Genomic DNA, 60,958 nt, shown 5'->3' with positions numbered 1-60,958 from the left:
GGCGCTGCCGGGTCACGGGTCCCAAAATCGCCTGGTGCGCACCTGGCTCAGGTGCACAGCGCCTGCCGAAACCTTCGGGGCTCCCGCGGCTCTGGCGGCCTCCGTGCGCGGGGCTGCGGCAGGGCAGAGGTCTCGGTGGCCCTGGGGATGCACTTTGCCCCAGGACACCTCTTGTCCCGCCGGGCTGGTCCAGGTGGCCATCGGGGAGCAGTCCAGGTGCTGTGCTGGGGACAGCCCGAGCTAGGCTGTGACAAGGCTCTGGAGAGGAGGGGGGATCTGCGAGAGCTTCTGCTCCTTCCCCTGCAGCTGCTTCTCCCACCCATGGAGCTTCCAACTGACTTTTCTCATCATGTCCAGAAGGTTTGCTAGGCTTCCCACATGTCCGAGCCTCCCCGAGGCCGGAGCAGAGGGCACTGCCCACAGGCACCTCCCGAGGCACCCACCTGGAGCCTGAGGCGGGAGGGTGCGGGAATGCGGCGTCAGTGACACCGGACACCTGTCCGGGGGCGTGGGGCGCAGACCACCCGCTCCGTCCGCAGAGGTCACCCGGCAGATGGGAGCTGTTGGTCGCTGGAGTGGAGCCAACGGGCCGCAGATGAAAGACTCCCCGGCCTCTTAATGAACCGCGCGGAGCCTCAGCCCCCCGCGCCCCCGGCTTGGTTTACATCCATCAAAGCCCCGGGCCAGGCTGGGAGCAGCAGCGCTCGGGCTCCCCCCGCCCGCCACTGTCACTGTCAATATTTGCCTTGGAGGACGGCGTCCGGCAGACGGTCAGGTGGCCGATGGCGCAGGCGTCGTCCCCTCTGGAGCAAAGGCATGGCCCCAGGATTCCCAGCAGTCCCCTGAGGTCACCCTTGTTTCCACACTGGCCCTTGGATGTGGGCTGACCAGGATGAGTCCCCAGAGCCTCAGGACTTCGCATGCACTATGGTGAAAAACTTCCTGGGGGCTTGGAGCGCATCCATGGGCAGACTTGGCTGCCTCTAAGAGGAGTAAACCCGTTGATGATGCTGGACAGGGTGATCTGCTGCTGCTCCTTCTTCTCTGGCTCCTGGGAAATGGGTCATCCTCATCCTCGGCGAAGCACCAGTGCCAAAGCAGCAAAGATCAGGAGCTATGGGTCAGCTCCCGGGTGCTGCGGGCAGGTGGGAGCCCGGGACACCCAGAGCAGCTCGGCCGAGGCGGATCCCACTACAGCCCTTCAAAGTGGAAAGTGTGTTTATTTCTGGGATATCGGCTTTCCGGCAGGAAGGACGGCCACTGCCAAGGTTTTTATTGGATCCCAGTGAAAGGAATTGAGAGAGTCTCGTGCTTGTTGTCTTTCCCTGCGCCTGCAGTAGTTAAGGAGGTTTTTTACCTTTGAGTGGGAGGGAGGGACACAGGGATTTGGCATCCAGCACTGTGGTGATGGAGTTTCAAACGGGTTGCTTTGTCTCCTGGGCCAGAGGCATCAGGAGGGGTCAGGGCTGGAAAAGCATGGAGAGGGGCTTGGAAGCAGTTGAAAGAACCTGAACTCCATCGGGCTCAAAGCTTGTGGAAAGTGTTGCTTGAGCTCCTCTTCTCTGAGCAGGGCTGGGGCAGGGTATTCCACACGTCCTGATTTGGACAAAGTTCTCACTGTTCTTGGAGGGAATTTAGAGACCGAAATTCTGAAGAGCAGGCACAGCAGTTTGATTGCTTCAGCGTGTCATGGATGCAACTCCAGTGCTGGTACTGGAGCTCCTGGAGATGAGGATTTCTTAATTTAGGGTTCAACCAGTGAAAGGAGGTGGCTGAGCCCTGTACCCTGACGCGTTTTGGGGTGTCCCTGTGTGGTGCTGTTGTGAGCGCCTGAGACAAGGAGTCTCTTCTCCCTTGTGGGAATGCCCAGGGAGAGCAGCAGGCTCCAGCTGGAGGCTCAATCCCCTCCAGAAGGAGGGAAGCCACTCTTGCTCTGCAGTGCTGGAAGCGGGAGGCCCCACTCACCACGCGGGGGTTTGGGAGGGTTCCGTGCTGTGCTGATGCTCACAGGATCTCAGAGCGGATACTGGACACAAGCAGTTTCCTGTTGCTCTTCCAGCTTCAGCTGCAGGATCTGGGACCAGCAGAGAATCAGAGAATATTTTGAGTTGGAAGCGACCCACAAGGATCGTTGAGCCCAACTCTCGACCCTGCACAGGACAACCCCAGGACAATCCCACCCTGTCCCTGAGACCCTTCTGCAGAGGCTCCTTGAGCCAGGAGTGTCATGGGCTGGGACTCGCTCCTGGGGCAGCACTGTTCCACAGTGTGGGGGGACGGGGGCGGCCCCACAAACAACGGGACCGGCGGGTACAGATCCGGAAAGGGAAAATTCTGCTCAGTGGAAAAAGGGGAGGGGGGAGGTAAAAAGATGGAAATATGTGGGACACCTCATTGTCTCTTTTACTCGAGGATGATGCCGGTCTCCAGGGCTCTGGGGTCCTGCAGCTGACCCCCGGTGCCAAGGTGGAAGGTCTGTGGGGGTGTGACTGGCCATGGAAGAGCCCTTGGGGACACAGTCCTTGTCCCTGCCTGGGTGGAGGCAGCGGGTGCCCGGGCTCGGGGCTCTGAGGGGCACCAGGTTCTTGTGCTCCCAACCAAGAGCACACGTGGGAGCAGCCTGGAGTGCGAGCTGAGCAGCATCTCTGCTCCCCGGTGCCTACTGCCACGGCGAGTTGCACTTATTTGGAGAGAGGAGTAAATTTCTTTTCCCCTCCAGGAACTATTGGTCCTGGAGAGAAACCGCACTCCCAGCGAGGTCTTGTCGTCCTTCCATGACCCTTTTTGTCCTCTCCCTGGTACGAAGTCCCACAGACTTCATTGCCGGCTTTTGATCCCTTTTGATTTGACGCTGCAGCGAGCCGTGGCCTCGGAGAAGCCGAGCCCCGGGCAGACGAGAGGGAGCGGGGACGTGGGAGGGGGAGAGCGGGAAGAAAAATATTGAACTTAGTGTGAAAAGCAGTGAAGCAAACAGGGAAGCCGAGGGGGACGAGTGCTCACTGCAGAGCAGAGGCTGGGAGTGAACTGTGTGAGTTTCTGCAGGGAGTTCCTCCGCGGCGCGGGGTCCCGGGGAGCAGCGGGAGACCGCAGAACTCCCGTATGCAGAGGATCTGCTGGGCCCGCGTGTGTGCCCCCACTGTGGACACGGCACCCTGTGCTTGTCACGGCCGGGATGTCACAGCGAGGCACCGCAGGCTGTCCGCGTGGACCGCGTGGGCTCGGACCCACGCAGGGCTCCAGCTCGGCCCCGGGGTGGGGAGCAGCCGGAGCCCTCTGGGGGCAGCGCAGATCCCCAGCTCTGGTCCGTGGGGACCCCACGGGGCTCCGGCCCCTGCCCGCGGCAGTCCCGCTCTGCTCCGTGTGGGTCTCCCCCGCTCCTCCACGCCGGTGCCGTCGGGGGGGCCGAGCCGCTGCCCTCGGCGGGGCCGGGGCGGGCCGGGGCGGGCCGGGGGAGGTGCCAGGGCCGGCGGCGGAGCGCGGCGAGCGGGGGAGGCGGCGCCGCCGGAGCCGCCCCGGGGAGCGGGGCGGCGGCGGGCGCGGAGCCGGAGCCCGTAGCCGTGGCCCGGGGCCGGGGCCATGCGGCGGGCGGCGGCGCTGGTGCTGCTGGCGGCGGCACTGAGCGGCCCCGGGGCCGGTGCGCGGAGCTGCCCCGCGCTCAGCCTGGGCTGCAAGTGCGCGGCCGAGCGGGCCAAGGCGGGCGGCGGCCCCGGCGCGCTCCGGCGGAGGGTGGTCTGCAGCGGCGGGGGGCTCCCCGTGCCGCCCGAGCCGCGCCTGCTGCCCGAGGGCACCGTCACGCTGTGAGTACCGCGACCGGCACCGTCAGGGGCATCGCACCCGGCCCCGGGCATCCCCCAGTCCCCGGCGTCTCCCCGGGCATCTCCCTCCGGCCCGGCATTGCCCCGCGCCGCCCCGGCCGGGCGCTGCTGCCCCGGGGCCCCCTGAGCGGGATGAGGACCCACGCGTGGATCGCGCTGAGCCCTTTCCGTGCTGGAGCTGCGCGGCGGGGGATCCCAGGGTCGCCCCGTGGCGGGCAGGTGCTGGCGGGGACACGGGAACCGGGGACACGGAGACCGGGGGTGAAGCCCCGTGGGGTCGGGAGCGCGACGAAGTTACTTTTTTCTCTCAATAAGCTGCTCTGCACCAGCGGAAGCGTCGCTCGGTGCTGCGTAACGTGGCTCAAATCGCGTTATAGGGGTGTTGTGGCGCTGGACTCCGAGGGGACCCCGCTGTCCCTACGGCGCGGCGGCAGCGCGGGGCTGGTGTGGACGTGAGCTGGAAATCCAGGAAACGGGCTCCTTCTCCTGCTTCCCTCCGCAGCGTTTCTGAGTGCTGGGGAGCCTGTTTTTGTTTGAAAGTGACTGTTGTCCCTGGAAATATTTACTGAGCAGCGATCAGGAGCGGTTAATGGGTTCGGGGTTTGTGCAAAGGGTCTAAAGCTGCTGCTTGATCCGTGAAGGCTCCTCTTCCTCGCGGCCCCCGTGCAGGGGGTTGGGGTTCGGCTGGAGCTGGCAGCCGCGCGCTGCTCGCTGCAGGGTTTATTTATAACTCCAGAGGAGATGTTTGAATTAAAATCTGGATTGAAGACTGGGCTGGCAGCGCTGCAGCCGGGGGGAACGTCGCTTTCACCCGCAGTGTTGTCCCGTCGGGGTGGCTGTGCTTCCTGCCCATGCCAGCCTGCCCATGGTCGTGGCTCCCACCTTCCCCTCCTCGGGTGGATTTGGTTGGACGCTGCAGAGGATTGGGGCTGGGGGCTGCCTCATCCTGTCTGCTCTCACATCCTCGAACCCGCTGGGGTGTGTTGCCGCTGCTCTGGTTTGGGGTGATGGTGGCAGCAAAGGTGACACCGCTGGCACCAGCGTCCCCATGAGGAGTGCAGGCATGGAACACGCCGGGGCTACAGGATGGTGCCGTGAGCAGGGTCTGAGTGCAGTGGTCACATTAAAAGCATAAATTGTCCCAGAACAGCAGCACTGAGGGGTGTCCTGGGCTTCCCTCGGTGGGGGACACTGGGGGGCCTCAGGCAGGTGACAGCTGGGCTCTCCATCGCACTCGTGAGCTTTGCTCTTCGTGTTTTTCCTCATATGGCCCTTCCTCGTATGTCAGCCCCGCGCAAACGCTCGCAGGGATGTTTAGTCCTTTGTCAGTTTGCATTTGGGAAAAGCATCCCATCCCATGCCTGCTCCAGTGCCCTCCCCAGCTGTTCCCAGTGGGGGCTGTGCCGAGGGCCCCCTCGGAGGGGCCGGGATGACCGTGCAGAAGCATTAGGGCATTACACGATCCCACTAAAACGTGACATGAAACCTACAGGCGTAGGCAGAAACCTACAAATATGCGGTGACCCTGGCTCTGCTCTCGCGCAGTAAACATGATTTATTCCAAACCCTTTCCAGATGGAACAATCAAAACCAGAGGCTCCGACTTTGGGAGCGTCTCCTGGAGCCACTGGGGTGCGGGCAGGGAGTGGAGGGGCCCGGGAATGTGGCAAGGGCTGCACGTGCCTTGGGGACGTCCTGCTGGGGACAGCCGAATCTTGAATTCTGCGGGTGAGCTGGGTCTGAGCAGGGCTCCTACACGTGCCCCGGGATGCCAGGTCCTGTCTGTGCCCCGGCGTGCTCAGGTCCCCTCTGTCCCCCCGGGTGCTCGGCACTGCTGTTGCCTGTGCTGCAGGAAATGTGTTTGGGGCAGTAACGCTTCAAAGCAGAGCCGTGTTCCAGCGCTCATCCGGTCCAGCCTGGAATCGGGCGTGCCTGAGTGCTGTGCACCGGGGAGGCTCTTCCCAGCAGCCGCCAGCGCGGGAGGGACCCTGGCTCGGCCGCAGGTCCAGCTGTCCAGGCAGTGGCTGGGGACAGGCGGGCGGCCAGAGAAGCTTCAGTGGCTGGAGCTCTGTCACCCTGTGGGTCCCTCATCCCGCCTCTCATTTGGCTTTTTCCCACACTCTCGCTTTATTTATCTTTAATTATTAGGCCTGTGCTGAGGAATCCTGCGCTGCCTCCGCGGCAGCTGCTGCGCATTTACCCCCCACGCCTGAGAAATGCGCGCTGGCACCGCAGCCCACGGACAGGCAGAGCAGGGATGAGGGACAAAGGACAAGGGATGAGGGATGCCTGTGGCCCCAGGACCTGCCCTGCAGCCACTGCTGGGCTCGGCCATGGTCCCAGAGTCCCAGGGACACGTTGGTGTCTGATGGGGAATGTCTGCTGAGCGGAGCTGTGTCTCCTTGCTCTTCCCTCGGGCCCTCGCAGGGATCTCCAGCGATGGCTGTGGGTGTGGGGAGGGGGTGATGCTCACAACCCCCTGCAGCCCCAGCAGACGTTACACAGTGTGTGCCCTCCAACACCCACCCCAGTTCACACCCAGGTTAATTCCTGTGCCCAGCTCCCTGCAGGGAGGAAGGAGGGGTGCCAGCCTTGGTGCACGGGGTTCTCACCCCGCTCTGACTCGTGGCCCTGGAGAGGTGGCCTGGCTGTTTTGGCAGGACTGGCACCAGTGCAGCCTGGGGCACAGTGTGGCCCCCAGCCCTACATCCTGCTCCTGTTAGGACCAGGGGATTTGTCACCTCTCGGGGCTGTCCCTCCAGCGTGGCTGTGAGGTGCCGGGGTGCTGCAGACAGGGATTAACAAGGCTTTAATCCCCCCCAGCTGACCCCTGTGCTAATCATCTGATGGAAAAAGCACCATATCCCTAACGAGAGCTGGAGAGCCTCGGCCAGCCCCGCTGTCACACGGGCGGGAGCCCAAACCTCTTCCAGATGTGGAATCCCAGCACAGGCCTCATTTATGTGCACAGCTTGATTGCACTGAAATTACAGATTGTCTGCAGGGAATAGAGGGCTTTGACTTATGACCAATTTCCAGTTCTACTTGAACTCCCCGCTCCAAGGCCGCTCTATCCCGGGCCCTGCAGATGGTTCCTTTCTCAAGCCTTCTTCAGCTTTTTATTTGTTGTTTATTGGGCTGCAGCTCCATCAGGTTTGGGTTTTCCAGGGGCTGCAGGTCGTGGTGCTGCCTGTTGAGTTGGAGCATCCCGGCCCAGGCCAGCTCTGGAGGCTTTGCCCTCTCTCCGGGGCTTATTTTTCCTGTGCTAACAAAAGCCGAGGCTTGGAACAATAATTTTCACCATCCGAAATAGCCCGGCGTGACGTGAGGCTGGAGGAAACGCCCAGGCATGGCACAGGGAGGGGAAGAGCCCCTGAGCACCCAAGCAAAGCAGGGAGGGGGGATCCCTGCCAGGTCTTTGGTTCTCCAGCCCCATTGGGTTGGAAGATGCGAGGTCCCCTCCGGGATGCTGTGGGGTCCCCTCTGGGACGCTGTAGGGTTCCCCTCGGAACGCAAGGTTCTTTCTGGGAACTGTGGGGTCCTTCCTGGAATGTGGGTTCCCCCCTGGGATGTTGTGGGTCCCTCTGGGACGCTGCATAGTCCCGCTGGGATTCTGTGGGGTCCCTCTGGGTTGCTGCGTGCCCCCCCTGTGATACTGCCACCTCCAGAACCTTTCTCATTGCCAGAACCTTCAGCACCTCTCACCAGCCCCGGGGCCCCTCTTTTCTCTTCCCGAAATCCCTGTGCAGAGCAGCGAGCCATGCTCGGGGCGCAGCCTGTGCCGTATCTGCTCCGGGCATATGCTTTGAATTAATGCACTTGGAGAGCAGAGCCGGGCCGGGCCCCCACCCCCACCGCGGCCCCCCCAGGAACCCCCGCGCCGCTGCCTGCCCTGCCCAGGCTGGGGAGCCACCGTCTCCCCGCGTCCTTTTTTGGTTGGGTCCAGAGGAAGTTTATTGTTTCAGCAGCCCAGTTTCTGGAGCTGTTATTTATCCAAGTGGATTCCAGCATGCTTGAAAAAACAATCTTGTTTTTTTCACTTTTGGCTCCTCTTTTTGAGATGAAAAAAGAGGAGAAGAAGAAGAAGGGAATTGTATCTCCCTGCCGGCAGCCTCGCGGGCTCCAAGTCCCCACAGTCCTGGAGCACGGATGCTGCACCCCTTCCAGGCCTAGATCCCCCGGGGATGGGAGGGTGTTCCTTGGGGCTCCCCCTGCCATCCCCACCACGCATCCCCCATCGTTTCCGTTTGACTTCATGCTCCAGTCCTTAATCCCCGCATTGTCCAGAGGGACTTTTCCAGCCACCGCTCAATTAGCCGATTATTGTCCCCGTGGCGGGGCTGTCCCCGGCAGGAGCCCCCCGCCCGCCCACACTCCGTGCGGCCGGAGGGTCTCAGGGCACCGGGCAGGATGGAGGTGCTGTTCCAGGCGGGAGGATTCTGGAGTGGCATGGAGACAGCTGGGTTGGTGAGAGGGATCCCCAGCCCTCCCTCCAGGCACATTGCTCCAAGCCGGGACTGGGGGTTCTCTTGCTGAGCTGAGGGGTCCCAGCCTGGGGCCGGAGCTGAGTAACAGCTCCAAAGGCCACAGCTCTGTTTCCATGGCCTGCCAAGCCTGCTGATGGGTGGGATGTGAGGGCACTGGGTCCCCTCTGCACCCCCGGGCCTCGGTGAGCATGTGGGAAGCCACTGCAACCCCTACCCGGATCTCCCAGCCCACCGACAGCTGCTTGGCCTCGGTGAGCTGGGGGCAGTGGCTTGGCTTACAGCCCTCCATCCCCTTCCCCTCGGCTGATCCCTCCTCCCAGGGACAGCTCTCGGAGTTTGAAATGCAGTGGGGGGCTCCGGGTCCATCCCCACATGCCGACAGCTGGGCTCCCAGTGTGGCTCAGGGGCTGCTGGCCCATGACCCCCGTGTGCTGGGCTGGGGTGGCCTCGTGGGCACACTGATCCCATTGTATTTTGGGGGTTCTCAGTTAATATCCTGCAAAGGGACAGTGCCAAGGACCCACACACGGCTCTGCTGCCTGTGGACATGTGGGAATGGAAAGTGCCATGGAGCCTGATGAGAACTTCCTGGGGAAAAAAAAGAAAAAAAAAACAAACCAAAAAAAAAAACCCCAAAAACCCAAACAGAAAACAATTTGGAACATAATATCCATGAAACTAGAGAAAACAAAACAAACCCGTGTTGGAGGATGTGGGTTGTAACTGGGGAGTGCGACCCAGATGGCTTCTGTGGGACAGGGAAGAAAAGAGCCAGGATCCCTACCCAGGAAGAATTCTGCAGGAAGAAAAGTTTCGGGCAAACTGTCACTGTCAGCACAGCCTTTTTGTGCCAACCCCTCCTTTTAGTCAAGGATCTCTTCTCCTTGAGAAAGGACAGACCTGGGCAGCACCCACAGCTCAGGGTGCCCTGAACCGTGCGGGGTCCCGGCCTTTTTCTGGAGGGGCTCCAGGGGTGGCTTTGCCCTCGGCCGAGGTACCCCCGGGGAGGGTGTCGCTGGCTGCAGATCACGGGGGCAGCCGCTCCTGCTGGAAGCCAGGAGCGTTGCCTTTTAAGGCTGGAGCTGTGGTGTTAGGGCAGAGGTGCGGATGGTGCCGGGGGTCTGTGAGGAGAGCGACCATCCCCGGGGGTCAGCCGAGGGCCGCGTTCCCAGTGCGGTGCAGGTCTGGTGCTCCGGCCCTGCCGGCTCTGCCACCACGCTGGAGCCACGGCTGCATCCCCCCGCACAGCCCGTGCTGTGGGTTGTGAAATCTCCTGCCGCTGGAATGAAAACTTCCTGGAGCCCTTGGGGCCCGCACGGCCTTGAGCAACAGCCCCCACCGATGGCCGTGACGGGGAATTGGGGCGCGCCATGGGCTGCTGGGGCTGTGCCAGGAGCGATGGAAACATCCCTGGAAGCTGTCCCCTGCTCTGGGAAGGGTCCTGGGTTGAGCCGGCACCAGTGCTCGCTGCTGGGGAGAGCCGAGCCTTGGCAAAGAGTGCTCCCGGCAGGGAGGAGAGGGTCAGACATGGCCCTGGCCGTGGCAGCTCCGGCCGCCGGCGTGTGGAAGCAATTTGCAGCTGTCGGGGCCGCCGGACGTTTCCGCTCCCCGCCGGCCGGGTCGAGGGCCCCGCGGGCGCGCCGGTGCCCGGTGGCGGCTCCTCATTAGCACAGGATGCGGGGGCTGCGCTGCCAGACCCCGGCCCTTCCCTCCCACCCGGCCTGCGGGGGGCTGCACGTCCCGGTCCCGGTCCTGCCCCGAGCCGAGCGCGGCGGCGGCTCCGCGGGCAGCGCGTCCGGAGGGGCCGGGCTGCAGCACACAGCGGCCATTCAGCCCGGCCGCCGAGCCCGCCCGTGTGTAAACAGCCCCGGCCCGGCCCTCAATGAGCCCTTTTTTCCCGCGGCTCCCCCCGGCCAGGGCTCCAGGATGCCCTCCCGGCCCGGCTGCCGCCTGCCCCCGCTCCGTCTCCGGGTCGCTTTGCCGGCGCTGGCGTCGCCGGTGCCCACGGGGCCGCACGCAAGCTCCGGGGAGCCAACGCTGGTCCCCGAGAGCTGGGTCTGGCTCTGCTAATTGCACTGATGAGCTTTAATGAGCTCCTGGCTGAATCGTCGGGTGCTGGCGCCCTCCGTCCTCTCCCATCACGCCACAAGGGGCCCTTTGGTCAGCAAAGCTGTTCATTTTGGGATAAAATGTCCTTGCTGGGATAGCCACAATGCCATGACCATCAGGAGCAGGCGGCCCCCTCCTGGCTGCAGGTGGGGTGTCCTCTTGGTGCTGGGGCGGGGGTCATCTCCTGCACGTGTAATTCCTTGCACCAAGGTGATGCCCCAGGAGCCAGCACGGGGATCCCGTGGCAGTCAGTCCAGGTGGTCCATGGCATGGAGACCACGCAGAGCATCCAGCACAGCTTCTGCGTCCCAACACGGCCATTGCATTCCATGCTCCCACCTGGCCACGCAAGCCTGTCCCTGGAGTTCTCCACAGCCACCACCGCAGTGGCACCGCCGGGGCAGTGGCGTCTTGTGGGGGTCTGCCTGTCCTTACTCCCCTCCTGGGTCACCAGGACACGGCTGGGGGTCTGTGGCAGGTCAGGTAACGAGGCTGCCCCTCTCCCTCTGCTCTTCCCACAGGCTGCTGAGCAACAACAAGATCACGGTGCTGGAGAACGGCTCTTTCTTCGGGCTGCGGGCTCTGGAGAAGCTGTGAGTGAGGGTCGGGCAGGAGGGTAGGGGGCAGTGGGATGCAGACAGGGCTTCCACGGTGGATGGCAGCACCATCACTCGCTTTCGGCTCCTGATGTGCTGCAGGAGGACCAGCACCACAGCGCAGAATTTGCCACTCGCACCCACGGGCATCGCAGGGACCCCGGGAGCTGCCGTGGGGCGGGAGGCACCGGGGGGGGCCGCGCTCCGTGAGGGCCGGTATGAAAAGCGACATTGTCCCCCCGAACAAAGTCAACTTTCTTATCTCTCCATGAAAGGCATCTCTATGGAGGGAGCTGTGAGGAGGGGAGATTTATGGCCCCCATATGGGTTTGATCTGTAGGTATGCAGGCACGGGGACCGGCACTGAGGGTGTTTTGTTCCCTGCCATGGCCCTGCGAGGGTCTCGCGCATTCCTGTGCTGTGTGGGCTCCCGTGGAAATCCCCACGGGACTGTTTTTGGGGTGAGTGAAAAGCAGTCACCTTAGGGACACCATCCCACATAGCTGCGTCCTCCCCAGCACGGGTCGAGGTGTGGGGTCACCTCCTGCTCCTGGCACTGCACCCTCATGAACGGGAGGGATCATGGGACACAGGGGAGGAGTCGTGGCGCAGCCGGGGGGGCCACAGCTGGGGAGGGCCATGGATCTGCAGCCCCCGTGTGCCCCTAAAGGTCGCCATGTCCTGGGAGAGCAACCACCCCAGGTCACCTCCTGCTCACCACGGGGTCAGAGGGGGCCTGGGGGGGGTGGGGGGGTGGGCAGCATTCCCCCACCCCGGCCGGCCACATTGCACCGTGCCGCGCCTGATTGCCCTCGACAGGAGCCATAATTGTTTTCATCGGGTCGGTTTGGGGCCGCAGCACAGACGTGCCCTATGGGGAGCCCGTGCTGGCATGGCGGGGACACCGTGGGGGCTGCGGGGCCCCTCGCTTCTCATCCTGGGGCTGGCAAGGCCCCCACCCACCCTGGCTACCCACCGTGGGTGCTTTGGAGTCCCAGCATAATGGGGAGAACCCATTCCCTGGATGTCAGCGGTGCCCCCAAGGACCACCTCCCCTCGGGCTTGGCATCTCCAGTGATTTGTAGCGGCGTAATGAGATTAATGAGTCTGAGTGGGGACGGTATGCGGCGGCGGCCGCGAGCGCTCATTAGCAGGGCCCCTCTTGGGAACGGCCCCGGGGAGATGCGAGGAGGCTCGGTGGGTGACAGCAGGGACAAGGATGGACTCAGTCCATCTGTCTGTCTGTCTGCTGGGCTGCAGCGGGTGCAGCCCAGCGTGCTCTGGGCGGTGAATCAGGATGGCTCAGGTCCTTGGTTTGCTGTAGTGGGGATCTCAGTGCACTCTTGGTCATTGGGGTCTCCATGCACGTGTGGTGGCGGGGTGTCCCCATGCACCCGTGGCACTGAGCCACTGCTGGCTCTCACGCCTGCAGCTCACCCCGCCGGGGCTGGGGGAGGAGGGGGCTCGGGACGGGAGGAAATGCAAAGGCAAATGCGCAGAGCAGAGAAAGAGAGGAGCCTTATCGGAAATCAGCAGCAGCCCCGGCCGTGGCCCGCGGGAGGAAGTGCCTGAGTGAGGAAGGCTGCCCCTGGCCAAGCGCCGGGCTGGCTGCAAACCCCTGGGCCCCAGCACGGTCCCCGGTGGGTCCCATCCCCGGCTGGTGGTCGCTGCAGCACCCAGACCCCCCCAGACCTGAGCCAGGGGCCGCAAGTTTTGTCAGTGGATGCGTTTTGGCTGGCAGGGTGTGCTGGGGGTGTTCTGGGGCGTGGGAGTCCCTGGGACACGCAGCGGGGCAGGGGGCTGGTGCCGATGGTCTCTCCTGGCGCAAACAGGCGGGGTTTGCGGGACGGGTGTGTGCGGGGTGGATGTCGGCAGCGGGACTGCCGTCGGTGCGGCGGGTGCTGGCGGGGGCGGTGCAGGTGAGCGGAGCTGTTCCTTCAGCACCGGCGCTCACCTGTGCACACCTGCCCGCACGCCTGCCTGCACCGCCGGCCGCGGCGGCTGCCAGGACCTGCGTTTGTCCGTCAGGAACGCTGGGAAAGGCAGGCGTGGGCAGGGCCGTTGCATCAGCCGAGAAGGGCCGGGATGACGCCGGCTGCGTTTCCTCTCCCTGAGGGGCCCCTCTCGCCTCTCCGGCGGGACTCCCCCCCGCACCCCGGGCCTGCTGGAAGGGGCTGCTCCGCTCCCCATCCTGGGCACTGGTTTGTGGCCCTCCAGCGGGGCTGTGGTTCACGGGGTGTCCCGAGGGCCACAGGCAGAGCAGCGGGAGACCCAGCGACGAGCCCGTGGAGACTGCTATAAATAAACACGGATCCATATGGATCCCATTTCCTCTCCCGGACAGCGCCGGTGCTCAGCAGAAGTTGCCTCGGGTCCCAGGGGCTGGACAGAGTGGCCGATGCCACCAGCGCTCCCCGCTCTGTCGGCAGCCACCCCGCGCGGCTGTGCCAGGCGAGCCCCTGATCAGGCTAATTGCTCAAACGAGCTTCCCGAAGGCCGCAGAGCCCTGCTCTTATCCCGCAACAGGAGATAACCCGCCGGGATACCGCTGTTCTGGAAGCAATGCGGGGCCAATGCCAGCAGCCAGTGCCAGCGTGCAGGGACACTCGGTGCTCCGCAGGGCACCCAGGGTGTGCCGAGGGGCTGGCATCCCCCCGGGAGCAGCGGGGAGCCTCGCGCCTTCCCTGCATCCCTCGGAGAGATAACGAGAGAGAAATGGGATGGAAAAGTGTTAATGAGGCCCTCGCAGGGGGTTGGCAGTACCTGGGGGGGGGGGGGGGGGGGGCAAGGAAGGAGATGGGGGCTGGGGGTGGAACGAGTGTGCTCGTGGCCTCGGCCTCCCCGTGCTGCGTCTCCTGGGGACGGGGCTCCCCACAGCGCACCCCAAGATGTGTGTCTGTCTCCCCACAGGGACCTGAAGAACAACCTGATCAGCACAGTTCAGCCCGGTGCCTTCCTCGGCCTCCCCGAGCTGAAGCGGCTGTAAGTGCCGGTGCAGCCCCTCGGACCACACGGGGCTGGCCCTGGGGACGACAACGGGGACAGTGGGGCAGTGCCAGCCCTGATGGCCCCTTCACTCGCCTTGCAGGGACCTCTCCAACAACCGCATCGGCTGCCTGAGTGCCAGCGTCTTCCAGGGGCTCCCCAACCTCCTCCGACTGTAAGTAGCTCCCTGGGGACATCCTGGCCAGCCCTGTCCCTTGTCTCCTGACAGTGAGGGGGTGTGTGGGCACAACAAGGGGCCTGGGAGGTGTCCCGTCTCCCAGCAGCTCCCTGGCCCCCTCCATGCCATCTTTCTCTCTTGTCCCACAGGAACATGTCCGGAAACATCTTCTCCAGCCTCCCGCCCGGTGTTTTTGACGAGCTCCCCTCCCTGAAAGTTGTGTGAGTTGGTGCCCTGGGATTTCAGCGCTCAGGGAGGCCCCTGCCGGGGGTCTCAGGGCTGGTGGGTGCCCCAGCCCTGCAGGTGCCCCGTGACACCATCCCTTGCAGGGACTTTGCCACCGAGTACCTGACGTGCGACTGCAACCTGCGCTGGGTGCTGCCCTGGGCCCGCGAGCGCCTGGCGCAGATCTCGGAGCGGACGGCGTGCGCGTTCCCCCGGCAGCTGCGCGGCATCGCCCTGCGCGGGGCGCGGGACGGGCAGCTCCGCTGCGGTGAGCCGGGGCCGGGGCGGGGGCGGCGGCGGCGGCGGCGGCGCGGGCTCACCTGTGTCCCCTGCAGCGGGAGCCCCGGAGCTGCACACCCACCACCTCATCCCGTCGCTGCGCCAGGTGGTTTTCCAGGGCGACCGGCTGCCCTTCCAGTGCACGGCCACGTACCTGGACAACAGCACCCAGATCCGGTGGTTCCACAACCGCGAGCCCGTGGAGGAGGATGAGCAGACGGGCATCATCGTGGAGGAGAGCCTCATCCATGACTGCACCTTCATCACCAGGTAAAGGATAGGGATGGGAATGGGAATGGGAATGAGATTGGGATGGAGATGGAATTGGGATAGAGATGGGGACAGAGATTGGGATGGGATGGGGATGAGATGGGGACAGGGATGGAAATGAGATGGGGATGGCAATAGAGACCACATGGGGATGGGGACAGGGACGGACACTCGTGGGCACAGGGCTCACAGGTTTGTCGGTACCAAGTGCCGTGGGTGGGCTGCCGAGTGTGGGTACCTGCGGTGCTTCATGGCGTGTGTCCCCACGCCCCCAAGCTTGGGTGATCGCCGTGGGGTAGCCCCGCCGCGCCAGCCCGTCTCCTCTGCCCGCAGCGAGCTCATCCTCTCCAACATCCACGTCTCCGCCAACGGCGAGTGGGAATGCGCCGTCTCCACCTCCCAGGGTAACGTCAGCAAGAAGGTGGAGATCGTGGTGCTGGAGACCTCCGCATCCTACTGCCCTGCCGAGCGGGTCACCAACAACCGCGGGGACTTCAGGTGGGGACCGCGGTGGCGCAAGTGCTGTGGCGGAGGGGACACCCGTGGCCGGTGCCGCATGGACAGCGAGCGGTGCTTGCGGGGGCCTCTCCTCGCCGCAGGTGACCGCGCGTCTGGTAGCGATTATCGGCCGCGGGGAGCGCGGGCGCTTTTGAAGGGCTTCCCGTGCCGGCAGCGCAGCCTGGCTCCAGCAGCAGAGGTGTTGGAATTTCTCTGGCACGAGACGAAAGGCTCCGGGCGCCCGCCGTAACCCCGGCGGGGCCCTTACGGAATAGAAATTACTGGCACAGTCAATGTGGCTTAAATTAGCGGTACCCCCCCCCCCCGCCCGCCGCTTCCCCCTGCGCTGCCGGAGCCGAGTGGGATTCGGGATTGGAGAGGATGGGGGCTTTGGGGGGAGCATCACACGAGCGTCCCCAGAGCCCGGCGGCGGCGGCGGCTTGCGGAGGGGGTGCGGGTGGCGCTGCGCAGGGGCCGCACGGGGGGAGCAGGCTCGGGGCGGGGCTGCTTGTGGCGGGTGCCCCGCGGTCACTGTGCGCTGGTGCCCGCAGGTGGCCCCGCACCCTGGCAGGGATCACGGCCTATCAGCCCTGCCTGCAGCACCCGTTCGCCGCGGGGCCGGCGGGCGCGGGCTCGGCGGGCGAGAAGCAGGCGTGGCGGCGCTGCGACCGTACCGGGCGCTGGGAGGAGGGCGACTACTCCCACTGCCTCTACACCAACGACATCACCCGAGTGCTCTACACCTTCGTGCTGGTGAGTGGGGGGCCCGGGGGCTCGGCTGGGCCGGAGGGGGCACAGCCGGTGACCGTGGCCCCGCCGTGGCCGTGCCGCCCCGCAGATGCCCATCAACGCCTCCAACGCCCTGACCCTGGCCCACCAGCTCCGCGTCTACACGGCCGAGGCAGCCAACTTCTCAGACATGGTTGATGTTCTCTATGTGGCCCAGATGATAGAGAAGTTTATTGGCTACGTGGACCAGATCAAGCAGGTAATGAGCACTGCGGGTGTCCCCTGCTTGCCCCAGTGCAGCCTGGTGCTTTTGGGGTGGAAAAGCATGAATTGGGGGATTTCCACGGGGGACGGTGGTAGCTCTTTGCAGAGCCGCTTGCTGTCCCCAGCTGACAGACGTGATTGTGGAGATGGCCAGCAACATCATGCTGGTGGACGACCACATCCTGTGGATGTCTCAGAAGGAGGAGAAGGCCTGCTCCAGCATCGTGCGCTCCCTGGAGAGGATCGCAGCCCACACACTGGGCAGCAACTCCCAGCACATGGCAGTGGTGAGGGGGAACATGGGGTGGGGCTGGGTACGGGGAGGATGCAGAGGGAGGAGTGGGTGGGATGTTGGTGTGGGGTCTCTGGCAATGCCAGGGGGGTCTCTGCCCGTGCCAGGGCTGATGACCACCCCACGGTGCTGTGCCTGGCAGAACTCTCGCAACATCGCCTTCGAGGCTTACGTGGTAAAGCCCGAGAGCTACGTGGGGCTGAGCTGCGTGGCATTCCAGCGGCGGGAGGGGGTCCCCCCAGGACGTCCCCCCTCGGCCGAGCCGGGGGCCGAGCCCATGCCCGACCAGCAGCTCAGGCTCCGCTGCACCACGGGGCGGCCCAACGTCTCCCTGACCAGCTTCCACATCAAGGTACAGGAATGCCGGGGGTTGGGGGGCTGGGGGTTGGCCCCTGCTCACCAGTGACCGTGCACCCGCAGAACAGCATCGCCCTGGCCTCCATCCAGCTGCCCCCCAGCCTCTTCGCCAGCCCAGTCCCAGCCATGCCGGGGGCCGACTGCAAGCTCCAGCTGCTGGTCTTCCGCAACGGGAAACTCTTCTGCAGCACCGGGAACTCCTCCCGCCTGGCCGACGATGGCAAACGCCGCAGCGTGGCCACCCCCGTCATCTACGCTGGGACCTGTAAGGGCGGCATGGGGGGTGCCCTCTGGGGCTCCCTGGGGCATTGTGCTGGTGCCCCCGCAGTGCAGCGGCATCCCCGGGGTCCTCATAGGGAGATGGCAGTGTGCCTATGGGATGTGGAGGGTCCCCTGTGTCCAGCCCCTCTGGGGGTGTCACTTGTCCTGCTGACCAGGTTTCTCTGTGGCTGCAGATGGCTGTGGAGTGGGGAACCTGTCAGAGCCAGTGGCTGTGTCCCTGCGACACCCCGGGGAGGGCACGGACCCCGTGGCTGCGTACTGGAACTTCGAGGTGCTGGGAGGCATGGGGGGCTGGAGCGCCGAGGGGTGCCAGCTGGCCGCCCGCGAGCCCAATGTCACCTCCCTGCACTGCCGGCACCTCAGCAACGTGGCCGTGCTCATGGTAGGTGCCTGGCGAGCAGCAGGGTGGGAGTGTTGCTGCGGTGGGGAGTGGGGGAGCTGCAGGAGGGTGGTGGGGTGGGTCAGGGGCACAGGAAGGGTGCTGTGGGGTCTGACGGGTTGTGCTGTGCTGTGCAGGAGCTCAGTGGGTTCCCCAGCGAGGCACAAAGTGCTGCCGAGGTGCTGCACCCGGCCATGTACACCTGCACGGCCGTGCTGCTGCTCTGCCTCTTCACCACCATCATCACCTACATCGTCCACCACGGGTGAGGGAGCGTCTCGGTGCCTGTGGTGGGGGTCTGCGGGCTGTGCTGGGGTGGGTATCTCTTTGGGCAGCGGGAGGAGCTCCCCAGGTGCCAACAGCCAGGAGAAGGTGTGCGGGGATGGCCGTCCAGTGACACGGCCCTTTAGGACATGGTTCTCAGGTGATGACCCTCCAGGAATGTGCTGCCCGGCAAGTGGCACTGCCCCAGGTGCCCTGGGTGCTGGTCCTTCACCCATCGCACCTGTACATCTCCTCCTCCAGCCACGCTCCATGGCCAGGGACAGGCTGTTGGTGCATCCCCCCAGATGCAGGATTTGTGCCAAAGGGAGCCGTGGCTCTCCCGGGGTCAGGCTGGAGCTCATAGGTGCCCACTGTGCCTCTTGCTCTTCCAGCACCATCCTCATCCCGCGGAAGGGCTGGCACATGCTGCTTAACCTCTGCTTCCACATCGCCATGACGGCCGCTGTCTTCGCAGGAGGCATCACCCTCACCGGCTACCGGGCCGTGTGCCAGGCCGTGGGTACCGGGCAGAGCCCAGCACCGCGGGGTCCTGCGGGACAGGGACTGGGGGGCACGGCCATGTCTGCAGCATCCCCTCCCCAACCAAGGCCTCCTCCCGCAGGTCGGCATCATCTTGCACTACTCGTCCCTCTCCACACTGCTCTGGATGGCAGTGAAAGCCCGAGTGCTCTACAAGGAGGTGACCTGGAAGGCGCCGCAGCAGCCGGACGGGGACACGTCCCAGGCAGCCCCCAGACCCATGCTGCGGTATGGATTCCCCTTGCCCTTGCTCCGGCCCCGCGGGGGCATCTCCAGGGGCTGGAGCGGGACTTGCTCTTCTGGACAAGCCCATCCTGCGCTCTCCCACGGGCTCCAGGTGTGCAATGACACTTCACTTCCCCCCCTCCCCCAGGTTCTACCTGATCGCTGGCGGGATCCCCCTCATCATCTGTGGGATCACAGCAGCTGTCAACATCCAAAACTACCATGACAACAACCCCTAGTAAGTGCCGCTGCTTGATCCTTCATTCCTCCCACATGGGTGGCCTCCCTCTGCTGGGGCAGGGGAACTGGTGGCACTGGGAATCTGGAGAAGTTTGGGAAAAGGTCGGTGAGGTCGGTGAGAGTTACCCGTATACTGGGAAAAAAATTGTCCAGACAGCGAGCACGGCTCCACAGAGCCCGTGCCATCAGGGCAGGGGTGCCAAGCAGCTCCACACCACGACCCCTCAGAGCCCCTCTCCTCCCGCACAGCTGCTGGCTGGTGTGGCGGCCCAGCCTGGGCGCTTTCTATGTCCCCGTGGCCTTCATCCTGCTCGTCACCTGGATTTATTTCCTCTGTGCCGGGCTCAGCCTCCAGTGCCGACCCTCACACCGGAAAGACATCCCGGAGCCGCTGGAACCACCGCCACGGCTGGGGGGGACCAGCGACCTCCTGACAGACTCTGGGTCCATCTCGGTGACGCTGCACTCGGGGCCGCCCTGCCCCGAGGGGGACGGTGTCTACTCTCTGCGGGTGCAGTTCTGGGCACTGGTGGCCACCCACGCTCTGTACGTGGCCCTGTGGACGTTCGGCGCCATGGCCGTGTCCCAGCGCTGGTACCTGAACATCGTCTTCAGCTGCCTCTACGGCGTCACCGCCGTGGCGCTGGGGCTCTTCATCTTCGTCCATCACTGCCTGCGGCGCCGGGACGTGCTCAGCTCCTGGTTCTCCTGCTGCCCGTCGTACCGGAACGCGCTGCCCATGCAGGCCTACGTCCACCCCGGGCTGGGGCCAGAGGACGGCTCGCAGGTCTTCATCGGCTGCGACCCAGACGCCGCTCGCTCCGGCGCCTCCTCCTCCTCCTCGCCCAGCAGCGCCGGCTCTGCCGGGGGCCGCTGCAAGCTCACCAACCTGCAGGTAGCCCAGAGCCAGGCGGACGCTCGCCCGGCGCCCTGCCCGGAGCCGGACCCTGCCGACGGGAAGCCCGTCAGGCACACCAGCAACCTCCACGGCCGCAGGAGCCACCGGGGCAGAACTAAGCCGTGCCGGGACGGGAAGCACCACCGCTTGAAAATGCTGCGGGGCCCCTCGGACCACCCGTCCAGCGAGAGCGGGAGCCTCCACAACAGCCACTCCGAGAGCTACCCCAGCGGCAGGACCAGCCCGGCCAGCGGCGGCCGCGCGGGGCCGCGGGCGGCGCAGGATGGGGAGGCGGTGCCCAGCCCCTCGGAGGGCAGCGACGGCGGGCGGCGGGTGCCCGACTTCGCCGAGGCTCGCCGGAGGAGCGGCAGCCGGGACAACCTGCGGCCGGGCGGCAGCGCCGAGAGGGAGGCGAAGCGCCGCTCGTACCCCCTCAACGTGGGCAGCCACAACGGCGGCCTCAAGGGCAGCAAGTACGACATCAACTTGGCCAGCGCCGACAGCGTGGCCGGCATGAAGACAGGCCTGTGGAAGAGCGAAACCACCGTGTGAAGGTGGGGAAGGACCAACGGCCGCAGCGTTTTCCTGCGGGAGCCGCGGCCGGAGCTGCTCGGGCCATGGCGGTGGCAGCGCTGCGGAAATCACCACATGCACTAGCAGGGGTGGGCGGCACGGCCGGCGGCTCCGGCTCCCCCGGGCACAGCGCGATCCATCTCCCCGAGGAGGCTCCGAGCTTCCCGCCGCGGTGCCGGCGACTCCAGGCAATCCTTGCCCGTCAGCAGCCAGAATTGCAGCCGTGCTTTAATCACTCCTGCATGTCACTTGAGATTGATCCTAAATGCTATTTTATATTATACAGAGGAAATGTCTATTTTTCAAAGCTATATTATTGAATGTATATATGTATAGACAGAGCCGTAAGTGACGCGAGGGCCCCGCTCCCGCCCCTGTGCCCTGGGAGCGGGCGCTGGGCCAGGGCCCACTCGTGCCACGACTGCAATATTCCCGCTGAGGGACCACTCCAAGTGCCCTTTACGTCCAGGCACCGCAGCCCCAGCCTGAGCAAACTGCTTCTGGAGAGCAGCTGCTCCCTCTGGAATGTTCCTACCCGCGTGTCAGCCCTGGGGGTTGGGCGGTGCTGAAGCCATATCGAAAAGCCAAGCACAAGGTAAGAGGAGCCTCAGCTCCAAGGTGAGGCGATTGTCTGCACTGCTTTAATGCCAGACACTAAAATAACGGCCAGAAAAGGCTCCAGACACTAAAATCACAGCCAGAAAATGCTCCCAGGCCCTCAGAGGCTCAAGCCATGCAGTGGGGTGGGCTGGCAGAGCTGTGCTGCTGCTGGAGCCAGGACTGACCCTCTGTGCCAAAGCACCAAAGAACCAAGATGTGGGAGAGACCCAGAGCAGCTCTGTGTCCTTAATCCAGGGTCTCAAGCTCAGAAAAGACCTAGGCTTGCTCTTAAGAAGGCAGAGACCATTCTGGGGAGCAGGGACCATTCCTGGGAATGCAGGAGAATGATGCCAAGGAATTGGGGACCTTCCTCGGACAGTTCCCATGGTGCAAAGGGCTGGAACCTGGATAAGCACTTATTGTTCTCACTGAAAAACAAGTCTCTCCTTTTTCCCAGCACACAGGTAAAGCAGCCAGGCCGCAGAGAGGCTGCAGCAAAGCACAGGAGGAAGGTGGGAGCCTGGTGCCTCCCCTGCTTCAGTTTCCCCTACATGCAAATGAGTTTAATTACGTAGCTACCTCCGAGGGGTCGTGGGGCTGGCAGGGCCACGAGGGGGGGAGGAAAAAGCACTTAGTGGGGATCGGTCTCCCCTGGGAACCACTCACCCCACAGGGCTGGGGCACCCCTGGGCTTAACATGCCACTGTCTGCCTGCCTCGGCTTCTCTGCCCAATTAAATGTTTAAATATTTCATTGTCCCTGGTATTTAACACAGTTCAAACCCTTGCTGTGGCTCCTGCAGCCTCCCCAGCCTGGCTGATGCCCCGTGGTTCTATCGCTTGCTGCATTGTGACAGTATTAGAGAAAAAGCTTTGTATTCTTAATTACACTTTGTTTTGTCTGTTTACAAGCGAATGACATATCAACAGAGCTTCCTGCAATATCCGGGGGGAGGGAAGGGAAATATGCCAAAGAAATGCCTTTAAGGGGGTCTTTTTGCATTTTTATATGAATAGAATGTTTCTAGCAGATATGTTTTGTTTAATATATTAAAGATATGCCAATCTGCCAAGATCTGCTGTTATTTCTCTCAGACTTCATGTTCAAATACAGCCTGGCCTGCAGTTTTTTGACCCTCACAAAGTCATTCTGCTGAAGAATGAGAAGTTCGTGCCTGCCCTGGAAAACCTGGCACCTGCACCTTTATTTATTTATAACAGAAATGTAACATGACCTGAAGCAGTCACTCCATAAAAAGCTCCATTTTGGTCCAGCATATTGAGGAGGACCCAGCTTGCTCCCTCCCCACGGCCTCATTCCCTGGGTGACTGTCACTGCAGCACACTCACTCTGTCCCTGGTGGGCTTCACACTTTTGGTCCCAAAACTCTCCCTGGCAGCACCATCCTCTGGGCCATGGCCACCCTCACAGCCAGGCCTTGGCCTTCCCGAAGGCCCGGATCTCCTCGGGGCTCCGCAGGTACTGCTCGATCTCAGTGTCCGAGATGGGCTCGTCGCCCGTGGCAGCCGAGTCCGGAGCGCTCGGAGCTGCCGGACGCAGTCTCTTCCTCGGGTGGATGAGGCAGGGTGGGAGCAGGGGCCTCAGGGTGCCCCCACGCTGGCGTTTCCCTGCCACGGGACAGCCTTTCTGTGCCACCGGAGGAGAGCTGGGAGAGCCCTGGCCTGGGGAGTCCTTATCCGGGGAGTTCTTATCCGGGGAGTTCTTATCCAGGGAGCCCTGGCCCACGGAGTCCTGGCCTGGGGAGCCGTGGCCCGGGGCTGTGTCATGCTGCTCCTCCCCATCCTGCTGGCTGAAGGCGTTTTTCAGCAGGAACACCCGGTGCTGCAGCAGGTCCCCAATGTGCTTCACCACCGTTTTCTTGTCCAAGGTGAAGCCGCGCAGCCAGGAGAGCTGAGAGGCCATTCCCAGCAGGATCTCCAGCAGCTCCTTCAGCCTGAGGTGGGCTGGCGGGGGCAGATCCACCCCTGCCAGGCGGCAGAACCGCGCCAAGGGGCAGGAGAGGCGCGGGCCGGGCCGCAGCGACTGCCACGCCAGGAACACTGCGGCCGTGACGATGGGCACGGGGTGCCGGCCGGTGACCAGCCACGTCTCGCTGGCCAGCTCCACAATGCCCATAGTCCGGGCCAACAGCTTCTCCTTGTCCTCCAGGAACGGCGCAGGGACGTTGGCTGCGGGCTGGAACAGCCGGAAGCTGCGGGAGCAAAGAGGCCACGGTCAGGGGAAACCTGGGACACCAGGGGGACCTTTGGGACAAACACACCCTGCTCCTGCCACGGGCTGCTGCTCATGGACATCAGGAGGAATTTCTTTATGGAAAGGCTTCTCAGGCATTGGAATTGCTGTCAGGGAGGTGTTGGAGTGCCCATCCCTGGAGGTGTCCAAGGAAGGCCTGGACATGGCACTCAGTGCTCTGGGCTGGGTGACAAGGTGGGCATCAGGCACGGGTTGGACTCGATGGCCTCAGAGATCTTTTCCAACCTCAGTGACTCTGGGATTCTGTGATTCATGGTGCCTCCCTGAGCATCTCTCTGCCCTCTCCAAACTGAGGAGAACAGGGAAGGATGAGAATGACAGCCCAGGTGTGACAAGGGAGGGACAAAAGCCAGCCCAGCCTGAGCACACACATCTGTGTCACACCTCAGCCCTGCCCACAGCCACATTTCAGCCTCTCCACCCACCCAAGACAAACAAGGGCTGCGAAATGGTTGGAAGGGGCCCCATCACCTGTTCAGGTGCGTTGTCACCAGGTCTGCCAGGCTCAGGGCAGGCACGGAGAGCCCCAGCTCCTTCTGCAGGCTCAGGTAGACGCTGGCGAACAGGTCCTGCTTCGCGTACAGGAGGGAGCAGATGGTGCCCATGGTCAGGGGCCAGTTGTGCTGGCGGCACGTCACGAACACGCAGCAGCCCCCCAGCAGCTCCTTCTTCTCCAGGCTGACCAGGTGGAAGGCGGGGAGCTGCAGAGCCCTCTGGAAGTAGGACACGGCCGTTTCCTCAAACACTGCTGGGAGCTGCAGGACTTTGCAGAGGTCCTGGACCCGCCGGATCCCTGCGGGAAGACGATGCCCTCAGACATCGGATCAAGCAATTTCTCCTCAGAACTGCAGCAGGCAGCGTTCACCCAGCCCCGGCACGGGCACGAGCAGCCCCACAGATGGCACTAAAACACCTCCCAAGCCCTCAGGGCAGGGGAGGCACCGGCTGGATGCAGCACCGACTGCCCTCCCCCCGCTCTGCCGCCAGCTCCGAAGGGTTTTTAACACTTTTTCACCATTAGAAACAAATTGGAGCAGCAGCCAGGAGGATCGGGGAGTGGAGGAACTGCTCTTACCTCGCTGCAGGCAGCGGCTCAGCTGCTCCTTCTGGCCAGTGCTCTGGGAATAGGCCACCTCTGGAAAACAGGGTTGGATCAGTCAGTCTTGCAGGGAATCCAGGGGACAGAGTCGTTTGGCTCTGCGGCAACCAGATGCCCACAGAACCGGATTCCAACAATCAGAATTGTTTGAGGGCCCTGAGTTAGAGCAGCACAGGCAACACTGAGCTGTGGGATCTCCTCCGAGCCATGCCTTCTCTACAGACAGAGCCAGGCAATGGCCTCGGGGCTGCTCCACTGCACTTAAAGCTCTTCTAAGAGGTTTAAATGAGATGTTAATAATTTCTTTTAATAACAAGCGATTCCACACTTTAAATTAAAACTTCATCACCGGCTCCAAGCCTAAACCCTGGCAGGGAAGTGCTGCGGGTGTGCCCCATGATGGAAAACCCTGATGGTGTTCGGGGGGACGGAGGAAGGGGAAGCGGCCGCTCTGACCCGACAGTGCCCAGCGGGCACCGGGAGAGCCCCGCGCACCGAGACACAGCTCGGGAAAGCGCTTCGCTTCCCGGACCGACTCAGAGAGGCCCAAACGCGCTTCGCACGGTCGGTTCTGCACCACCCCGCGCCCGGACGCTCCCGGTTCCAGTGCCGCACCCCGCAGATGCTCCTCCTCGGTGTAGGTGGTGGTGAGGAGCCCCTCGGCCAGGACGCAGCCGCAGGCGGCGCAGACCAGCTGCTGCTGCGCGTAGTGCGCGTCCTCCACCAGCGCCGCCGACCCGCATTCGGGGCACCGGCCCCGCGCCGCCATCGCCGCCGCCGCGCTGGGGGAGCGCCGGGGCGGGCGTACCACCAACAGCCAATAGCGGCGCCGCCCGGCCCCAGCCCACCAATAGCGGCACAGCCCGCGGTGCCTCCCGTCGCCCGCCCGGCCGAGGCGCCGCCCGCGCTCGCTGCGTTCCGCCCCCGCGAGTTCCGCCGGGCAGGAGGCCCCGGGGCCTGCGGAGGGCGGCGGCACCGAGGGGACAGCGCGTCCTCCTCGGCGGGGAACCGCACATCAGCCCGGCTCGGGGGCCCCCGGGGCCTGTCGCCGCGGAGGATCAGGGCGGTAACCGCGCTCAGGGCTCCTGCAGCCAAGGCAGACTGGAGGCGGAGTGGCCCAGCCAGCGGGAGGCTGATTGCCTCCTCCGCCTCCTCCTCCTCCTTCCATCATCCCCGCAATCTGAGGCCAGTGTTGCCATCAGGGACCAGCGCCGGGGTCACTTCGCTGCGGGCCGAGAATATTTCACACGGTCACTGTTTGTGCTTTACAGAAACTCTCGATTCTGCAGATGCGGACGAGCCCGTCCGTCAGGTTTCCCCACCCTGCGAGGTGTTCACCAGGAAGTTCCTGCATGGATCGCTGCAGGGATGAAACCAACCCCAAAATAGCTGGAGGATGAGCGGAGCTGGTCACAAGGAGGGGACGAGGCCCTTTTGAAACTATTTCAGAACAAAGACACAGTGATCAGAACACTGGATTTAAGGTATTTTTATTTTAGTGTTCCGTAAAACCAAAAGGTGTTTAAAAACAAACAGTACCTGGGCTAAAAGCAGAGAGTACAAACAGGGAACATGCACTCAGATCCTTCAATAATAAAACAATATATTTGATTCTTAAGGCCCTTGAGGATGTAAAATGGCAGTCCCTCCACACTGAAGGAAGGCTTTAACAAGTATTGCCAATAAAAACGAGGTACGAGGGTTGTGCAATGCTTTTGGAGCTGGGGAAGTCAAGGACTGTACCCCCCCGTGGCCCCCCTGTGTCCCCCCCCAGCGCTGGGTCTGCTCGGGAAGAGGCTCCACAGCTGCAGCCACTGGAGAGAACAACCCCAGGACAAGAGCCTTGCACAGCTCGGGGTCCATCCCAACAGACACGGCTGGAGCTGGCAGAAAAAGGCTGCCAGGGGAGGGTGTTCGAGGTTTTAAGGCTTCATCTCTGCTACAAGCACACGTTATTGCTTTGGTTCTGTGCAGTGGCGATGCACACGAGGCCACTTCCGTGAGACCCAGGCTCCAAAAGCGTCGCACACCCCGAGGTGCCGCCAGCAGCCGGCGGCCGTCGGACCCGGACTGTCCTAGAGCGAGCCCAGTCCTGCTCCCCTGTGCCCAGTTACAGTGACCAGTAACACCAGTGTGGGGTTCTCACACGCTGAGTCGCTGTTCCAGGGCACAACGGGGTTTCCTCTCTGACCCAGAACATCGGAAAGCTGCGGAATAAAGTCCAAAATACAAGTTTATCAGTGAGGTACAGGATCCTCTGTCCAGAGATCCCCCGAGGCACAAGGAGGAAACAAATCAATCCTTCATCTTCCTCACTCGGGAAGGCACAAGAAGCAGCAGCAACAGTTTCAGCAAGGCCAAGCAGCACCACTCAGGATTTCACCACCACCACCAGGGCCGCCTGCGTTTCGGACCCTTCGTTCAGAGCAGAGGGGACAGGAGAAAAGAGAGAATGCCTCCACTGCTCAAATAACACTAAAATGAGATAAAAGTACCTGAAGTCTTGGAAGACTCTCAACTCCTAAGGCTTGTTTGAGGTCAGCCTGCCCCTGAGGGACAGCTCTGCCACAAAAGCTCTGGACTTTGGTAGCAGGTCAGTTTACAGGAATAAAAATGTCATTAACAGCATTTTTTTGATTTTTCTAATAAATGTTTACATCTCCATGAAAATATATTAAACTGCTTTTTGCTACAAAAATACAGTATTGAGGTCTCCAGAAGCTTCCAGTGGTTTATGACAATTGTAAGCAGACTGCTCACTGGGTGAGAGTACATCCAGCTGCTCCAGTCCCTCCATAAAGTGCTTTGCTGTAGGAAAACTGAAAACTCACCCGAGCCAGAAGTGACCCAATAAAACTTCCAAAGGTAGGAGTGTTTATTTCCACAGAACTCAGGCTGGAAAGCTTTAAGCTTTGGTCCTCATGAAGCTTTGGTCCTTTGCTTCCACTCTGTTGGTATTCCAACTTCCTTCTAAGCCTTTTATGGACTCTCCCTACCCTGGTAAATCCCAGAGGTGCAAAAAGGCATCTGATTTTTTTTGGATCTTTGACAAGAGCTCACCAAAACAAAGGCCCATGTAGTTTTCAGTGGGGGAAGCCATGGTGGCTGCTCACCAGCAAAGAGCTGTTCCCACTGTCTGACGGGATGGGGAGGAGAAATCCCTGAATCCACTGAGACCCTACCAAAGGTATCGATTCTCCAGCAACACCAGCACCCCTCAGCTACACGAGGTTTTCCTCCCACTGTGAGCAGCCAGCCCCAAGGAGCCAGAGCAGATGGGAGCCCCAGCGCTCCCTCCCCTCTCTGGGCTGTGCAAGGAATGACAGAAAAAAGCACTGCAAGACTGATCACCTTTGGAGGGCATTCAAGGTGAGCCCCAGCTCCAAAATCCAAGGGGTTTATATTTAATGAATTCAATGTAAAAGGGAAATGGTCACAGAACTCCCACACGGCACAAGATGTGAGACCCAGGCCTGCTGCAGAGCACTGAGCAGAGCCAGGGGGCCTTTGCCTCCTCTGAACGACCTCCAAAACAGAAATTTTAAGAGAACAATTTCTGATTTAAAATGTACCTTTGGCCCAAATTCATTGATGCCATTTCTGTGGTAGAAACGTACCATGAACCTCAACATCTCCTACTCCAAAAAACCTGTAAACTTGCCCTTGGAGAACTCTTGGGAATGTCCACTTGATGAGATGAACTGAGATTTGGTCAACTTATGGTTAACATTCAGGGCATTAATTCCTTTTAAATTACAGCCCAGGTCTGAAGCTGGGACATCTTTGGACTTCTCCAGTGTAGTTAATTATTACTTTAGAAGCAATCAAATCCTCAAGCTCTACTGTACAAGGATTTATATTGCACTACAACTTCAGATGTGGAAAGAAAAGTAACTGATCTATCAAAGCTGCTACAAAACAAAACCAGTTAAAAACATCTTCCTAAAGGATCATCAGCGCCTTGCTGGGAAGCAAAACACATCAAAAACCCTCCTCCTTCACATCACAACCAGCCTTTGGATTAATGCCTGATCTTCCCAAATAATGGGAAGAAAACAAAAAATAAATATGATAAGGCAACTTCATTACAACACCTGATGGAACTATTAATCAATCCGAGAGTTGCTCAAGGCAGAAACAGGAAAAAGGTCATTTTCTGTGGGCAGCACAACCGGTACCACCTGCTCCACACCAGCTCCTCACACTCCTCTGGTGGGAATTCAGTCCTTGTTCACCGACATCCCGAGACCCTTCACATCTTCCCAGCCTTTTTGTTCCCAGACATGGAAACACGGAGGATGTTTGGGGTTTCTTCCATGACTCTGACAAGCAGGTTGTCGATGTAGTCCTCGAGCTCCCGCACTTGGAGGTCCTTCCTGGTAATGGTATCCTTCTGTTTCAGCACCAGCTGGATCAGCTCATCGTGTGTCAGCTGAGCATACGCATAGGCAGGGTCTGAGGGATCGTATTTCTTGGGGGGGGGGGGAGGGAAAGCAGGGTCAGTGCAGACACAGGGCATTCCAAAGCAGCAACAGAACACACAGAGCAGCACTGTGACAGCTGCTGCTTCAACAAACCTCCTAAAGCTTAAACCAGCTGCTTAAATACAGACTGGTAAAGCCAAATTAAGGTTAAACAGCAAGAAACACCCACCCAGGCCTTTGGTGTTTCCTCCTATTTCTTTGAAAAGTCTGTTTTTAACCCTTAAGGAACTTGAGAGGTACTGGGCAACTTCTGCTGATTCCTGCAGCTCCCAGAACACTGCCCAGGCAGGGAGTGTGAGCACAAGAGGCTCCTGTGGTGCATCACACAGTTTAGGTGGAACCAGAGCACCACGACACCCACTGCAAGTTTTCAACTCCCCTGAAACAGCAGCGTGTCAGTTTGAATCCCTTAACTCACATCCTCTCCCCTCACACCAGAAGGAGGCACTGCCATTATTTCAGTTCTAACTTCTCTATTTCCCCAAAAAAACCCCGAGGGACAAGGGGACCTGGGATTTTCCCTGCTGACCAGGGGATGCTCCCAGCCATTCAGATCAACGTGGCAGGTAAGCTATGCCTCAAGCCTGGAGGTCTCCTTTGAGGCCAGGATTATGCTGAAAGCTCCTCTCAGTCCCAGTGCTGGTCCCAACTGCACGACTACACTCCTAGGAAGTGGCTGTGCCTGAGAACCTCCTCCACAAAACACCAGCACCAACTCTATTAGAGACCAGTCTGCAAGAAAATGAGCATTTAAGGACTGTCCCCACACTTGGGAGCTGACTAAAAGAAAGTTCATGTCCCAACTATCCGGAATACACAAACTCTTCAATTAAATCAAAGCTTAGGCAGTGGAAGTGCCACTTCCCTCCATACCTTCACACTCATTTCCAGCAGCTTTTCATTCATGGTGCTGATGACATTCAGGTTCTTACTCTGAGGCTTGTTTGCCATGGCATTCATTGGCTTCACGGGATGGAGTCTGCAACAGGAAAAGAAATGTTTCTGTTGTTTATGCAGGACATGTAACACCAGCATGACACAGATCTTTACACTAAAACAAATACAGCAAGAAATTGGGGGAGATTCCCTCCCTGCTCTATCTCCTGAGAGAAAAGAGATTCAGCTTCAGGAAGACAAGGTATTTCTAAGCCACAGGGGTTTTGTAAGTATTTTCCAGTTCTCTACTATCTTTATTGACTTAAGGCATTGGAGATAAAGCAGCAGCAGGAAGGGAAATACATCCTCTGTGTGTCATGGAAGAAAAGCCACGTTGGGGTACACGAGCAGACAGAGCATAGGGCAGCTACTCTGATCCCTCAGGCACTGGTATTTCAGCCCGACTTTCCTAATCAGAACATATTTGTGGTCTTACAACAGATCAAATACTTCTGCTATCCCAAGACAAGCATTAGGCCTTTTCCAGTCTGAACTGACGCCACGAGCTGCGAAGAAGTGCTGTCGTTACTTGCCTGAGCAGGACTTACAACACCAATTTTAACACAGGAAGAAAATTTTACTTCTGTTTCAGCAAACACTGGCCCAGAGGTGTCCTAGACCCCAGGCAGAGCTGTGCAGGTGAAGTCTCAAGGGCTGAAAGGTCAGTGGCAGCACTCCCACACAGCAGGAGCTGCATCTTCAGGAGCAGCCTGAGCTGCATCACTTGTGGTGATCATGCTGAGGAGCCCAACTCAGCCAGGAAATGAAGCAGCCCCATTTATCAGGGTGACCATTCTTCCGTGTCTGACAAACAGCTCAATCCCAGTCCATTTTCCCAACTGGTATTCATGACTCTATTCCACCTGCCCTTTCCCTAATGGCTCCCCTAAGAGCTCTGATGAGCACCCACTCCGCTCAGCACCCTGAGGAGCTGCACAGATCCTCCTGGAGCCAGCAGCAACCCCGCACTGGGGGACAGGAGCCAGGCCCTGACAAATCCAGGCCCTGAAGGAAGTCAGGGCTGTCTGATCCCGGTCAGATCCAGCAGCTGCAGAGACAGATCTGCACCCAGAAAGCAAAGCAAAGCTCACCCCTGCACAGAGGTACCTGCTGGGATCCCCACATGGTCTCACCTGTGCTTGGGAGACACGGTTTCACCACCCCATGGGGTTTGGTTAGGGAACGTTTCAGAGGGTGAAACCCGTGCCTGGAGAAGTTTCTTCTTGCCCGAATTTCCCGCTTTATCTGCGAAGCCCTCGGCTGCTGGCTTTTTCGGAGACTCTGCTCTATGATTTGGGGTGTCAGAGAGAAGGGAATGAGAGGAAGAGTAGGGCTGGCAAGGACTTGACAGGGAGGAAGAGGAAGCAGAAGGCTCAGAGAAGTCACACTCTGCACGCTCCTCAACACCTGCACTCCTTTCCAGCTCTTGTTTCTCAAAATGACCACTGCACTCCCTGGAATGAGACGTCACACCTAAGCCTGAGTCAGCTCCCTGGACACAGACCCTGGGAGCACCCACTCCAGCAGGCAGCATGGCCGAACTCCCTGGCTTAGAGGCACCAGGAACAGCTCCTCCTCCTCCCAGAGCAGCTGGGATCACCAGGGCTGCAGCAGAGCTATCAGAGAGCTCTCTTTGTTCTCCGTGCAAAGGCGTCAGACCTCGGGGCTGCTCTCCAGTCTGTAAAGCACCTTTACCACCTGCAGTGACCCCACAGCCCTCCTGACAGTCCCCCAGCAGCTCGTCATCAGAGCCTCCCTCTGGGATCGCTGGAAGATTGGCCAGTCTCGAGCCCCGGTCTCCGGGAACAGGAATGGCAAACTTGAGATTTGTGAGACTGACAGATAAATTGTCATCACCTTCCTGTTTCAAAGGCCTGTCACTGCTCTTACCTCTGGGTGTCACTGGACGGGTGACAGTCTCCAAGGAGCCGCTTTGAGGGAGGCACCCACGAGCAGCTGAGGCTTCATCACCCAGTAACGGGAGCCCTGGTGTGGATTTCACACCATCACCTGAAGCAGGGACATCACCCCTTAGCTCAGCCTGGGAAATGGGTGGGCATTTCCTCAGCAGTGCAGCGAGCCGTGGGGCTGGCCTTGGTGGGACAAGGATCTCGCTGCCAGCCCCTCCTGTACCCGTGTCCCGAGGGGACACCGGGCAGGCTCTCTGGGTTGGTTTGACTGGAGAAAGTGACTCATTTCCAGCAAGTGGAGTTGCCTGGGGCTCTACCATGGGCACACATTCCACCCATCGCTCTCCACCACAGCTCTCCTGCTTCTCCCTGAGCTCGCTCTCAGGGGACAGTGCCTGGTCAGCCTCTGGCACAAGGCTGTCACTGGACTTGGAGAGAGACACAAAACCTTTGTCACCCCTCGTGCAGGGCTCCGTGTTTACACCAGTGACCTCCACAGCTGTTCCATCCCTGCTCCAGGTGGGACGTGTGCTGTCACCAGAGAGCTCTGTCGATGGGTAACCCCCTGCTCCCAGCTCACCCCCAAACCCTGCTCCCTCTCCTGCTGCCCCTGAACCCGTCTGTAACCTTCCACTGGAACCCGAGTGCTGCTCTCCCCCTTCCTGCCCACCCAAACCCGCATCACCTGATGTAACACCCTGCCATCCACCAAGGACAAAGGACTTAGATTTCGCATTGCCTGGCTCACTGCTTTCCAAAGAATCCTCAGGCTGAAGCTGGGGAGAATCACAGTGCAGCTCTGGAGCCAGCCCAGGGGGGCCAGCAGGGGGGTCAGACAAGGTGCCAAGAGGGCCTGGCACAGCTGTGACATCCCTGGTTAAAGCCACATCCGAAGAGCCCCCTGAAGCACCAGGACCAGGGTGTCCTGCAGAGGAACAGTCCTCACCACCAGGAAGGCAGGAAGGGGAAGAACCAGCGACAGCCTGGGAACCTGGCACTGGCTGTCCCCCACGCTGGGACACGAAGGGATTATTATCATTGAAATGACAGCCAGAGGGGACAGAAGGTGTGGGTGAGCCAGAGAGACCCCGGGAAGCCTCTGTGTCAGAGCCCTCGGGACCTTGCCCCCAGTCAGCAGCAAAAGGATTATTGCCCCTAGCAGAGACTGGCCCAGGACGAGGAGCTTTGGGAACAGAGGCTGCAGGATGATGGGATGAAGGGAAACGGGTGATGCTGTCAGGATCCAGGGCTCTGGATGCCCTGTCCCACTCAGGAGTAAAGGGGTTCTTGTCATTCCAAAGCTCTGCAGCAAAAGCAGGAGCAGCGAGAGAGGCAGGAGAACTGGTGATGTTTTCAGAATCTGGCACTTGGACTGTCTGCCCCACTTTAGAAATAAAAGGATTATTTGCACTGCTGATACGGTGCACAGAGAGAAAAGCAGGGAGAGGGTCAGGTGCAAGAGTAGGAAGTGTGGCTTTGGGTTCCTCCTCTGGAGACAGGCCCAGTCTGCAAAAAGGGACAAAAAACTCGCATGTCACTTGCAGATGCAACACGAGGCAGGAACAGACAAGCTTCAGCACCAGCCTCCATCAGCTCTGCCACTGGAGATGAACCATACTTTAAAGAGACCTCAGAGAGAGGTCCCCCTGTCTGCGAGACTTTATATCCTGAACTGCGTCTTTACCAAGCACTGGACTTATGTCAGAACTCTTCTGCTGCAGAGCTTGGTTTTGCTGCTTTAAGCACCGTCTCTTTGCACCCCAAGCAGGTTTGTTAGTACGGAAAACACTGCACAGGCAAGAAATTTAAACTTGAGAAGCACTGAAAATGAGGAGTTAGGGACATACACAAAACACAGCCTTATTAGTAGGGCACACCTATATATATATATATATATATGTATATATATAAAACTCCAAACACAATTTATATATATGGGTGTATGAAGGAAAAAGGAGCAGAATTTCCGAAAAAGCCTTGTGTACAAATCCACACAAAATCCCTTTGTGCTGCTGTGAACGATGCCAAAAGCAGAAGGGCTCCAAGAGCTCCAAGGCTAGCCTCTGGAAGACCACAGCCAAGTAGAGAAGAGGAAAGCAGAGATGTTAGAACAGGCATTTCAGACCCTGGGGAGGCTGCAGTCACACAGCTCAGACAGAGTTAGTTTGTGCAAGAGATCCAGCAAGAAAAATCACCCTGCAGTACCTGCACAGGTGCCTGCACTAGAGAACCACTATTTCAGCATCACTTACAAGGAGCTCCCCATATCCATCTTTTTTTCACATTGAGAAAGAACCTGGGAGTTGTTATTTGCTATCAAAGCGCCCAACGCCAGCGTAAAACCCGCAGGTACGCGCAGAGCAGCACCTGAGCTCAGGTGTGGCAGGACACAGCCCGCTGCCACCTGCCACCACCACTGCCCCTCCTGCCCCCTGGCAGCAGCTGGGACTCACCTGGGTTTCACAGCTTTGGTCTTGGCTGGCGCAGCTTTCTCAGGTTTCCGTTCCTCCTCACGAGGGCTGAGCAGCTGCTTGGTTGTGACAGCGTCCTCCCCATGGTGAGCGTCTCCTGACGGGCTCCCTCCTCCCCCATCTGCTGGGGGTTCGGGGCATTTGGCCTCCTCTTCACTCTTCTCCTCTGGAATTGTGTTTTCCTCACTCTGCAGGGTCCTGTCGGGAATAATCTCAGCATCGCTGGTCTTCAGCGTTTCCTTCTTCCCAGTGACCAGGGAGAGCAAGGCAGACTTCTTGTGGTCTGGTTTTTTGGTCTCTCTAACAGCCTCGACGCTCGGTGGAACGCTGGTGTCCAGGTGCTCCTCGCTGCTGAGCAGTTTGTATGATGGCAAAGTCATGGATTTGAAGGTCTCCAAGGATGTGGACCCAGAGAAAGCCTGACCAGGAGAGGTTCTTCCCATCTCTTCAGGTGATTTAGTGGACCTGGAGGACAGGTTCTCCTCTGAGGCAAAGAGCTGCTTCCTCCTGAGGTTGTGAGGAGAGGGGGAGGAGGTTGGAGTCTTGTCCTTTGTCGTGGTCTCTTCCATATAAACGTGACTGCCATTGATGCACAGACTGGACTTGGAGACGGGATCGCTTTTGGATTTAAGGCCACTGAACAAAGAGAGCCCATCCTTTTTGGTGTGGTTAGTGGTTCCTTGGGTGAGCTGCCTACTGTCCAAAAACGCTGGTTTACGAGATTTGAACAGAGGAGAAGGAGCTGGCTTCTCTTCCAGGGCATTTTCAAAGGATCCTGGAAAAAAAAAACCAGGCAGAAATTCAAGATGCAAGAACAACCTTTTCCCTGACACTACTGACAGCCTCAGTACCAGGAGGGACTTCCTACGAATTTGTTCAGAAAGAAGAATTTAACGAGTGCTGTGGAAAGTGTGAACGACCCTTTGGAGGAAGGCTCTGTGCCCAGCGAGTGCCAATACTCACGTTCTGAGGTCGGAGAGGTCTCGGACTCCTCCTCGTCCCACTGTGGCTGGAAGTCGCTGGGCCGCAGCCGAACCCTCGGGGTGACGGGCTGCTGCGTGGGCAGCACCGACAGCGACTGCGACAGGGACGTCTTCTGCAGGCCGGGCTTGGAGAACAGCGCTTTGAACTTGGATTTCTTCTTCTCCTTCTCGACGGCCTCATCCTCGCTGTCAGCGGGGGAGTGGGTTGTGCTGGGGACAATCGCCGACGCCGTGTCCGAGAGGCCGCTGCTCCTCTTGCCCTTGAGCTTGTCTTTGAGCTTCCCAAAGGGAGAGCGGGGCTTGTCCTTCATGGACAGATCAAACATGCTGGCTGTCATGTTGCTCCTCATAAACTGGATATCCACCTCGATCTCCCCTCTCTCTTTTTCCTTCTTCCCCGGTTTGGAGCGAAGCTTGTACCACCTGCAGCAACAAGGAGGTTTCTTTTACCACCAGTAATTGAGAGCACAGAGGGTGCTTATGGCTGAAAAATCAAATCAGCCCAGAGTGTAGGAAAAGAACACCTCTAATCTTATGACGACGTCATGGTCACAGCCCCAGGTGCCAAGGAAAACATTCCTTATCGTAAACAGAAAGTTATTCGTAAGATTTGGTTTAAAACCCAGACCAGGAAGGGTTAAAAAAAAGGAGAAAAAACAGAAACACGACATGGAATTCCTGTATTTCAGCTCAGCCACTCTCCTCTGCCCTTTCATCTCTCCTCCTGACACTCGCAGAGGCCACGGCTTTGAAGTGGGAGCGAGAGCAGCAGCCTCGGAGCTGCACACGGTCCCACGCCCTCATACCTTTCATTCCAGCTCCTTAATGCCTCTTAAGCCAAGGAACCCCTAATCAGCACCAGAGAGCCAACCCAAGCCTTACAGACTGCGGGGGATTTCCACTCACCCCTCCAGGCTCGTGACTGGCACGCACCAGGAAGGGCATTGCTCAGACAGAGCCCTCTCCCTCCCCAAACACGGCTCCAGAACGTCAAGCTCTGTGTGAGGAGTGCCCAGGCCATCCCAAACCACAATCCCACCACCCAATGCCCTCAACCACCACTCAGTGACACTCAAACCACATTTGAGCCAGCAAAGAGAATTATCAGCACTGCACACCAGTATGGTTTTGTTTGTTGATGGAACTGCAGAATTCCCGACTCCACAGAACCCATAGGAAAGGCTGCCTGGAGACTGCTGGTTTCTTCCTCCTCACCAGCTGCAACGGGATAATAAAGGAAGCAAACAGAGCATGCAAATGCGCCCTTGCCATCAAATTTGTGCTTCAACCTCCAAGGATGTACTGAGAGCAACAAATGAGAACAGGAAAAGGTAATTTGCTCCAGAGGAAATTCAAAACTAATGGGGATAACTGAAGGAGATGGATTCAGGAATCTGCTACAGACACTTCACATGGAAATGTGGAAGAAATTCTTCCCTGTGAGGGTGCTGAGGCCCTGATCCTGGAGAAGCTGTGCCTGTCCTGTCCCTCAAAATGTTCAAGGGCAAGTTTGGAGCAATGGGTCTGGTGGAAGTTGTCCCTGCCCGGGGCAGGGGGTGGAACAAGATGAGCTTAAAGGTCCATTCTGGGATTGTAAATGAACGCTTGAGCTACAGTCAGACGCTCTGACGTGGAGTTAGAAGACACCCAGGGAAGGGGTGTTATCAGGAGACTGAGGCTTTGCCCGGTCCCTGAAGCTGCAGCAGCCTGGCAGTCGCAACCCCTTTGCCTTTAACACGAGCCAGCACTGGGCACTTTTGTTCCCAACCCGTGATTTCCAGGAGCATCCTGTGCTCGCAGGGCTTCGGTGCCACAATTGATCCCGTGTGCCCTGGGAGCCACGGGTAAACAACGTGTTCAGCAAAGGCAGCTCAGTCCCGGCTGAACACGGCACCCCTGGGAGTGGCTGGAAGGCAATCATGGACTGACAACCCCCCAGTCCACAAAAAATCTCATTAATGGCATTTATTGTGTTAGCGAGCACCTGTCAATCAACGTGCATCTATCTGCCAAATAAAACTAATCCTTTATGGCTACACATCACCATGGCAGCAAGAACAAAACAGGCTTCAAACCGGAAATCAAGGGCTGGAAACAACTGAAAATATGAGAAATTTCCCCAGGAGTACCAAAGCTGTGTTTTCATTTTTTCTCCCCCTCAATTTTCCTTTGCCCAGACACAAAGGAACGCGCTCGGGAGCCTGAGGCACCGGCCCTGAGCTCTGCTGACCAAGGGGCTCCGCAGTGTAAACACAGCAGTGTCTGACACAGCCTTAATGAACCCACGGCCTAATTAAGCCTTGACAAGCGGCTCCATCCCGGTGCTCAGGTGAGCCAGAGGAGGAAGGTGAGTCACCAGGACATTACAAGGCTGCTGACTCCCAGTAAAACCCCCGGGAACCACCCCCGGGTTTCACCGCCCCAGTGTTTATGTTCAAAGCAGCGAGTGTGACACAGAGCTGGTGCTGGGCAGGAACGTCCCGGCTCCGAGTCCTGCTGACAGCAGCGGGGTCAGTCCATGGAACACGGAATTATCCCCCTGACACGTGCTAAGCATTTATTAAGGAAAATAAATAAACGGCTGGCGGAGCCCAGGCTCATTCCCTGCTGGAAGGAGGCGGCATTCCGAGGACAGCAGGTTTCGGGGGTCAGGCTGGCTGTTTCCTCTGTACGGTGTCAGCACTCACACGGAAACATTTAAAAGTCAAACCCAAGGACCAGGCAGGACTGGCTGGAAAAGCTTTCTGTGGGCTCCCAGCTATGGGGGCTCACCCACACCAGGAGGGACCCTGCCCCGAGGGGTCACCCCGTGGGCACTTATGGGGCTTCAGGGGTCCCTGTGGGGAACAAGAGTCCCCACCACAACCCCCCCACTCCTCTGGGGCATAGGGTGATCCCCAGTCTGAGGGACACACAGATTCCCATGGGGGCACAGGGGTCTCCCACCAGATCCACACATGCCTGTGGCACACAGAGGTTTCCATGAGGAATAGGGACAGCCCATGGGGAACTGGGGCTCCTCACACAACTTCACACCCTTGAAGAGCACAGAGCCCCCTCTCAGCTTCCTCCCCAGCCCCCGTGGGGCACAGAAGCCCCCTCATCACTCTCCCTTGACCTCCGAGGGGTACACAGGTCCCCTCCAAACCTCTTCCTGGCCCTCGTGGGGCTGAGAGACCCCCCCCCCCCCCAAAAAAAAACCTCCTCTCCAGCCTCCGTAGGACCCACTCCATCCTTCTCCCCAGCTCCCGTGGGACACAGAAGCCCTCGCATCCCTCTCCCTGGTGCCGGTGGGGCGCTCAGGTTTCCCCCCAAACCTCTCCCCAGTCCCCACCGCACACTGAGGGTCCCCCCCGGTCGCACCTCGTGTGCCGCCGGTCGCCGTCGTCCCGCAGCGCCGCCAGATCCACCTCGGCGCGGCCCAGGAACTTGTCGGCGCCGGCCAGGGCGCGGTGCAGCACCGTGAGGCGCAGCGCGGCGGGGCGCGCCGGCAGCTCGAACGTGGCCTCCTCCCGCCACAGCGGCTCCCCCCGGCACCGCTCGGCCACCGACGTGCGGAACTTGTCGCGGCCCAGCGCCATCACCGCGTACGCGTCGCTGCCGCCCGCCGCCGCCTTGGCGCGGAGCCCCCGCGCCCGCAGCACCGTCACCCGCGCGTGGGTGGGCGCCCAGCCCGCGGCCGCCATGGCAGCGAGGGCAGCGGCGGCGCCGGGAGCGCGCCGGGAACGGCGGCGGCACCGGGGAGGCACCGGGCAGGCACCGGCCCGCCCCTCTCGCGAGAGCGCGGGGAGGGCGCGGCCTGCGGCGGGCGGGGCCCGGGCGCACAGGTGTGTGCAGGTGTGCATGAGGGTGTATACATGTGTGCACAGGTAAGTACAGGTGTGTGCGAGAGTATATACATGTGTGCACAGGTGTGTGCGAGGGTGTATACATGTGTGCACAGGTAAGTACAGGTGTGTGCAAGGGTGTATACATGTGTGCACAGGTGTGTGAGGGTGTATACATGTGTGCACAGGTGTACAGGTGTGTGAGGGTGTATACATGTATGCACAGGTGTGTGTGAGGGTGTATACACGTGTGCACAGGTGTACAGGTAAGTACAGGTGTGTGTGAGGGTGTATACATGTGTGCACAGGTGTGCAGGTGTGTGCAGGTGTGCATGAGGGTGTATACATGTGTGCACGGGTAAGTACAGGTGTGTGCAGGTGTGCATGAGGGTGTATACATGTGTGCACAGGTGTGTGCAAGGGTGTATACATGTGTGCACAGGTAAGTACAGCTGTGTGCGAGGGTGTATACATGTGTGCACAGGTGTACAGGTGTGTGCAAGGGTGTATACGTGTGTGCACAGGTGTGTGCAAGGGTGTATACATGTGTGCACAGGTCTGTACAGGTGTGCATGAGGGTGTATACATGTGTGCATAGGTAAGTACAGGTGTGTGCAAGGGTGTATACATGTGTGCACAGGTGTGTACAGGTGTTTGAGGGTGTATACATGTGTGCACAGGTGTGTGAGGGTGTATACATGTATGCACAGGTGTGTGTGAGGGTGTATACACGTGTGCACAGGTGTACAGGTAAGTACAGGTGTGTGTGAGGGTGTATACATGTGTGCACAGGTGTGCAGGTGTGTGCAGGTGTGCATGAGGGTGTATACATGCATGCACAGGTGTGTGTGAGGGTGTATACATGTGTGCACAGGTGTACATGTGCATGCAGGTCAGTACAGATGTGCACATACAGGTATGCACAGGTGTACATGCACATGCAGGTGAGTACAGATGTGCACGGGTGTGTACAGGTGTAGGTACAGCTGAGTACAGCTGTGTGTGGTTTGGTGCAGGGCTGTATGCAGGCATTCCAGGCTGCACAGGTGCCTGTGAGAGCAGACAGGTGCACGTGCAGATGTGGGGGTACAGTCTGTGGGGTGTACAGAGGCTGTGGGGCCGAGGGGGTAGACGTGTGCTGGAAGCCCCTAGGTGAGCTGATGCAGCCACGCTTTCACCACACGTCCCAACAGCTCGCTAAAAGCTCCACGATCCAAATTTGCATTAATTGGGTTTTTAGACCAACTTCCACACCCTGTCTGCTTCACCCCGGTGTCTACAAGGGGTGTGCACACCCACCTCGGAGGCAGCACTCGGAGACAGACTTGGAATAAAAGCCTTTTGGTCAAACGTTTGCTGCTGAATGCAAACCACACAACCAGCCAGACCCGCTCTTTTTTCTGCTCCGGGAGGGACTTCAGCAGCCCAGCATCAGCAGAGAAACAACTCCCCACACCCAATAAATAAATTCCCATTTGCCGGAACCTCCTCCCAAGATACATCCTCAGATCCCACCTCAACTGGGGGAAGTTTTACTTATTTTAAGCTGTTGCCATTAACACAGTTGTTATGTTATTTATCATGGTATAGGTGCAGAGACAGCAGAAGACGTAAATAATTAAAAGGTAGTTAAGGAAATGCTTCCTCCTGCCCTTTCTTCGCCCCTCAGATAACGGGGCCTCAACCAGGCACCCGAGGACCTTACTGGGGCCCTCACACCTGTGCTCACTGACTGAGTGCTCAAGTCTGTGCTGTTTAACCCTCACGGGATGAATTGGGTGCTTGTGGGGGAGCTGATGGGGTGCTCATGCATCAAATAATTGGTCACTTATGCACAAAAGGGCATTCCTGCATTTATTAATTGGAATTTGCCTGTGCAAAAAGGCAGGAGAGGCTGAGCTGTGCCTGGGGGAGCTGAGGGGACCAGCCCAAGCAGGGGGAGGCACAAGCAGAGAGGAGACAAGGGGTGACACCCAAACCCGGGCAGTTTGTGTCCCTTTGCAAGGATCCACCGCCCTTGGCACGGGGCATTGGCAGCTCCCACCACCACACCGGCTCCACTCCAGAGCCAAAGTCTTCTCCAGGCTGCCCCTGTCCTATGAAGCTCCATCATCGTCCTCATCACCCACATCTTCCTCCAAGAGCTCTTCCTCGTGGGTTTCAGACATGGCATCATCTTCCACTGGGGAGAGGAGAGGCAGGGCTGCAGCAGGGGTGGCCCTGGCCCGCCAAGAGGGGGTGAAGCCCCCCGGCTGCAAATCCCACCCCACACCTGGAGTGGGAACACTGCCACCCTCCCACTCCATGGCAGCAGACCAGGAGCCGGCACTGACCTGTCCAGCCTGCAACTGCAAACAGGCGCTGATCCCCCCCGAGCAGCCCTCCCTCCATCCCCGGGGCAAAGCAGCGAGCACGAGCTACCAGCAGAGATGCTGGGGGACCCCGGAGCACCCCCGAGTGATCCCAGAGCCCACAGCTTGATGACACTCACGGGTGACGAGCTGCCCGCTGAGATAGACTGGCCCAGCTCCACACTGGAGCACGAAGGTGACGGGAGGGACGAGCTCCAGGCCTTTGAGGCTGATCTGCAAAGAGCCGGAGCTCAGAGACCCGCGGCCCCAGCCTGAGATGACGCCGTCACCCCTGGGCAGGGGCTGTGAGTGGGGCTGCCCTTACCATGGGGAGCAGCGAGCTCCGCAGCGCCGCGATGGGCACCGGCTTGTGCTCCCCGGAGGCGTTTTTGGAATCCACAGCCACCACGTGCAGCTCGTCCCTGGCGTCAGCTCCCAGGCAGATCTGCAGGGCCGAGCAGAGAGCCCATGGCAGGGAGCCGCCGGCCCGAGCGCCAGCAGGTCCCCGGGCGGGGCTCGGCTCTCACCGTCCTCAGCAGCACCAGGTGATCCAAGAAGTCGTCGTCCTCCTTCACCACGCAGCTCCGGGAGCCCGTGCCCAGCTGGCAGCCTGGGAAACACGGCGGGGTCTGTGCACGCACAAGCTGCCCCCTCCCAAAAGCAAAGAAAGGTCCTCCCCCCACCCCAAAACACAAGGGCGGCTTTCCCGGGTGCGCAGTCAGTGCGAAAGGGGCAGGCGCACCCAGCCTGGCTGCCCACAGAGCGGAACCACCATGCCCAGCTCACTCCTACCACCAGGTCTCCTCCTGGGGCTCACAGCTCCGTACCCCACAGCGCAGCCACGGGCCGATCCTCTGACAGTGACCGGTAGAAATCAAACGAGCTGTTCATCCTCCACAGCAAATCCAACACCAGAGACAGCAGCACCCACCGAGCAACGAGCCCCTGCCCTCTCACCGACTGCTAATAAAGGAAAGAGGGGTCCCGGGAGGTGCAGGTTGGGAATGCACTGCAGGTGTGGGGGGGTGGAGGTGGCATCAAAGCACCCACCACCCCCTCACACCCCCAGCAGCACCTACAGCCCACCTGAGCACACTTTAGCTTGATTAGAGACGAGGCCACCAGCCCTGGCAGTGAGACCACCGGTTCCTGGGACCCCTGTTCCCTGGGCCAGCTCCACCCTACCCTCCACTGCTTGGGAAGTTACTCATTAGCTGCTGGGATCGGGGACGAGCCCCCCGACTGTCACTGGACAGGGATCTGAGGCTCTGAATTGGGAACACTCCCCGAGCTGCATTTTCTCTCTTTATTTAGTTATTTCATCACTGCCGGGTGTTAAAAGCAAAACACCAAGGAAGGATCCCAGCAGGGCAGACCCTGCAGCATCCCAGGTCCCGTTCCTGTGCAGCAGCTGGGATTCCCCTGCACCAGAAGGTGGCACTTGGCACCTCTGACAGTTGTGCCTGCCCTTTTGGGGTGTGGGAACATGTGGCAGGGCTTAGGGGCTAGCACCAAGGCACACCCAGCGCCCGGCTTTTCTCCAGTAGCCACAGCCCCGGGAGGGGGGATGGACCCCCCGAACCTCAGGCAGGCACCCAGGAACAGCACATGGAGCAGCACCCTCTGCTCGGGACAGATTTGGAGGCACCACAGAGATTCGGAGGTTTATTTCACACGGCAGGAGGGACAAAAACCAGGACAAAAACTGTACAGTCACTGCACATACTGACACCAACTTAGGCCCAAAGGTGCTGCGTGGCAGCGCAGTGTGGGCAGAGCACGTCTGCACACGTGTGAGATGAGAATCCACCTCCCGTCCCCGAGTGGCACGGACACAGACATCTGTCCCAAACGAGAAGGAGAAACTGCCAGAGATCTGACAAGACCGTAATTCCCTGGTTTTGGAAGTCCTCCGGGCTCGGAGCTCCCCTCATTCCTCTGAGCTTTTCCTTTGCTGAAGGCATCGCTGCAGCTCCTGGAATTGCACCCACCCCTGGAATGCAGCAGCTGGGGCAGGGATGGAAATCCTGGGAAGGGCTTGAGCGTGCAGGAGGCTCTTCTCTCCTTCTCAACAGACGGTCCAAAACTGGCCAAGCCTGGGACGACAGGGTCCTTCGTCCTTCAAGAAAACAGAGCTGGCGGTCTCCACATCCCACTGCCAGCCAGGAACACCCCAGATGGGAGTTTGTTCCCTGTCTGCACATCCCTGAGGCTGTGCTGCCCCTTGGCAAGCAGCTCCAGAGCTTTTCCCCAGCTCCAGGTCTCCAGCACCAACGGCACGAAGGAGCTGGTGCTGTCCCAAAACCACCAGCGTTCCCAAGGGAGATCCTCCTCCTCTCTGGGTCAGTGCATGCACTGGAGGGTCCTGCCAGCACCAGCACCCCTGGTGCTGCTTCTCCAACCCTGGCCCTGCAAGAAGAGGGTGGGAGGTGACACAGTGTCACCCAGCAGGCTCAGCTGGGGACAGGGACCCGCAGCCACCGCCCCGGCAGGCACAGAAGGGATCCAGGAGCACCATGCACAAGGTGTGGAGCTCCAGTGAGCCACCGAGGCAGCAGCCCAAGGAGGGTTAAAGCTCTCGGGGCAGCGGGGAGGTGTCGGCAGCTGTAGCCGGGCTGACACCGGACTCACGTGCCCGAACCCGGGCAGCAGCCTGGGGCTGGCCACGGGCTGTGGTCCCCGGGGAAGGCGGCGGCCAGCGCGGGCAGAGGAGAGGCCGGAGGGATGATGACCCGGCCGGGAAACACTCTCCTCCCAGCTCTCGGCTGCTCCCAGTCAGTCGGACGGACCCGCGGGCGTCTCTCCGCCAGCAAACCTGAAAGAGGGGAGCACAGGGGGTGAGAGGCCAGATCCTCCCACCATTCACCGCCCCGTGTTCCCAGCACGGGTGAATCCTTCACAGGGAATACCTCTGGCACCTCTATCTGGCTGCCTGCGCTGTCTGGCAGGAAACCTCTCCTGCCCTCAGCCGTCAGGAGGGAAACACGGTTAAAATCCACAGTAACCAGAATAACTCCAATTTTGTCATACTAATAAAAAAAACTCAGTGTGGAAAAAGCCCACCCTACAATTTGGGGGTGTAAATCGGTGTCAGGGTGCCGGCAGGGCAGAGCCACAGCATGGGCGTCCCCTGCCACCCCTGCCAGCCCCCTGCACCCTGTGGGCTGCCAGCTCCGGGAGCGCATTTCCCATCAAGGGACGGAGCAGGATGAAATTAATTCCATTCCCAGATTTACACCGCTGGAGGGCAAAGCAACCTACTGAGCCCGGACTGGTGACGGCAGCCGCAGTGCCTCGCTCCGGAGGGGGTCCCCGCGTTTTCCTTCTTTAGCAGCACAAAGTGGGACCGGCAGGAGAAGGGGGAATCCCAGGCTTTGGGACACATTCCTGCTCAGCTGGTTTGCTTCACCACCCGTGTTTCCTTTACCCAGGAACAGCAGACCCGGTCCTGGCGGGCTGGAGTGGGACTGGTAGCGACCCCAATTTTGCAGCCCAGTGGAGGGGCCAGAGTTTTAGGGGAACATAAAGGAAGAGGGCGGTGGTGTCCAGTCCCACACCCCAGAGCCTCTGCCATGCACCTCGGAGTCTGCCTGCTCCCCCAGCTCTGAACTGCGCTGTCAGAGCACCGTCCCACCACTGACAGCCCCCCTCCCCAGGCACACCCCAAAGGGCTGGACCCCCATAGCCCCTCCCGAGCAAATGCCTACAGGTACCTACTCATCAGGCTGTGAGCACAGCGCGGGCTGCGCGCCCTGCAGCCGGGACTCGCCCAGGGGCCGCTGCCGGTGGCCACTGCCCTGGGGCAGAGGAGTCTCCTCTGTTCTGCTGCCGCTGCCCCGAGCCTCGCCGTCCTCCCCGGGGCGCCCGGGGGCCGCCTTGCTGTCCTCTGCAGGGCCCCCCTGAGGGCTGAAGGCACAGGGACAGCGCTGCAGGTCCTGTGAGACGGCGTGGAGCCGGCGGTCGGCACGGCGTGGGCAGCAGAGCAGCTTGCGGAAGGCGCTCCTGAAGTCGGGGCTGCGGCAGTAGATGATGGGGTTGAAGGCTGAGTTGATGTAGCCCAGCCAGTTAAGGAAGAGAAAGAGCTGGTCTGGCACCAGTGACCGGCAGAAGACCTTGATGATGTTGGCCACAAAGAAGGGCAGCCAGCAGAGGGTGAAGATGCCCATGATGATGCCCAGGGTCTTGAGCGCCTTGTGCTCCTTGATGGCCAGCAGACGGGAGGGCCGCCTGCGCCGGCTGCTCCTGGGCGTGGGGCTGGGGGGCTCCTGCAGGAACCTCACCTTGTCCTTGCCGATGAGCTGGACGTGCCGCGTAGCCACGGCAAAGACTCGGACATAGACGAAGATCATGACGAGCAGGGGCACGTAGAAGGAGATGGTGGAGGAGATGATGGCGTAGGTCATGTTGGTGACAAAGTCGCAGCAGCGCGGGTCGTCGTAGCAGCGCGCCGCCTGCTCGTCTGCCCCGTCCCGCCACCAGTGGTTCATGATGGGCAAGAAGGAGATGAAGGCAGAGATGGCCCACACCAGGCACACCACAGCCCGTGCCCGGCCCTTGGTCACCAGCGCCTCGTACTGCAGCGGGAAGGTGATGGCGAGGTAGCGATCCACGGCGATGGCACACAGCGTCTCGATGCTGGCCGTGACACACAGCACGTCCAGCGAGGTCCATAGCTCGCACACCATCGTGCCGTAGGGCCAGTGGCCGCTCAGCAGGATGGTGGCCCCTGGTGGCACCACCAGCAAGCCCATGATGAGGTCGGCGCACGCCAGCGAGGTGATGAAGACGTTGGTCATGGTCTGCAGCCGTGGCGTCTTGGCGATGGCCACGATCACCAGCAAGTTACCGGCCACGATGACCAGGACAGTGAGGCTGATGGCGGTCCCCAGCAGCCACTGCCGGCCCAGGCTGCCGGCCCCGCTGCAGTTCCCGGAGCCCCCCCAGGCGCTGCCGTTGCCCGCGGGGAGGGGGCTCATCTCGGCCGGGCTGGGGGCGCCGGCCCCGCGCCCGCCGTGCGCTCCCCGCCGCGCTCCCGGCGCAGCCCTCGGGGCGGACCGGCGGGGCCGGGTCCCCTCCGCGCTGGAGGAGGAGCCTTTAAAGGCGCGGGGCGGCCCCGGGCTGCCCGCTCCGGAGGGCGAGGGAAGGGGAGCGGGCAGCGGCACCTCCTCCCCCGGACGCGCTGCTCCGGCCCGCCCCGCTCCCCTCGGCATCCCCGCCGGACGCCTCAGCCCCTCGCCGTGCGCCCCTCGCCGTGCGCCCCTCGCCGTGCCCTCCCGCCCTTCTCCGTGCTCTCCATCCCCTCACTGTGCCCTCCAGCCCCTCTCCGTGTCCCCAGTCCCACACACCTGTCCCTGTTCTCCACGCACCCTGCACCCTGCCGTGCACACCATTCCTGCACTGTCCCCTGCTCCTTCCCTGTGGACCCTCACCCCTTTGTGCCACCCTCACCGTGCCCGTCCCCATGTGCCCCTCTCCGTGCACCCCTCGCTGTGCTCAGACTCTCCCTGGGCAGGACAGACTGTCCCTGGTGGGGACAGTGACACCCCTGTCATCTCCCTGCCCCAACATCAGCACAGGGCTGGCAAGGTGACACCCCGCTTCCAAAGATGACACCCAGGGCCACAGTCACCATTTCACTTCTATATTTATTGCCTGAACCTCCTTCCCAGTGGATGGGGGAGACCTTTCTTGCTCCCCCTCCTGAATTTGGGTGGGTGCTGGTGTTTGGAGACCCCCACCCGCACTTCCTGCCCCTCTCCCTTGGCACTGGGGAACCACCCAATCTCTGGAGGGCTCCACAGCCCATCACTGTTCCCAGGGCCCCTGGGCAGACTCCAGAGTGGATCATCTTTCCCTATCAGTTATTTATACAAATACTGGAACTTCTAAGACAGACAGTCTCCAAATGTGGCAGTTTGAAGCTTCAGCCAAATGGGGGAATGTTGACAAAGACGGAAAAAATATGTGTAAAAATGATCTGGTTGGCATTTCTTCCCATTCATGAGCTATGAAAGCAGAGTCCTGGTTTTATGAGCTTGATCTTTACAAGGCTGTTTTGGATTTTGTAAGCCCTCAGCCAAGGGCTTGATCCAATCTCACTCAGCTCCCCGCCCCGGCATTTGCTGCTGGCTGGGTCCGAGCAGGGAATTGGTGTTCACAGGGCAGTTTGTCCTGGCCCTGGAATGGCACATGGCACAGGCACGGCGTGTGCAGGGAGGCTGTCGTCTGTCCAGTGTGGCTGCACGCCCAGCTCCGGAGGGCACATGGAGCTGGATTTGTGTCTGAAAGTAAAGATCTGAGGGGAGGTCCCTGGATAATGAGGGCTTTGGGCTTGGCTGTGTGGAGTCGCCAAAGGCCGGGCATGGGGCAGGATGCCCAGCTCTGCCCCCACCCTCCTGAGTGACCAAGGGCTGCTGGCTTCCCGTCCTTCCCTCCACTTTCCATCCTCACCTCTGCTTCCCATCGTTGCCTCCACTTCCCATCCTTGCCTCCACTTCCCATCCTTGCCTCCACTTCCCTTGCAGCCCCAGCTGCCCTGCAGAGCTGGGCTCTGTGCTGGCTCTCAGACACCAGAGGGGCTGCAAGACCCTACCTAGGCATTTTACAGCCTGTTTTCCTGCAGACAGTCCCTCATGGCGTTTTTGGGCCCTGGAGGGAGCTCCCCCTGCATTCCGAGCCACGGACAGGCACACTGCCCACGGCAGGACAGACAGCCAGGCACTCCCGAGGGGCCAAGCAGGCATCCAACCCCATCCTGGTGTCTTCTCTCTGGAACTCAAATCAGCACCACTCCTGGACAGGAGGGCTCAAAGCCCTGCCCCATTCCCAGGGAGCAGACAGGACTGGGGAGAGGAAGGGAGAGTCCCAGGCCTTTCATCACCGCAGGGGAAGTAACGTGGCTCCGTATCTTTGTCCCAGTTTTACAGCTGGAAAAGCTGAAGCAGAGATGCTGGGTCTCACCCAGCCCTGACCCCCATTCCTGCTGCTCCAGAGCCTTGATCCAAGCCCCCACAGGGATGGACACCATCCAGCCCAGGGCTGCCACCAGGGGAATCATCCTCTTCCCTTTCCCACCACAGCCACGGGCCAGGACTGCTGGCCCAGCTCTACCTGCACAGCCACTGGCAGTGGGGGAGGCAGAGCCAGCCCTGGCAAAACGCCACAGGAAGCCAATGGGTCAAGTGTTGCTTAGAAAACTCTGGGAAAATATGTTTATGCCATGGATCAGAGCAGCTCCTCTGGCTGTTGCTACAGAATAAACAATGGGTATTTAAAACTACTTCTTTACACATAGAGAATTGGGATGAATTAGGGGAGATCCCTACTTGGGGAGAGCTGGGATGCAGATGGGAACTGGCACCTCCTTGCTGGGCAGCACATGAAGTTCCTGATGCCCACAGATGTGTTCGGAGAGAGGAAACAGATGCCTGAGCTGATCCCAGACACATCTGAGGGCACACGGGCTCTGCTTGGTCCCAGAGAGTGAGGGGTGAGAGCTCAAGTAGCAGCTGTGGATAAAACAAAAGCTTTTTATAGCTGAGAGTTCGCTCCCTCCCTGGCACGTGGCCACATACTCGCCGGTACAGGACATGAGATAAACCCATCACACGGTGGAGTCACAGTGCTGTCACTGCCCGTGGCCACACCAGCGTCTCCCTCTCCCCTCTGCTTCAGCTTCGAGCAGAGGGTCCAAAACCAGCCCCAGTGCAGCAGGTGATGGTACCAAAACTGCCCACGAGCCCTCAAGGGGTTTCACCTGTCCATCGCAAGGGAGGACACCTGGGGACAGCACAGGACATGGATGAGGACCATGGGATGCTCTTCCCTCTGCCTAAGAAGGAGATGCCCAAGGAGAACCATTTTACCCCAAATTCCCTCCCCAGGGAGGGAGCTCTGGACTCGCTGGGATGGGCACAGGGCCAGGCTGGTCTTTGGGAATGGGTCCTGCTCTGGCTGTGTGTCCACAGAAGCGATAGACTCCCCTGGACTTTCAGAATAGTTTCCATATCAGATCCACAAATCTTGCTTTGAAGTTGTTTGGGATTCTCTGTCACCACATTTCCTTGTCAGCACATAAACAGGCTGTGATGAAGCTTTAACCCCTGGGTACTGCCTGTCCCAGGAAGCCTGCAGGAAGCTCCATATAAACTCTGGTCTCCATATAAACCCTCCTCCCCCGGCACAGGCGGGCACGGCTCTGGGAGCTGCAGCACTGTCAGCCAGGGCTTGGGCAGGAAGTGAAAAATCTGTGTGTCAGAATAATAAAAGGCACTAAAAACGTGCTGTTTCACGGACTCTAATACAAGCTGCTGGTTTTAGCGTGTGGGTTACCCAAGGCGTGCTCAATATCCCATGGCAAATATCCCACGGGCAGCGTGTATCCACATTCACGGGGTTCAGGCAGGGTCTGTGCTGTGCGTCGGGGGTGCTTTACCCCCTGTTGCACGTCCAGTAGCTCCCCTGAGCCGGCTGCTGTCCCAGCACAGCTTCCCCATCACCCAGGGGAAGATCCCTGTGCCACCCCGGCGCTGCCATCCCAGCCCGGGGTGAGCCCTGGATCCTGAGGAGCTCCAAGCTCCCACGTCTCAAGCACTCACATCCTGTTTTCCAGGCGAAGCTCCTGGGAGCTCCTGCCTCGGTGGTGATGAAAGAGGCAGCGCGGGCACCCGGGAGGTCGGAGCCGGCCCAGACGGGGCTGAGGTCACTCTGCTCCCTGTTTATCAGCCCGTTCCCACAGGGTTTTGCCCCACGGACACACAGCTCGGCAGAAGGAGCCGTGGTGTCCTTCAGAGGCCGGGCAGGGCTGGTGGGACCCCTGTCCTCGCCTGGGGCACCCTGGGGTGAACAGATGGGGGCTGGAGGGGTGGGAAACCCGCCACGGAGAATGCAGCTTATGGCCACCGGCATCGCTTCCGAGGAGAAGAGATGGAGGCACGGATCTGGCTCCAGGGCCATCCTGCCGTGCCCAGAGCAGGCAGTCCGAGACCAGGCACAGCCACTCGTCACCCCGGGGCTGCAACTCTTCCCGAGGCCACGGCAGCAGTGAGAGAATGAGGGAAAGGGGCATCGCGATCCTGAAACCCAGCCAGTGACAAAGGCTGCGCTAAGGCAACCCCAGGTCCTGCTCCTGCCCCCCAGATCCCTGCGCAATTATGTTTTCAAAATAAAAAATAAATCATAGTAAAGCTGTTTTCTTTCCGGTGTTGTTGAGAAGAAAGCCTCCTACAGCAGCAGCAGCAGCAGGGCGGTGCCTGCAGGCAGTTATTCCCAATTTCTGACATTTTTATCACGCCTTGCACCATGGTTTCATTTCTGACAGGTCCCATCTCCCTCCAGCTGCAAGTACCCAGAGAAAGGAGAGTCCTCATGCTGCCATCACGGCCTACAAAGGTTTTACAGATGTTTTCACAGCTCCTTTCCCATTGTTTCTGTTTTTCCTTCAGCTGTTGCTAAAGCAAACTGGGGTGGGGGAAGGAGGGAGAAGTTTGCAATAACACGTGTCCAGATTTCACAAAAAGTGTGGGAAGTGTCGAGAAAAAACGTCAACAACAGAAATGACCTCAGGGAGAGCCGAGCTTTCAGGCAGGGCTTTCGGAGGGAGAGAGGAGCACCCTGCCTGTGGGATTCCCAGCTCTGCCCCAAAGCGAGGTGGGAGGGAGAGGGTCCAGCCCCGCTTTGGGGAGAGAACCTGCTTTGGGGAAGCTGGCAGGGATGAGGGAGCGAGTGCCAGCAGCCCTGCGTGGAGCCCCCTGCCAGCCCCCCACCACGGACACCGGGCCGCCCGCTGCCTCCCCCTGCCCCTCCTCTGCCCCCTGCATGCCCGGGCACCCTCTGCCAAAGCTCCCGGCTGTGCCTCCACTGCCCAACAGCACCCACCCCTGGGCCCCTCCTGGGGCTGACACCAAGCTGTGTTTGCTTCCAGCCCAATGCTTGCAGGCAGGAAAACCAACAACAACGAGGAGGAGGAGAAAGAGGAGGAGGAAGTCAAACACTCCCCCTCCGGCTCTGGGTATGGGTGCCACGGTGAATCCCATGCCACAGAGGCTGTTGCTAGCAGGTGTCAAGAGCAGGACCCAAAGAGCACATCCCAGGGTTGCGTTTTGGGGTGCTGAGCACCCCCGGCAATGCCAGGGGCGTCCCAGTCAGGGTTTCCTGCCGAGGGCTGGGGCCAGCGGAGATGGCCTTCCCAAAGGCAGGATGGGCTTGTTTATGGGGCAACTTTTATCTGCACAAACAGCCCTTGGGCGGGCAGCGGGGATGTGGCTTTGTCCGAGTTTGTCCTTATCGCCCGCCGCGATCGGAGGGAATGTAAACACAGACGGATGGGGTGGAAATGCCGCGGCACCGGGACATCCTCACTGGGATGGGGTCCATCATCATCCCGTCCTTCATGGGGCTGGAGTGGGGTCCCCAGGCCTCCATGGGAGGGGTGGGGTGCAGAGAGGGCTGGGGATGAGCCTTCCCACGCGGGAGCCACACGGACAGGAGGTGATGGATGGGGCAAGATGAAAGCTGCCAGCCCCCCACTGCCCAGCAGGCAGGAGTTTATCCTTCCCTCGGGGTTACCTTTTTCCTGTCTCAGCAAACCCTCCTGTAATCACAGCCCAGTCGGGATTGGTGGGGCCGGTGATGGCAGGGCCAGGCAGGAGCTGCCCCTGCTGCCATCTCCCGGGGCTGCTCTCACACCAGGGACAGGGGCATTTCATGACTTATAAAACACGTTTTCTTCCCCAGGACCCTGCCAGGGGAGTGAGTCCTTCACCAAAAGCCACCCTGGCTCAGCTACCAGTGATTCAAAGCAGGTCAGAAGCAAAGACAGTGCTGGTGGAGAGACGGACACCTCGGAGAGGCACTTCTGCTCCCGATTTAGAAGGCAATAATGTGATAACCTCGTGTCACATGAAGATGACGAAGGGCTATCCAGCCCGGGGAGCTGCCCATGGAATGGGCAGATAAAATGCCCTGGAGAGGAACATGCTGTAATCGGAGGGTGCTGGTAGCAGGAGAACACCCAACGCCTCTTCCCTGCCTGCAGCAGCTCCCGGGCAGTTGGAGCTAGGCAGGAGAATCCTGTTCCCTGTGTGCTGCCGGGAGCACCGAACTCCAGCAGGCACTGCGATGGTGACACCGTGGTAGGGCCGGCCCTGCTCTGCCCCAGCCAGGATGTGCCCTTAAACCCTGACCTTCCCCCAGTCCTTGACCCCATAACGGTCCATTCTCCAGCAGAAGGAGGAGGAGGAAATGGCAGCGGCTGCCTCGCTGGGTTGGGGGTCACTGCTGATGTCATTTCATGCCGGAAATGTTGTTTTCCTGCCCCAGTGCCCAGTAATCGATTCAGCAGCTGGCACAGGGCGAGGGCTGCCTGCCAGGCACCGCAGCCTGCCTGGGCTCCCGAGGGGTACCACAGCCTGCCTGGAGTCCCACAGGACCCTTGGGGGCAGAAACACCCCTGTCCATACCCCAACCTGGCAGGAGACCACTGCCCGGGACACCGAAATGCTGCCCCATCGGAAATGCTCAGAGATGCCCTGAGGACCCCCAGCACCCCGGAGCGGGACCGTGGCTCCGCAGGGATGAGGCTGGCCCTGGCCACGGTTCGGAGCAGTGCGTGGCTGCCGAGCTCCATCTGTCGGAGCCGGGCTGTTGGTTTGGGCAGGACGGGGCTGGCTGTGTCCCACCACCGCCCGGAGCAGGAGAGCAGCCTCAGGCCCCGGCCCAGGGACAGGCACTGCCGCAGCCTCGGTGACCCCGCCGTGCTGCAACACAGGCGGAGCGCTGCCGAAATGCTGCTGGCATCTGCTGGTGTCTGTGCCGTCATCTGTGCTGGAATCCAGCCTGGCTCCCGGCATCCCGGCCGTCAGCAGATGTCAGCACCGGACCGGTGTCCGGTGAGGGTCAGCAGAGCCCTGTGGCCACGGCTGGGGGACCAGGGAAGGGATGAAGGGCTTCTTCTAGAGGGTACTCGTGAGCAGGGTGGTCCCAAGGATGCTCTGAGGGGTTTCATGCCCGGGTTTCATCCCTGGGTTCCCCAGCCTCCCCCGTGCCCAGCCCAGGGGTCCCGCCCAGCCGACCCTGCGCCCCTCCCACCACAATTCAGCCTCTCTTTAAAACTTTTCTTTTATAAAGTATTAAGACAAACCCTATTTTTCCACAGCTCCAGGCCCGGCAGCCCCACCGGAGCATCCCCGGGCACACGGCGTGGGGGATGCCGGACCCGTGTGTGGCCCCGCGGCTCCTCCCGCATTTGTTCCCGGCTCCTCGGGGGAGGCAAAGCCATTTGGGATGGGGGTCTGCCACCCAGCCGGGCGGACATCTGTCCCCGCAGCGTTCCCACGGGGACCACCCGGACCTCCCAGGGCGGCCACCCCGCGTGGGCAGGGGAGGGCACGAAGGGGCAGCGCTGCCAGCACCCCCGAGGGCTCTGTGGGCTCCCCGCGTGCCGAAGGGCCCGCGGCACGGGAAGCGCGACCCTGGAATGGGGGGCACGGCCCGAGGGTGCCCCGGGGGCAACGGAGCACAAAAAGGGGACCCGGGGTCCCTCCGGGGGTCCCGCCCAGGCCCCGCCCATTTACCGTGAAGCCCCGCCCCGCCTGCTTTGCATAGCCCCGCCCCTCCCGCCAAGCCCCGCCCCCGGCCGGGGTGGACCCGCCCCGCCCCCGTTGCTGCGTGGCCCCGCCCACTCCCGCGCCCGCCCCGCCCGCCGGAAGGGGCGTGGCGCTGCCCGGAAGCGGCGGGCGGGCGGCGGCAGCGCCGGTCCCGCTCCCGGTCCCGCTCCCGGTCCCGCTCCCGTCATGTCGGGCCGCTGCTGCCAGGGGCAGACGCCCAGTCGCGACATCCCGGGCCCCGGCAAATGCCTCGCCCTGCCCGACGGGGCCCCGCTGCCGCCCGGCGACTACAGCACCACGCCGGGGGGCACCGTGTTCGGGACCACGCCGGGCGGTGAGCGCCGGGCCGGGCGGGGTCCCTGCGAGGGGGGACTGGGCGGGCCCTTGTGGGGGAGAGCGGGGAGGTCTCACCTGGGGAAGGGGCTCGGTTGGAGCGGAGGGGGGAGCGCTCCCCTTCTGTCCCAGCAGGATGAACGGGGAGTCCCCGCTTTGTCCCGGGACGCAGCGGAGGTTTGGGGGGGCTGGGGCAGCAGGACAGCACCTGCCCAGGTGTCCGTGCTGGGGAAACACGGCAGCGCCTCGGGAGCCTCGCAGGGAACAGCCTCGGCCTCCCCGTGGTTACTGATTAATTCTGATCTCTAATATTTGCTGTTTTCTTTGGCAGTCAGCAAACCCTGGGGCCTTTTTCTTTATTTCTAATCCCAAATTGCTCCAAATTCTGGAGGCACAGCGCTCCGCTGCTGCAAACAGGCCGTGGGCTTGTTCCCTCTTTGTCTGCTGCGACGTCCTGTGCAGCCTCAGGAAGCTGCCGGGAGAGGAATCTGTGGGGATTTCATCCTCAAGTAAGAGTAACAAACCGATTATGCTAAGGGCTCCTCCATCAGAGAGGTTTTGTGTCCCCGTCTCCTCCTTGGGTGTTTAATTTTGGCAGTTTGGCCCCTAGAGAAGTGGCCGCGGTTCCAGGTGATGGCACCTGGCACAGGGTCAGTGTGGGGAATTCCAGCTGCCTCTGGTGCCCCTGAGCCGGGGCTTGGGGTGATTTTTTTTCCACACCCTGTAGAATGCAGGTCACTGCCTCCCTGCCCAGGTGGATGTGAGCAGCAGGAATGATGAAGCCGTGCCTGAAGTTCAGCTAAAAGAACAAACTGTGGGAGGGGATGGAGGTTTTGTTGGTCCCTCGGATCTACCACAGGATTCCAGGGGTTAAAATTCGGAGAGAAGGGGAAGTGACACTGCTGACTGACTCACCGGGGTTTGTGTGTGCAGAAAAGCTGAGGTTTGGGGTTGTTTTGGCCATGTGTTCCCTCTGAAAGCAGGAGATCGCTGCAGGGATTGTGTTGGGGTGTGGGAGACTTCCCCAGCGTGGGTAACACAGCAGAAATGAGCAATTAGCGGCGCGCAGTAATGAGCCCTCCGGGGCTGTCAGCTCTTGTTCCCCGGGGAGTTGCCGAGTGTCGGCAGCGAGAGGAGAGGCTGGACCGTGTTTGTGGCCGGGGTGTGCCCACCTGGCAGCGCTCGGGGCTGTCCCGGCCCGTTTGGGGACAGCGTGTGCTGCCCGGCCCTGCTGCGGGATCACCCCGCTGCTGGAGGGAGGGAGGGAGGATTCGGAGCTGCTGGAGGACAGACACACAGGGCTGCATGTCTGCCTTGTGGTGCTCTCAGGGAGCCGAGCATCCCGTTGTGGGTGGGTTTTCCTGCTAAATACACCCTGGCCTCCCTGACAGCACCGGGGAGCTGCTGGGAACGTGGCTTTGGGCGTGTGAAGGAGCCTCTTTGTGCCTGGAGCAGCCCAGGCTGGGTGTCCTGCCCAGGGTGTCCTGCTCCAGCTGTCCACAGGCCCTTTGCTTTCGGGAGCTCTGGGCATGAGGCTGTTGGAGGAACGTGGAAGCTCCATGCTCCCGGTGCTGGTACATGAGCCGCAGTTCCAGGAATCCCTGTCCTAGTCCTGCTCCCTGAGCTTCCCAGGAATTTAACACCCCTCTCCCAGCCAGCTGACTGTTGGGTTGGATCCTCCTCCTGAAACAACTCAAGTTCAGAATCATCAGTGAAAAGTTTTTCAGTGTTTTGAGAACTCCCTGGCAGAACTTGGTTGGAACACAACACCCGGACATGTTGTTTTATGTATTTATTTTATATTTATAGTGTTCAAACCAAAGGGAGTTGATTGTTCCAGGACAGATGGTGATGGGAGCTGTTTGCCCACATGTGTGTACTTTAGTTAACGCTTTTGGGGAGGGCACAAGGACAAGTTCCTTTCCCTCTGGCTGGAACAGGAGCAGAGCAGGACCTACCTGATCCAGAGGGGTGTGCAAACACTGTTTTGGAAAGCAAACACTGTTTTCCAGCACTTCCTGGGTTAAGGCTGTGGGCTGTTTGGAGGGATCCCTTTTCTGCCTGTGGTTTTTGAGCTTTTTCCATGAAATTCTTTTATAAGGAACAGGGTGTTCCGTGATGTTCCTAGAAATCCATGCCCAGAGGCTCGATGTGGTAGGCTGGAGCTGGGTGGTTCCTGGTTAACCCTTGGAGCATTAGCAATCTGTGTAAGCCTTGAGCAAGGTGTGTGTAACTGCTGCTCTGCCAAGGGACATGTCCGTGCAGGAATTCCCGCTGGGCAGCGCTCAGAGGGACACGGCCCTGCCACGTCCTGTCCCCTGGTGTGTATTCACCTGCAGGTTCAGGTGGGATGTGGGTTCTGGTTGTGAGTGGAAAATAAATTCAGTTTTCTGTTTGCTTTGTGGGCTGGTGTGACCTTGAGCAAGGTGGAAGGGGCTGGATCTGCTGCTTCCAGCTCCTGCCTGGGGTTTGGAGTCCTGTGTTGCTCTGGGCAGCAGCTGGCAGCGTTTGGGTACCTGATGCCTCACCTTTAGTGGCAGAAATGGTGACAATGTACCTGGCTTTGGGGTGAGGTGACGCAGACTGAGCAGTGAAGCACTACATCACAGCTATCGCTTAGATACCCGAGAATCCCTGAGTGTTTTGGATTGCAAGGGACCTTAAAGATCATCCAGTTCCCCACCCTGCCCTGGGCAGGGACACCTGACCATGTTCCTGTCCCCCCCCCAGGTACCAGGATTATTTATGACCGTAAGTTCTTGATGGAATGCCGCAATTCTCCCGTTGCCAAAACACCCCCCTCCGACCTTCCGGACATTCCAGGCGTTACCAGCCCGAACGTGGAGGAGTTGAAGCTTGAAAACCACCATGTCCAAAACTGTGAGGAGAAAGTGAGCGCAGGTAAGCGCAGGCAGCAAAACCCCAACAACCCATGAGGTGCGCTGCTGGTTCCTAGAAATTCCAGAGCTGGAGTGGAGCCAGGAGATTCCCATGAACTGTGGTCAATTCTCCAATGACTTCTTGGAAAGTCAGAGTGGGCTCGGTGTCACAGGGTAACAAGGTTCTCGTAGTTGTTTGATCCTGCTGTGGGCCCCAGCAATGTGACTTTTGCAGTTATTAGGTGTAATTTGATATAATTCCCATTAATTCAGCATTTGGGAAGCTGCTGTTGGATTAGGAGCCCTGTGGAGAGCAGAGGGGCAGCTGCTGCTGCCTCTCCCTGTGCTGGGCAGTGCTGCAGCTGCTTGGAGTTTCAGGTTACAATTCAAAGCAGGATTTACTTGGGTTTTTAATATCAGCCTGAGTTGTAAATTCCTCCTGCCTGTTTCTGACCCCATTTTGTGACAGGGACACTTCACTGAGGCCCTGCTGCAGCAACACAAGCCAATGTTGCCCTTGAAGAATTGTTTTAAAGTTATTTGAGGTTATTTCTTGAAGCAACCAGAACCCACCAAGTGCAAGTATTTATCTTCTCTCTAAAAATAAAGATCTGAAGGCTCTTGTTCTGTGCTCACTCCAAGTAACATCTTTCTAGAGTCAGGATTGCCTTGTGCCTGACACACTGTTGTGACCTGAAGTGGCTCACTGGGCTCCCTGGCACCCTGACATGCAGGCTGGGTGCTGGGTTGTGACTCCCAGAGAATCCCTGTCCTCGGGAACAGCTCCTGGCTGCCGTCGCTGGTTCCTGTCCGGCTGTGGGAGCAGCTCTTGGGATGATGAGTGTGAAATGTGCCTGTCTCGGTTGTCCCAGCGATTGTCCTCATGGTGGTTCTCTACATTCCTTGTTATGAGGAAATGCAGGCTAAGAATAAATTATTTAAAGGGCATTTTCTTTCCCTCTGCTCTGGTGGATCCCCCAGAGCTGACACCTTTACCAGAGCTTCACAAGATGATTTTCACACCAACCCTGATGCCTGAATGCATTTTAAGCCCAAACGACCCCATTTCTGAAGCACAGCCAGCTGCCAGTCGCTCCTTCACTAAAATCTTTGGTATTTAATGTGGAACTCTGAGGACTCACCTGTGCTTTTGTCCCTCCCAGCAGGTGAGGAAGAGCAGTTCGACATGGACATCTAACGCACCTGCCCGAGAGTGCTGATCCAGTGAAGCACCAGGAGTTGTCTTGAGGATTCCCACCAGCCAGGCTTACAGCAGCCCATGCCTTGAGTGCCTTCCTGCTCCTGGGAAAGGCAGATGATTCCCTCGGGAGAGCAGAGCGTGTCCTGTTCCAGGGGCCGGGTCTCGGAATGCTGGAGGAGACACTCTCCCCCCTTGGTTTTGGTTCCAGTTTTATGCTTTTGTTAATCATTTTAATACTGTAACAGTTACAGAAATGCAATATAAGGGAGAAATAAAAATCATGTGGAGTCTCCTCGTGTGGAGATGAATGCAATAAATGTGGCTTCTGTCCCTTATTCCATCAAGAAGCTGCTGACCTGAGGCATTAAAATTGGTCAGGTGCTTCTGTGCATCACCCGCAGGTACCCCCTGTGCTGCTGGGGCTGGGCTGAACACCCCTGTGTCCCACCTGGTCCCTGGGGCAAGTTTTGGTCTGCCAGATCTGTGACAGAAACTGTCCCCTGAGTGTTTCCAGAAGGCTCTGTCACAAGGTGCGTTCTCTTGCCTGCCTGGCAGGGGGCCGGGCTCAGGCTGCAGGTGGGAATATTTGGGATCAGTTCAGCTGGAAGCACTTGGAGGGTCCCTGACTCTGAGCTGCGGAAAGGAAGGAGCCTCCAGCTTCTCTGCTGCAGTTCCTTCTTCCTGGCATGTGTTTGTCTGGGTTTGTGATCCTTGCTGAAATTTCCATGCTGCTTTACCCTCACTTCTCTTTTCCATCATGTGGTGGGCAGGGAGAAGAGCTTTGGGGAAGAGGGTTTCACAGGGAGGTTAGAAACAAAGTCTGTCAGGGTTCGAGAGAGGCGTTTTCAACCAATAAAGTTAATTTTGCTGTGGGAATGTTCAGATTGGGTCCCCAGAGCAAATATCTTCATTTTTAGCCTCAGTGAGGTTTGATAAATGCGGTCTGGACAGTCTGTAAGATACATTGCTGTGCTACTGCTGGGGGGCGGGGGCAACCTCAAAGGAAGAGAATCCGGGCCACAGCCTGAACTTCAGACTTCCTAAACCACAAGGAGCTTCTGTGCAAATCAGGTTTGGTAGATAGCATTTAAATACCTGCTAATGAAGCTCAGTGGTGACATTATGATATGCAAACCCTCAATAATGAGTAACAGAACAAAGCAATTGCTGCAGATAAACATGCATTTCTTTAGGATAAGATTTAAGGGTTTCTCTGAAACCTTAATGGGAGCAAATCCAAATTTATTGCCCTCAGGTGTGACTTTATCAGTCTCAGCTGCACCAGTTACGTTCTGATGAGGGTTTAAAGAGGAGCTGCTGTAGCTGGGACAGACCTTTTTCTGTGTTAAATTGGTGGTTTTGATTAAAAATGGCACTGCTGGGCTGTGGTGCAGCTGCAGTCCAGCTCCTCATGTCCTCAGAGCCCTCCTGCTCCCGTCACTGCTGGCACAGCAACCCCCAGCTGCAATTTCCACAGGGGCAGCATCAGTTTTTGGTTTAGGAAAACTTCCCATGTTGATGGCAATTTCCCCAAAGCTCCCCTCCTTCGGGGGAGACTGAAATAGCCGTGACAGGCTGGGGAGGGTGTGCAGGGACTGAATCCGGGCGCTTGTGCTGGGGCTCGTTCTCCTGCTCTGTCCGGAATTCTCGCTCCAGCGTGGGTTTACAGTGGGAAGGGTTGGATCGATGGAACCCCTTGGTGAGCCGGTTTCCTGGACAGGGACCTCTCTCGGCAGGGAAGGGTTGGATCGATGGAACCCTCGGTGAGCAGGTTTCCTGGACAGGGACCTCTCTCGGCAGCGTTGGGTGTCGCCGTCCCCTGAGCTGTGTGCCTGGGCAGTGTCCCACTCTGTCACCCGGGACTGTGGTTTCCGTGGGAGACACGGTGCTGGTGGCCCTGGGACCGCCCAGAGGTGCCATCCCAAGCTGAGGGCTGCGCATTCAGGCAGTTTGGGGTAGAAAAGAGCCGATTTCAGCCTCGACCTGCCATGGCTGTTGCAGGAGCAGGAGTCTTGTGGCGTTGAGATTTGGTGCCGGTACGAAAGTGGCTGCCTGGTTTTTGGGGGTGTCAGGTATTGCAGGTAATGCTCCTAAGCGCCATTCCCTCCCACCTGTAGGAGAGGTAACACGTGCTGGAGGTGTTAAGTGCTTTGTCTATGCCCCGGCAGCTTTGGCAGCTTTGCATCGGTATCTGCTGCTTATGCAGATCTGGGGAACATCAAAGCACCAGGTGCCTCCGACAGCGATTCGTGGCTGATAATTCGGAGGGAGGACACCCGGTGAAACACCTGGCCAGGTGTGACCAAGGGTCCGGCCGAAATGGTCAGAGCTCCTGCTGGGTTCTCGGTGCAGGGCCCTGGGGCCATGGGCACATCAGGGCAGTTGTGGGGGGCAGAGAGAACCGTGACCAAAGCAGTGGATGTGATGAGGCGATGTGACACCCGTGGACATCTGCTCTGATGCAATTTGTCCTAAGCCCATTCCTTAAACCTTTCGTGGTGTGGGACCAAGTGGTCTCAG

The 60,958-nt window shown here is 59.8% G+C and overlaps 5 protein-coding genes across 7 annotated transcripts; 2 read left to right on the top strand and 3 right to left on the bottom strand.

The window, feature by feature from the left end:
* The first annotated feature begins 3,532 nt into the window (after positions 1-3,532).
* ADGRA2 (adhesion G protein-coupled receptor A2) lies at positions 3,533-22,125 on the top strand. Of its 2 annotated transcripts, none has more exons than XM_082298225.1 (19): positions 3,533-3,797; positions 10,933-11,004; positions 13,918-13,989; positions 14,096-14,167; positions 14,320-14,391; positions 14,500-14,663; positions 14,731-14,944; positions 15,278-15,442; positions 15,994-16,195; positions 16,281-16,430; positions 16,561-16,719; positions 16,870-17,079; positions 17,148-17,349; positions 17,540-17,748; positions 17,883-18,010; positions 18,402-18,525; positions 18,632-18,777; positions 18,923-19,012; positions 19,264-22,125. In XM_082298225.1, exons 1-19 carry the CDS (start codon positions 3,577-3,579, stop codon positions 20,462-20,464), a joined length of 3,873 nt encoding a protein of 1,290 aa, XP_082154351.1. In that variant the 5' UTR covers positions 3,533-3,576; the 3' UTR covers positions 20,465-22,125. The 2 variants fall into 2 exon arrangements, with proteins under 2 accessions (XP_082154351.1, XP_082154350.1); XM_082298224.1 differs by having other exon boundaries at positions 16,561-16,722; positions 19,264-22,122.
* A 143-nt stretch (positions 22,126-22,268) lies between these two features.
* On the bottom strand, positions 22,269-25,230 carry BRF2 (BRF2 general transcription factor IIIB subunit). Its single transcript, XM_082298226.1, has 4 exons — positions 25,074-25,230; positions 24,435-24,494; positions 23,831-24,152; positions 22,269-23,297 (listed from the first exon to the last, which is right to left on the bottom strand). Exons 1-4 carry the CDS (start codon positions 25,225-25,227, stop codon positions 22,511-22,513), a joined length of 1,323 nt encoding a protein of 440 aa, XP_082154352.1. The 5' UTR covers positions 25,228-25,230; the 3' UTR covers positions 22,269-22,510.
* Positions 25,231-28,315: 3,085 nt separating this feature from the next.
* On the bottom strand, positions 28,316-38,867 carry RAB11FIP1 (RAB11 family interacting protein 1). The gene is made up of 5 exons (XM_082298345.1): positions 38,606-38,867; positions 35,223-35,665; positions 34,242-35,034; positions 29,816-29,921; positions 28,316-28,929 (listed from the first exon to the last, which is right to left on the bottom strand). The coding sequence occupies exons 1-5, from the start codon at positions 38,821-38,823 to the stop codon at positions 28,711-28,713; spliced, it is 1,779 nt and encodes a 592-aa protein (XP_082154471.1). The 5' UTR covers positions 38,824-38,867; the 3' UTR covers positions 28,316-28,710.
* A 2,298-nt stretch (positions 38,868-41,165) lies between these two features.
* Positions 41,166-46,396, bottom strand: ADRB3 (adrenoceptor beta 3; the record flags this gene model as incomplete). The annotated part of the gene is made up of 6 exons (XM_082298268.1): positions 41,166-41,251; positions 41,561-41,654; positions 41,746-41,865; positions 41,948-42,030; positions 42,248-42,372; positions 45,138-46,396. 6 exons carry the CDS (start codon positions 46,394-46,396, stop codon positions 41,166-41,168), a joined length of 1,767 nt encoding a protein of 588 aa, XP_082154394.1.
* A 7,742-nt stretch (positions 46,397-54,138) lies between these two features.
* EIF4EBP1 (eukaryotic translation initiation factor 4E binding protein 1) lies at positions 54,139-58,743 on the top strand. 2 transcript variants are annotated; one of them, XM_082298407.1, is made up of 3 exons: positions 54,139-54,359; positions 57,089-57,259; positions 58,404-58,743. In XM_082298407.1, the coding sequence occupies exons 1-3, from the start codon at positions 54,212-54,214 to the stop codon at positions 58,433-58,435; spliced, it is 351 nt and encodes a 116-aa protein (XP_082154533.1). In that variant the 5' UTR covers positions 54,139-54,211; the 3' UTR covers positions 58,436-58,743. The 2 variants fall into 2 exon arrangements, with proteins under 2 accessions (XP_082154533.1, XP_082154532.1); XM_082298406.1 differs by having other exon boundaries at positions 58,401-58,743.
* The last annotated feature ends 2,215 nt before the right edge of the window (positions 58,744-60,958 follow it).

The sequence above is a fragment of the Coloeus monedula genome (genome assembly GCF_965178545.1).
Source record: "Coloeus monedula genome assembly, chromosome: 28".
Taxonomy (NCBI): Eukaryota; Metazoa; Chordata; class Aves; order Passeriformes; family Corvidae; genus Coloeus; species Coloeus monedula.
The sequence above is the reverse complement of the archived record's forward strand: the minus strand, read 5'-3'. Positions and strand labels throughout refer to the sequence as shown.

Excerpts from the sequence above, each read along its gene's own strand:
- ADGRA2 (XM_082298224.1), top strand. The coding sequence starts at position 3,577 with ATGCGGCGGGCGGCGGCGCTGGTGCTGCTGGCGGCGGCACTGAGCGGC. Across the intron at positions 11,005-13,917 it reads CTGCGGGCTCTGGAGAAGCT|GGACCTGAAGAACAACCTGA; the intron begins GTGAGTGAGGGT and ends GTCTCCCCACAG. Across the intron at positions 14,392-14,499 it reads CTCCCCTCCCTGAAAGTTGT|GGACTTTGCCACCGAGTACC; the intron begins GTGAGTTGGTGC and ends CATCCCTTGCAG.
- BRF2 (XM_082298226.1), bottom strand. The coding sequence starts at position 25,227 with ATGGCGGCGCGGGGCCGGTGCCCCGAATGCGGGTCGGCGGCGCTGGTG. Across the intron at positions 24,153-24,434 it reads GAGCCGCTGCCTGCAGCGAG|GGATCCGGCGGGTCCAGGAC; the intron begins GTAAGAGCAGTT and ends GTCTTCCCGCAG. Across the intron at positions 23,298-23,830 it reads GTGACAACGCACCTGAACAG|CTTCCGGCTGTTCCAGCCCG; the intron begins GTGATGGGGCCC and ends TTGCTCCCGCAG.
- RAB11FIP1 (XM_082298345.1), bottom strand. The coding sequence starts at position 38,823 with ATGGCGCTGGGCCGCGACAAGTTCCGCACGTCGGTGGCCGAGCGGTGC. Across the intron at positions 29,922-34,241 it reads ACCAAAGCTGTGAAACCCAG|ACTCCATCCCGTGAAGCCAA; the intron begins GTGAGTCCCAGC and ends TTCCTGTTGCAG. Across the intron at positions 28,930-29,815 it reads TGCTGGAAATGAGTGTGAAG|AAATACGATCCCTCAGACCC; the intron begins GTATGGAGGGAA and ends CCCCCCCCCAAG.
- EIF4EBP1 (XM_082298406.1), top strand. The coding sequence starts at position 54,212 with ATGTCGGGCCGCTGCTGCCAGGGGCAGACGCCCAGTCGCGACATCCCG. Across the intron at positions 54,360-57,088 it reads GTTCGGGACCACGCCGGGCG|GTACCAGGATTATTTATGAC; the intron begins GTGAGCGCCGGG and ends TCCCCCCCCCAG. Across the intron at positions 57,260-58,400 it reads TGAGGAGAAAGTGAGCGCAG|CAGGTGAGGAAGAGCAGTTC; the intron begins GTAAGCGCAGGC and ends TGTCCCTCCCAG.